Raw genomic sequence first — 72,089 nt, forward strand, 5'->3', positions numbered from 1 at the left:
AAAGACTTAATATTATACCAAGTAAATGGTCACTGTTAGTGTTCTTGTCTGAAGTATAGATAAATATTCAAATTGAGGAAACAAAATGTTGTATAATGAATATTTCTAAAGATAACTTGAACAAGTATGAAAATGCATCATATCACACTGAATTTTCAAGATAGAGACATAGCTTTACTCCACTGGACTCAGCCAGTCCTTTAGAATTTACACACACACACACACACACACATGCGTGCACGCACCCACACACATATATATATATATTTATTTTTTTTTTTTAATCTAAATGTACTATGATGTACAGGAAACTTTGTGCATTCAATGAGCACCACGGAAAAGAAATCCCTGACCTTTACCTGAATTTATTGTTATTAGTTCTGCTGAAAAATGGACATTTGATTTTTTCTGCAACCATTTTTTGTCTTTTGTCAATTTTGTTAAACTCCCCAAATAACAGCAGATTATCATCACTATCACACCCATAGTTCTTCTAAATGCTCATGCAGACAAGGCAACCACACATCTCTGATGCAGTACCAATAATTTTGAGCAGGGCCAGCACACTGCCTTTGCAGTCTGAGACCCTCTGAAATTTGTGTGTACTGAGATGACCCCTCAGGCAAGGTCAGCAGAATCTCAGCCCCTTGCTTCCCAACCAGCTTAGCCAGTAAGCAGATTATGGATGCACTTGGAGAGTTTCTGAGTGCTTAACCCAGTGAGAGCCCTTCTGTGTTTTGCACTCCCAGGCCCATGGAGATGTGCAAGGCTGCAGAGGCTGCTCCATTCTTGCTTAGAGTGCTTGGAGCTGAACTATTATCTGCCAGAACAGCTGGTTAATAGGGAACAGTCCAGCATTATTTGTTCATAAACCAGCTCCTAAATGATGAGCACTACTCTGTCACTTTCTCAATCCATACATGTTTCATCATGATTCATTGTAAAGAGAAAAAGCCAAGTTAACAATGGATTAGTCAACAAATGTTTCACCTTACCTGTCCGTGCATTAAGAAACACCTATTGAATGCAAAGGTGTTTTTTTCACAAACAAAAAAAAAATGTTCAAAGCCTCATGCAATACTTATTTTCTTCATTTTTAGAGCAGGCAAGATGAATTTTATATTTATATTTAGGATGAGTGATAACCCTGTGATTTTTTCCATTGGATGACTGCAGTTTTATCTACCTGTTTGAGGCTGACAAATGTAATGGAAAACTCTAACAGATTGACAGATCACACCTGGGTAATTTCCAAGGTGTTCCAGCTCTGCCACTCCTCTCTGTGCCCTCCAACTCCATGCCCTCCAACTGTAGTACACTTCCACCCTGCTCTAACTTCCACATAAATCCTTTGGACTGATGGGGAGTCCAGGGGATCATCCAGGGTGTTTCCTTCAGCATCCTGGTGGGCTTCAGATGTGCACATCAGCTTCAGCACTGCCTGAATGGTGTCCATGCTCCTGCCAGTGAATATCCCAGCTCCTGATGTTCATAGGATGGTTTATTGACTCATTCTCCATTTCTGCCCCCCCCCCCCCCCACCCCCATATTCTGCTCCTTTTTTCACCACCCCTGCCTACCTTTCTCCACCCAGTTTCCTCCCAGACAAACTACCTGGTTATCCCTGTTTTGCTACATTTATTTCCAAATGCCTGATACCACTACCTGTGCAATCTCAGCATTAAATGTCATTAATGATTCCATTTCTAGGCACAGCTGCCCTTACAAGACTCAGTTTCCAAAAAGATCTTGAAATCCCCTTGAATTACCTGGTTCATACTAGTTTCAGCTGGCTTGTCATGTATGATTTCTGAGACATGATGGCTCACCTATGTCTTGATTCCCCTATTCATCTTCAAGTAAGCTCAACCACTGCCTTATATAAATCTTCTCCTAGGACATGTTTTTCTCACCCTCTTTTTTTGGAGTTCACAAAACATCAAGATCTCCCTTCCCTTCCCACTCACAAGTCACGAACATGTCCTTGGGACACCATCCTGCTTCCTGCAAAGGCACCATCCCAACACCACCCTCATCATCTGTAACCCACAAGGCTTCCCTGGTGTTGGAGGGACACCCAGTCTGAGCACACCACCAGTCTGGGCACCACAGCAGGGGCAGGACAAGGGACAGGAACAACCTCCTATTGACTGGAGGCTGCACAAAATGTCTCTGGGGCTCAGGTCTGCCTGGATCTGTCACTGCTGGAGGTGGGTTTGTCTGTGTCAAGGTTTGTGCTTGAGCAGGTCTGCAAGCTGCTGCTTTGTTTCAGGGAGGAAACAAATTTTCTGGGTGACACAGCTTTGCTGAGACTTGACCAAACCTGGATTTGGCTAAAAAGAGGATGAAGAAAACCAAAGCATTTTGCTGCTTTACTTGACACCTGATAGGGAAAATGCAATTTTCCTTTCTAAGTATCTGGGAAAAGTATTTCCTATTTGCAGATATTTTGCTCAGAGGTGATAAACCATTTATTGTAATAATTTTAGTAGGAATACAAGTTTTGGGAGACCTCTCTTATCCCTACAGCCAGTCAGTTCTCCTCTCAGGCCCTGGCTGCAAATTCAAGACAAGTAATTTTGTGAACACAAAAATAGGATGTTATAATCAGGACACTTGATGAAAGGGTAAAGGAAAACACAGAAGAAATCTGGGCTTCCTTTGAAACAGAAGTGCAACAATTAAAACCAGGGGGTGATGATTTACTGCAAAAGCATGGATGAACGGGACTTTACTTTTACTCCTATGATTTATAAAATATTTTATGAAGACAGCTGGCCTGTGTGAAAGGAGTCATTTGCTCCATTGATTGCTCTCCCTTCCCAACACCTAAACCAGATGAAATGCCAGTTGAGCTGAAAAGCCTGAGTAAACATTTTCTGTGTAAGAGGGGTTTTTTATATTATCTGGTATCAATAAAGACCTGATTATGTTCTTACCTGATATCAGTAAAGATCTGATTATATTGTTTCCTGATCTCTGCTTCATAGGAAACATTTTTAAAGGTTATCATTGCTTGTGTCACTGACATTTCTGCTAAGCTCTGTGCCACTCCTGCTCCTTCCTCTTCTGCCACAGCTGCATTCCCTGTAATCTTATCTAAAAGGTCCTTCTGTGTTGTTTCTAGTTCAGTAATCTACTGTGGTAACAAACCATAGACAATGGTAGTATTTATAGAGGTAGTTGGAAGAAGGAGATTAATTAAAGACCATTTTGAAAGGAAGATGGTCCCATTGCTCTAAAAAAAAGATATCAAGACCATGCAGCTGTAACTGCTTTGGAAGATTTACTTTCACTTTAAAGCAGATGTCTCTGTTGTGATTTAATTATGAATAAACTGGAATAGCTGGATGCTATGGGAAATCTGCTGCAAAAGCAGATGTCAGCCAAACTATTTTAGTTTATACAAAGCACTTGTAAACTCTAGAGGGTTATGGCCTCTTTTAGTTAAACCACAGAACCTGCAACATATAGTGGTTATTGTTTATTTAATGCAGCTTGTGAAAAAGCCATTTATAGGGAATGTTGAAGGTTGTACCATTCCCTGACCTGTCTTGTCCTTCCCTGAAGAAGAATTCAAGATGCTCTGCTCTTTTTTTATATGTAAAATAAGGCACAACCAGGTTAGTATCTTATTAGCAGTAAGAGCATTTTCAGTCAATAAGAAATGCAATGCCAACATACAGGTTTGGAGAAAATCTTAAGCTCAGCTGAGACCTTCAAAGTTCTTGTAAGACCAAATTTCTTCAACTGGCCTTTAATTTTATGCATAAATTAGTTTTTTCACTAAAAGTGGAACTTCTAAAATTACTCAAAGCAGACTTTTCCTAATTTTCTTTCATCCCCAAAATCTTGCCTAGCAGTGACTACAGCAAAGTTTTGGGCAATGGTAGTAGAACAAGCAAAAAGAAAGAGTGTCCCTGGAGGTCTGGGAGCTGTGACACTGGTGCATTGGAGATGGATATGGGATAGAATATGGAGATCTCTTATCTTTTCCACAGAAGACAGAATTTGGGTCCAGCATTAGACAGCCAAATGCCTGCATTCAAGCAGCCTTCTCTAGTCGTCCATTTGAGGTAATGAGAACTTTGATACCTTGTGCACATAAGAACATTCATTTACTTATCTTAAACTGAGCTAAGCTACATCCATCCATTTCATCCTAAATTGAGCTAACTACATTAGTATGTTTTCTAAATTGAATGAAAGGCTAGAGGATGAATTTGGCTTTTGGACTGCAGCTAATGTCCACAGAATGATGACACACTTATCCAATGGTAACACCACTGAGGAGGTGGGGGCATCTACAGAGTTGCTATGATCATGATGGAATCCCTGAGGTTGAGGGTCATAACCAATATTTAAACAATTGAGAGCAGTGCTGTTTAGGTCTCGTGGCTGCTCTGACCATGGTTTGCTTTGACAGACCTTGTGCTTCAGGTGGTTTGGGTTGTGAGAAAGCACACTGCTGTTTTCAAGATGTACCTGTCCATCTCTTGGTCCTTCTGCCTACACAGCCAAGCAAGCATGCAGGAGCACCATTGATGGCAAGCTTCTGCTTCCTGCAAGAGTGTCTTTGAACCCAGCAATGAGGAGGGCTAACTTTACTCCAGGAATTTTGGTGAACTTGTGTCTTTCTACATAGTTTCAGTCTGGCTGCTCAGTAAAGTGTATAGGAGAAGCAACACTGATTCACAGGGGCCTGTCTAATTGCAGCCTAATTTTCTGACTTGACAGCAGCAGCACTGAAATTCTCTGAGGGGAATTTTCCCATTTCTGTGAGCCTGTGCAAGGAGAGGTATTTCACTCTGCCTCTCCCTCAGTGGCACAGAGCTCCTGTCAGCCTCAGTAAAACAGCTGCTTCCCTGGAGAAACCACTCCTAGGCAAGCACATACTGCTGTGGAGCAATAAGGCAATTGGCTTAAAATTGCAATTTTTTACTTGAAAAATGAGTGTGGATAATATTTCACTCTGCATATAATTATTAATCTGTATTTCAGCTTTTCTTTAATCTATTTCTAGGCAAAGTAGGGATGAAAACAGGACTTTATATAACCCTGATTAAAGCATCTGTCAACAGGAAAGAAATAAGTACAAGAGACTTGTTAATAAAACAGTAAAACTATCTGGAGACATAGCATTACAAGGAGGGAGCTTAGTGCTCTAATTAAACCATCTGCTTTTCAAATTGATTTCCTTTAGCAGCTGGTTTGATTGCTGGGGTGTCCCTGTATGGCACTGAGCTGAGCCCCTGGACTTGTCTCCATCAGCCTTCCCTGGCCATGGAGGCACTGTCCTCCACACCAGCTGTCTCAGATGGTGCACAACAGACCCCAAAGCATCATTCTCATGCAGGAGTGCTCCAAAGAGGTGGCTCCTGTCCCAGGAGGGTGATGTCACCTAAGCTAGGGCCATTTCTACCTCATCCATACCCCTCCTTCGCTTCACTAGGGTCTGTGCTAAACAGCAACGACACCCTCACTGTTTGGGGGAACAGGGAGGAGGAACAAAGTCACCTTTCTCCATCCACTGAAGAAATTTCCTTGATAGTGACTACTGACTGGTTTATAACATGATACAATAAATATTTGGAAGTTTCATCCAGGGCATAACTGGCACAACTTTTCAATTTTAAAGCTTTGTGAAGTCAATCCCCATGTCGTTCAGCTCTACTGAAGCACCATCAGGTGTCCACTGCCCAACTTATTTTCCACACACAACATGCTTTCACTGCAGAGGAACAGGTTTTTCTACTTTCTTCTTGTTGTGCTTGTCTGCTTTTCCTGACATGGTGTGCAGAAGGAGCAGAAATGCCATTTCTATCACCACAGGCATGAGGACCATGCTCACTGTTGACTCCTTTTTACTGAAGATATTTCATCAATCTAATGAAATAAAATAAGTACCTGCAAGTGCCAGCCACTGAGATGCAATGCTTGCAAAAGCAGATGTGCAGGAGCCTCCCCAGCAGGGAAGCAGGCAGCAATGGGGGTGGCTGACCAGAGCCAATGTGCAGAGCTGCTGGAAGCAGTGGCACAGGTTACACATACTGCCTTACCTGCTCACTGAGCTCAGCCTTGTAAATCCAGAGAGCAAAGCTGAAAGCATGGGAAAAGCTAATTAAATGCAGCAGTCAATTAAAATCCCTCTAAAATTTTTTATTGGTTTTGTGCAAAACAGTTTACTCATCCTTTTACTATTCTTCTCAGTTTCTTTACGAGAACAGACTGATCAGGGGAGCTGAAAAAACGTGCAGGGTAATCTGTGAGCCTGTGAAATTAACCCTCTATGTGCCAGTTTGATGTGGTCTAAACAGAGTGCTGAGCTGTTACCCTGAGAGGAATCATAGAACCAGAGAAGATTGGGTTGGAAGGGACCTCATGGACAATGGTTCAACCTTTCTTGACAAAAATATTGCCTAGGCAAGATGGCCCAGGACACTGTCCAGCCAAATCTTTAAACTGCCTAGTGCTAGGCAATCCACCATTACCCTGGAGAGATTATTCCAATGGCTGATTGCTCTCATTGTGAAAAATTTTCCTTACATCTCTGGTCAAAATCCCCTCAGGATTAACTTTTACTTCTTACCCCATGTATTTTCAATGTGACTCCTTGTAAGAAGGGAGTCTCCATCTTTATAGCCATGCTGTAAATAGTGGAGCATGGTAATAGTGTCTCCCTTCTCAAGGTTGAACAAACTCTTTTCCCCATGTGACATTTTCTAGTTCTTAAATTATCTTTGCGGCCTTTCTCCAGATCTTCTCCAGCCTGTCCATCTCTCTTTTTGCCTAATGGAGACCAAAACTGAACACAGCATTCCAAGTGTGGCCTCACAAGTGGGATAATGACTCCTTTATCATTGCTGATGCTGCTCTTGTTGGTGCAGAAGCAGCTCCTTGGCTTGAAGTGGTTACTGACCATCTCCTGGGGCAAAAGAATTGATCCTAGCCCAAAGAGCAGCAAACAGTTAAAAATAATCCCTCTAAAGCTTCCTGGAAATGGTAGGAATTGCTGTTTGAGCCTTTCCTGTTGTTTTCTACATCTGCAAAAACATGGTGTTGGCAGAAAGACACAGACAAGGTGGTCTGTCTGCAATAACTTTTATTTTCTTTCTCTTCAGCTATTCCAACAAGAGGAGCCTACTGTGAATATATGTCTCTAAAATTACAGCTAATTTATCAGGAGCACCCCTATTTACTTTCTTTAATTTTAAAAGCTGCCTTATCTTGAATTAACAGAGGCTTGAACAACATGCTCTTTATAGGCAGGCATAAAGTGCTCATAATGCAAATGGATGACAACAGGATCACACAATGGATGCTCCTCCAAGCAGATGGATCCCATTCAGCCCCCAGCCAGATTCCAGTGGGGCAGGAAACACACCTTGTGGTAGGGATTGTACCCTACAACACCCCATAGCCCCCTACTGACCCTGCAGTCAGCACAGGGTGCCAAACAAGTGCCCATGGACCTCAGCATTAGAGGCAGAGGGCTCTGCCAGCCCCTGGCCTCCCTCACCTGGCTGAGCAAAGCCCATGGGCTGAGCAAAGCCACGGGGGTGGTGGCTCTGCCAGCGTGCTCCCCATGATGGAACTTCTGCTGCTGTGACTTGGATTGGCCATTCTCAAATTTTGTGTTTGCTGGGGAGAGGAAGAAGAAGGCACCCACAGAAGATAGCTGGTGTTTCCCAGACAGGAAAAGATGCCATGTCAGTGTTCAAATGGGTAAAATACTTAAAGGTGGCATGAGTATGGAAAGCCAGCAAGTTTCAGCTGCGAGTATCTCTGTGCCTGTGAAGGGTGCTGGGCCAGGGAAGGCTCACCGCACTCAGGGTTTGGTTACCTCACGTTTCACAATGTACAGACTGTCTGTGCTGTCCTCTAGATGTCAGTGACAGACAGCAATCCCACTCCCTGCTTCCAACCCACCCCGTCACGGCTGGGCCGGGCTCTTCCCTCCTTCCCTTTCCCTGGCTTCGCTGTCTCTGACAGAGGACTGACGCTTTGTGGCAGCACCAAAGGAATTCATCCTCCAATGCAAGCCAAGATGCAAATCCACGACTTCCATTTTTTGAAAAGGCCAGTTTTCAGTTTTCCCATGGGTTACCACTCCTTGGTACCATGGTGCCTCACTATGCACTGGGGCACCATCCCCATGGCCAAGAGAGCAGGGCTGGGCTTTCCCAGAGCAGCTGTGCTCTCCTCAGAGGTGAACAGGTGAAGATGGGGATGGAGATGGGGAACACCACGACAGGGTGTGCCCCAGGGTGTTACAGCAGGATCTTCCAACAACAGATAGCTAAGGAGGTGCAGGAGAAAGAGAAGAGAATTCAACAACTTCCTACTCTAGTTTATATGAAGTGAACTTCTTATTAATGGAATTGCCAGTAAAATAGTTTTCCATCAAAGCCTATCTTGATGAAAAATGAAGGGATTGAAAGTGCACATTAAAAAAAAATGTCAACATACCTGCTCTCTTTGGGGCTTCTATCTTTCAAGAAAATTGCAAAAAATAATTATTGCATTGGCTTGTTTTCCATCTCTTTATTCTACAAGGAAAGTGAGTGACATTTTTCTAAACATCCCTAATGTAAAAACCTTCAGCCAGCACAGTGTGAAGCCCATATTCACTACAGAGCTCATTCTCTAACTTCACCTTTTTTCAGCCCTCCACCTCCCTTTTTATTCCCTAAGATGTGAAAAAAGGTCTTCAGAAATGTACAACAATTATATAGTTTGCCTTTATCGATCCCCTATAGTGCTAAGTCTCTAAGAGCATCTTTTGTAATAACTGCTAATAATTGGTTGAAGATATTGCTAAGATACTGTAATACAGTTGGGTGGGATAGAGGAAGCTAAGAAAACCTGAAATGTTTTTTTAGATTTAACTATTACCATCCTTGAAGACAGATTAATACAAATTTTAGGTTCCCCTAACCCTGAGAGGATGTTGAGCAGGTCCTCATGGTAAAGGTCCTGTAAAGTTACAGTGATCAAAATTCTCCCCAGTCTTTAGCTGGGAAGAGCTGCTGAAGCAGTTAACATTTCATGTTTCATTCTCCATGGTTTTAGGACTTATCCAACAGTGGTTTTCTTACTATTATTATTATTAAACATAAGGGCATATGTCTCCTTGGGGTTTGGAGAGCATGAACTCCATAGCACCATCTTGATGTATCTGCTCTGGGGACTTTTGGCTGCCACATTGAGAGGTGTTTTCTGGTGAGTGGTACATTGCAATTGCAATTGATTACCCTGGGAAAGAAGATAATCAGTATGTTTATTACATATCCCCTTACAAAATATCCCAAAACTTCTCATTCATCTTTATAACCTCTCAACTGGTGACACAAGGCAGGGAGACTGATGTGAAGCAGGGGGTGGTGGCAAAGAGAAGACACAATGGCACAGAGAATGCATTTGAAGGTACAAAAAGATGTAAAGCAAGGAACAAAAACTGGAAATTACACAGGTAAATGTGTTGGAAGCCTCGGTAGGATGGTACAACAAGAGGTGGGGGCAAACACCACAGGAGTGATTTTGTTGGGGCAAATGCAGTGATTTTGCTTTGACATTAGGAAATCCAGGCAGCAGCACTGTGCTGGGGGTGAATGAGAAGCAGAAGCAAGAACTGCCAGAGAAGGGCAAAGGGGGAGAGCCTGAGCCCTGTGCAGAAACAGCAGGCAGCATTCAGCTGCTGAAAGGAAGGAGACAGACTGTGTACATGCTTGGGGAAAAGTGGCCACTGCCCTTGTCTTGTTCACCACAGCTCAGGAACAGAGCCATGAGCACAACAGATCTCAGGCCCCTCACATACAGGATCTCATGCTGGAGCTGCTGCTGTCTGCCAAGGATAGCCCATGGTCCTTGTTTGAACTAGTGGGGAATTGGGATCTGCCTCTACAAACATTTTTAATATATATGTCTATCTATTCAACTGAAATAAAATTTTAAAAGTTTTAAAAGATGGCTGGCTACCCATGGTCCTTTCCAGACCTGCATTCCACTCCTGCAGCTGTTGTTAAGTTCAAGGAGTGCATCCCTAGCTATCGATTTTTCTGACACCTTTGGATTAAATGAAGGTTAAAGTCTGTCAAGAGAATGTTTAATTCATGTATTTAGCAAGCACTGTTCTTTCATCTGCCCACACAATATGCCTGGAAATATGCTAAATTGGAGCAATAGCTCAATCAGAGCTAAAATGAGAAACTCTTAAACAGCAACACTTCTGCCAAGACACTGACAGCAAGTATCAGGATCATCTCTAATTACAAATTCTGCTAGCTGAAGTAATTAAAGAGCTCATTCTGGACTTGCTTCATGAGGCTACTCTATGCTATTGACTAGTGGGAATCTCCTTACCCTGGGGATCTCAATTGGCCCTGGATGTCAGTGGTGCCATCAGGAGAACTGGACTCTGCACTGGCTCAGCCACTTCTTCTACCTGACAAAAGCATAGCTAAGGCAGAAGAAACAAACTCATATGACAGGTAATTCCTGCTAGGGAGATTTATTCAAATGAAAGAACAACCAGGACAATGAAGACAAGCTGGCCATGAATAAACTTCAGCTGGAATTTGGAAGAGAGTTTCGTTTTTGCTGCAAGAGAAGCAGGATTTTGAGACAACCTTCCAAGTAGCACAGCAGAGCCAAAAAGCCACAGGGAAAAATATTAACCCAGACCCAATGTTGTGCTTTTAGCTGGGGTTGAGTAGTTTTATGAAATAGTCTCTGTGGCAACAGAAACAGCAGAGGACTTGTCTCTGTAACCCAAGAATCTCCTCTAGGCTGATTATTTAATGCAGACCATGAAATCTGTTGCATTGAAATGCCATCCCCTCTGCAGGTTTCAGTAGGTATAAGTGGGTTTGATGGATAATTTCACTTTGCTCAGAGCAAGAATGTTCCAAAGGACATGAAATGGCCACTTAGGGCTTAAGTATTATAGTCCAGCTGGAGCAGCACTGATGCTCCAGCAATTTACCTTAATGATTCAAGAGCATATTTCACAGCAATGCTGTATAACTCTCTGACCTAAAAGCCCTTCCGTGGCTTAAGCTCAAATTTATGCCACTCACAGAATACATCTAAAAAGAAAAAAAAGCACATCCAGGAAGAAAAACAGAGGATTTGAAGCTATGAAAACCAAGAGATTAAAACAGGCTGCAGGATATATCAAGAGTGCCAATGATAACAGAAGTCTCGTGTAGGAAAGCCATTACCTTGGGCTCAGCAGTGAAAGCCATTAAACAGACATTGGCAGGTGCAGTGTGCTAGGGCAGCAGCAGCAGGATGAGCAGACTCTGCAGCAGAGGCAGAGCCAGTGCTTGTGGGACCACAGCCATCTCAGCAAGCAGTGCTCCTGCCTTTTGGAGATGGCTCATGGCTCTGTCACTGCTCCAGGCAGGTGATGTCACCAAAGGACTCTGCAAGGGCTATTCCCAGCAGACAGCAATTAGGCAATAGCTGAAAGAGGACAATGTGGGTGTGTGGGCAAAGGAGGTGCAGCAGAAAAGCTGGAGCCCCATCCAGATACAGCTTTAATTAGAAAATCCACAATTAAATGATAAATGTTATGTATCTGAACACATTACTGTGCTGCTCATATCATGCTCAAGAGTGATTCAGCTTTCTTAATTCTTACACCTGAAAGGCTGACCTCTTCACACCCACATTCTTCCCACCTCCCTTCATTAAGCATATTCAGAGAATCTAAAGAAAATGAAGCGAAGAGCTGTTAGCCTTAACATCAGGTTCCACAGGATGGATTTTGCAAATGAAGGATGGGCTGGTGCTTATGTGCTGCAGACTGGAGCCCCACAGCAGCAGCACCCACGCCATGTATCCATATATCCAGCACTGTGTGTACTTTCCTTACAGCTTTGCCCCGTGAAAAAGAAGTTGTCACACAGATTGGCAGGAAAGAAGAAAATTGGTTATCTTGGGAATGCATGCAGAAACCATCAAATCTGATGACAACCCTTTTCCTGTTGGGAAGGTGTGAACTGAAAGTATTTAATGAAGAGGAGTAATGGGGTAGCAGCAGCTAGAGAAGCAGAATGGGACAAACCTGAGCTGTTATCTTCAGCAAACCTCACCTGCTACAGCTCCATATTATTTGCCTGGCCTTGCCCCTGGGCTCCTAATCACCTTCTGCAGGTTTGTCTCCATGCCAGCACTGATCTGCTCCTCACTCCTTTAGTCACACACTGTTGAAACAAGTCCCTCATGCCTAGGTGCAGTGGTGGTCTGGTCCCTTTGGGAGTCTGAAAAGCAGTCATGGCTCTTGCTTGGCATCTGGGGCTAGATGTCTTCCACACCCTCAACTCTGGCACTTCACTGTAACGTGTTGGCAAAATCCTGATGATACCAGAAGTACCTCACCCAAATAAATAAGGCAAAAAAAACAAGCTATTTTTTTAGCTTTTTTTTTTCTTTGGGTTCCCAGCAGAGTAATTCAGTCTGCCAGGTTTATTTGTGGAAGGTGCTGAAACACAGAGAGATGTTGGCTCAGCTTTTATTTTTCACATCTTGACAGCCATCGATTGCAGTGGAATTGATCTTGATCTCCAAAGAGATACAAAGGAAAAGATAAGCACAGGATACTGTGTGGCACGGTTGAAGGGGGTAGAACCCCTGGACCTGGGAGTGTGTGCTTTCCCTGGAGGGGGAGGTTCCTCTCCTGAACCAGATTTATGTAGACAGCTAAACTGGATGGAAAACCAAGCAGCTAGAGATTGGCACACCTTTCTCAAGGTGTCTGCTTCTCAACTCCCTGTTCCCAAATCAGAATGTAAAAATTCCTTTCTTGTCTTCTGAACACAATTTTTCAAGCCTCCAGCTGACCTTTTCTTTAGAGTGCTAATTCCTTAAATCTGTCATTTTCTGTTTCCCAAATTTACCACAGGACTGAATTACAGGCAATGATCACCTTTAAAGAAATCATATAGAGGACTTGTACCCAAAATGTTTGTTTGTGCTGCACCATGCAGCCTGAGGAGGCTACTTCAGATGACACCATCAAGGCAGTGACAGCTTGGTTGAAGTCTAGGGGATGAATTAGGCAAGTCCTTCTGGCACCTGACAAGCAAATCAAGCAAATGAGAGTTCAATAGGACCATTTAAGAGCCCAGCCTGTCTGCCCTGGGGTAGGAATGAGCTGCAGACAGACTAGCACACGCACTTGCATGTGTGCAAACACAGTGATGACTTCCAAGTGCTTTTTTTGCACTGACACTGCCCTGGCACAGGGAGCAGAGGCAGAGCAGGGATGCACAGAAGGATGACAGCCACATGTAGCAAGGCATGCCACACTGTGTGACCTTTGCCTGCTTTCTGCTCTCAGTGCGGTCCCCAGCAGCCAGGTAGGAGGAAGGGCAGTGCCACTGGTTTTCCCAGAGTGCAGGCCATGATGCAACACCAGCAAGGTGACACAGAACATCTCTTCCTCTGCAAATCAAGAAGATCCTGCCCACCCATGCAGCAAAACCTGTCTGCTTCTACCCACCATGATGTAAGAGCTGAGCTACTACTGCTTCACTCACGTCAGAGCAGTGCTACTGATCCTACAGCAGCTCAGGATCCCACTGCAGGCATTTCAGGCTTGCCTATTCCATCTGTACCTCTTTTATGCATCCTGCCTAAAGCAGATGGCTCAGAACCTTGCTCCAGGGTGCAGCAAAAGTCACAAATGGAGTTTTCATTGCAGCAACCACAATAGACTGGGCAAGTTTTAGACAGAAACAAAAAGGTATTCAAAACTATTTACTAGACTGAGAATCAAGGGAAAACTGTAATTATGCAACCTGTACCTTTGGTTACAGGTAAAATGGTAAAATGTATTAAATTACCTTCTCTGGATTGGTAAAGTGGATAGGCAAATCAGGAACTTGCATTCATTCGAGACATAAAAAGCAGTGAAGATTTTAACCCTAGGAACACAACTTCATTGTGTGAAAACTTCCTGTCCCCAGTGTCCAAGCCACCCCAAAGGATCTGCCCTTTATTTCCAGGTAACCCAAGTATAAGAAATGGAAGACAATACATCATCCCTTTTTCCCTTTACTGCTATTTATCTGGGGAGACCCCAAACCAGCAAGTATTCTGGACACATTGCAATTCCCACGCAGCCACTGGGGTTCAAAGCCAATTAACATCTTACAGAATCAGGTTCACCCATCCCAGGTGAAAAGTTCTGCAGTGCTTCCACCTGCAGAGGCTGCCCAAACCAAAACACCAGGCTGCCACCAGAGCAAGCCACAGCAAGAATAAATTCATATTTTTTCATTGTTTATTTTAGCCCATCCAACACAGTGCAAATTTCTTTTTTGAATTGCAGTTTATTAGATGAACAGAGTTTAATACATAACGTGTACACAACCTAGGATGCAACATGCTCCCTCCCCTCCCAAGTTACAGAACACTGACACTGTGAAGGGAACACCACGTTTGTGACCCCACAGGGATGTTACAGATGGCTGGGAGTGGAAGCTTTGCACACAGGTAGGTCTACACAGGACAGGATTACACACATGAGGAAGAGGTATAGACCAGCAAGAAGGGAGTAAGCTGGATCTGTCCTGGCTGAAGGACTGCTCTCAAGAAGATGTTCTCTGTTTTCCCTCCCAAATTCCTTAGGGAGCAGGAGGGTGAAGCATAGGCCATGATGCAGCTGGAGTCCTGTGGAAAGCAGTGGTGCATGGTGTCACACGTGCCACTGCCAGCCAAGGGTCCCTGTGAGGACCCTGCTCATGGTGCCAGAGCAAGCTGTGGGCCATTCTGCACTCGGGCTCTCTGTGAAGGGTGAACATATGGGACTCCATCCTCCTCCCACTGTCCATGCCAAGGTGTAGTGAAATCAGTGAATAACTTACTGAAAACTAATGAGATTTGGCATTTTCCTGGTGATCACTCCACTCTTGAACTCCAGGAAGGGCCACAAGGCAATTTTAGGGTCCTACTTCTGAATCATGGTATTGCCTGAATAGGACACCTGAAATAAATGGCCTGATGGCGGAAAAGGACAGGGAGGGACAACCAAGAAATCCACTGAGAGCTTGGCAGCTACTCTTCCTTTCAGTGATAGCACTTGAGCTGCTAAACATTAGAATCAGACACTATTTTAAAGAAAGTGTAAACATGAACTTATGGGCTTTACTCCAGGTTCACTTCCCTTGAGAAGTTTGATTCTAGACAGTCAACAAAAAGGAAAAGAAAATCAAAAAACAAAGTCACCTAGGAAAAATCAAGAGTTCAGAAGACTCATCAAAAACTGTTTCAGTCTTACAAAGCATGTGCCTTTTGACTCTGGCATCAAAATAAATTTACTGTATTATTAAAAAATAGCAATATAGAAACTAAGCCTTTCTCAGTTCAAAGTTTAAGCACATCTAAGAAGACCCCACAGAAACAGTCCTCTTTCTGGCAAGGCACTATCCAGTAGTGTGTGGCACAAACAAAAACACCTCTATCAAAGCCACTGATACAGTGAATGTGCACGTCGGCCCACACAGCAACTTTAGCTAGGTACAAAGATTAAATTTCATTCACACTGCTCTCCATTTTAAGAAGTGGGGTAGTTATCAGTATTAGCTAGAAATTGGGATGATTTGGTTCTTAAGCATAACTCTATATGCCAAAATCTTAAACGGAATTAAGAATTTCCTACTTCTTTCAGTAAATGTCTCTAGATTCCCCAGACCTTTTCAGTTACCTGATAGCTACATTTCATTACTACAAAACTGATTAAAAAATTCCTGATCATCTTATGTAACAAACTAGAAGTCTACTTGCTTTAATTACAAAAATAAGGCTGTCATTCAACAGACAAAATTCACATCCAAACATATATACTTCTTTTTTTTTTAACTAGCTATTTATAATTCAAAAGCACACATTCTAAGGGACTTACACTGCCAATCCATGCAAGCAAGCAGGATATCTTTGGAGCTAGTGTTGTCCTCCATACAACTGACTATGCCCACACATATGCTCTGAAATAAGCCAGGTTTACTTAACAGCTGAAACAAGACTAACTCTCCACTAAACAAGAGCCTTCTATTCTACAATTATCAAAATTCAAAAGGAGCTCTGTGAAATTAATTTTATCCCTGGAGAAATCAGTGTGGTTTTTCCTTTTACATTAGTAAGCCTGGGATTTCATCCAGGATTACTCATGTGTATATGCTTACACACTTAGGTAAATTTTTCAGACCTGGGACTTCAGGCAGTTCTCAAGGTTTACAATGTATCAAGTACATGATAAATCCAGGATGGCTTCTCTGTAATCAACTGCAGAATTAAGTACATTTATATCTCTATTCATTTACAAAGTTAAATATTTTAACTTCTTTTAAGAAATAGTTATATTGAATGTGGTGAAGTTAACAATGTACAGCTCCACCTCATGTCATATTCCCTTCCTATAGTGAAATTCAAGTCTCATGAAAATATGGGATTGGTTACAAGAATGTCACAGTACCTTGACACAGACAACATAATTCTTAAAAATGTACGTATATACATCAATGCCCATTCAGGATTCCTCTAGAGAAGGTGCTCTGGCAAAGATTTTAGCCAGTAAATACAGCTACAGACTTCAAATCTGTGTGTGCTCTTCCTCCATCTAGCTCTTTAGCTCAGCTGAGCAGCCAGGTTTGTTCAGTCTGGTAAGAAGAAGGCTAAGAGGTGACCCAGTGGTTGCCTACAACTATCTTGAGGACTGTTAAAAAAAGAATGGTGCCAATCTTTTATTGTGAGTGCCAAAAAGACACAGCAAAGGTAACAGCCTCAAATTAAAGCCTACGAGTCAAAGCTGGACTTTAAAAGATAAAGTTTTCACTAGGAAAGCACTGCAGCAATGTCACAGGTTACCTAGATAGTTATGAGATCTTCATCTCTGGATATTCTTAATGCTCTGCTAGACAAACCCATATTTGTTTCAAGCTAGTGTGGTTCTTTGGCCTGATTTGGACAGTGCTGCACCAGATGACCTTCAGCTGTCCTTTCCAGCTGACATGTCTGGTATGCCATGATTACTGATGCCAGCAGAACATGTGATTTGTTTCACAGTGTTGCTTTTGTTGTGATAGTGTTGTTTTCTGACACTTTTTACAAGTCTGGCTTCCTTCAAACCACACAGTTTGAGTGATGCTGCGATTACAAAGTAGCTTTTCTACAGAGTGGTTGTCTCCCATTTACCCAAAGACACGAGGACATTCACTGTGGTGGCACTACCTTGCCAGTATGAAATCACTGTAGGAAAAGCCACATCATAGCACAGCTGTTATTTATGTATCAGATTTGATTCAAAATGCCTGATGCAGTTTTACTTCTGTCTAGAATCCTTTTTGTAATAATTATTGGCAAGTCATGCGCCTAAGTTCTGCTACGTGCATCAGTGCAGTCCCACTGGAATAATCTCCATTCCCTTTACTTATTCCTCAGCTGAACAACCTCTCTAGCCTCATTTGGCAAAGCACACACTCAGCTTTCTCACTGCCTTCGAGGCACCTCTACATCACCACATCTGGGGATATAAAACCAGGACAACAGCTAGGCAAGTTAGGCATGCTCTTGGACCATGGTGGACTGTTTAACCATCATGGAATTGAAACCTGGCTCTCAAAGTACCCCCTTGACTCTCATGTGGCTTGTGGTGGAGCTGTGTGTTATTGAAGGTAAACTGAAGTTTTGGCAAAATTTCATTTTAAGACAGTCCAACTATAGAGCTCCAACCTTGGGTGTTAAGACTTCTTCATTTAAGAGGTAATTTCATATTATCATTAGCTATGAGACCCCTTTAGTTCTTCTGGACTCCCCAGTATTTCCACCAAGTGTTTTACTGAACATTTCACCTGCATTTGGAAACATGTCAAAATATTTCACTTTGGCACCTCCTTCATGATAGCAACTTGTTTTAAACAGTCAGTTGCAATGTGCATCATTAGACAAATCAAGTCTTCATTAACAAGATTAGCAGCCCATGTCTCTTAAAATAACCATGATCTAGAATAAACATCGCAATAAATAAATAAATGTAGAGCAAAAATATGGCAGTTATTGGCTTAGACTGAGAGCTCAAGATTGATGCTTTTTACCTTCTGGATCATAGCCAGCACAAACACCATAATAACCAGCAGCACTTTAACTATTCATTTGAACTACAGTAGTGGGAGGAATTAAAAAAGGTAAGGAATGTGACTGTACAAGAATACCCATGAATGATACAAGCCCTACACTTTCACTCCTTATTCTCAAACACACGTGCCTGTTACAATATAAGGGCTAGTTGCAAAAGCAATCAAAAGACAAAAATGAAACATCAACAGTGAGCATTTTTACAAGAGATGAGTAGCCCAGCCTTAATCCTATTTCATATGCATGTTATTAGCTCCACATTATTGGAGAGCACCATCTCATGGCAAGCAGACTACTACTACTGACACACATTTGCTCTATCACAGTGATCCATTAGGGAAGCTGTTATGTGCTGGAGAATAGTCACTCATTCAGGAATGTGCTTGTTGGTACTTCATATGGCCTTTCTAGGGTTCTGACTCCTATTGAAAAGAGAAAAAATAAATAGTATTATTAATTATTATTGACATAATATTAATGTTATGGATACATTGTCATCTCCTATACCTGTGACCTTAGCATATAAGGTGACCCTATTCCCAGACAACTGTTGTTGTTCTATTTCTAGAGTCCCGTATTGTTGTTATCAGACTTCTAAAGTCCATACCTCCTCGGTGTATTCTTACGGCTGCAGATCTTCACAGCACAGACTCCTTCTTCTACATGTTGTTCCCTCTCAGTTTAGAGCTCCTCCAAGGCTCTCCCTGACTGGCTAACCCACCCCCTTTTATCCCAGTTATCTTCATTGGTCACAGCTGCAGCCCATCAAGGACAACCGGGATCTCCCGGGGCAAAGCCTCTACACAGATATTCAAGTACAATACATTTCCTCTACTGCAGACCACCTAGAAGCTGAGGATGCATCTCTCTGAAGTACCACCAGACTGAAGCAGGAAGTTTATAGAGAGACCTCTCCAGGCCTCCAACACCATATTTTCTAGGAACAGAGCTGCATAGAAGCTGCTATTTCAGATTGTGTCAGAACATCATCTTTTTCCTAGGACAAGTTCTTCAAACTAAAAAGTGAGGCGGGCTGCCAAAACAACCTGCTTCTGTGGTTCTCAGCTGAGGTTCCTTCCTACTGCTGTCCCTCAAGGGGTCCAAGAATAAATGAATTCCTGGCAGAAGAAGTGCTCTATAGATACTCAAGAGCTACCACCCAGGCCTGAAACAGTAATAGTATCAAGTACATCTATATCTACAGTATCCAAGGAAAGAAAAATCCTCCCCTCTGTGTCTGATCTACTGCCAAAAGGTGCACCACACAATCTGTTTGAACAAGTGTCCAGACTTCCATATGGCAATAAAATTTCCTCTGTTATACTGCCCTCAACAGAAAGATATCACCTGGCTTTGTGTTCTGACCTCTAGATATGTGTTTGCTAAAACCAAATTCAAAAAAGTTAATATAAGTTCTGACTACTCCAGCATTTCAGCATTAAATTAATTAATGCCTAATGAATAAATGCTGAGCCATTATGCCAGGCTTCAGAAAGTCCAGTGATTAAGTTCTGTCTCCTGTTATAATTAAGCCAGTTGCTTACAATTTAGATTGATAACGTAAAGGAGAATGTCATCTTTAAACTTAATTTATCTGCTGTCCCAAATTACTCCCATGTACATGCTTGTTTTCATTTCAAATGCTTTACTTTTCCTTACAACCATCTCAATTACTTCATTAGCACTAGGGTGATATGAACAAGGTATGGATCATGGCAGGGATACATCCAAACACAGAGCTCCAACCCACACAGGGATCAAAGAAAATTCAATCTCAACATCTCAAGAATTCCATAAAAAATCTGCAATACTACACTGACCTTTGATGCCAAAGTAGGTTTCAGTCCAAGAAAGGAGAATACAGTGTTGCTCTCCTTTGATTCAAAAAAGCCATCATAATCCTGGAGAATTAAAAGAAGAAAAAATGAGTCAACATTTGTATTCCTATTTTCCTTATTGATATTACCACAGCCTGTATTAGAATAGAGTAACATGTAGTAATGCTCAGAAAAATATTGATACTTACCCCTATTCTCCTACCCAAACCTAAAACCTAAACTGCAATGATATCACAAACTACAGAGGCAAAGAAGAACACATAAATTCTCTAACTTCAACACCTCTCACTACTTTGACAGGAAAGTATAAGCATCAGAAGTACCTGCATCAAAAGAAACTCTATTGTGGGTATATTTTAAAGGTATTTAAGTGCAGAATTTCTCCTAAAACCTTCATGATGGTCTAGATGGAGATGCTTTACCAGCATTTCAGCAAAGTTCACGCTGCTATATTGTGTGTGAAATACTGTGCAGTTGCATAATTATTCAAACAGCCTCAGCCTCCCCAAAACCACAACCATGGCTGCCCCATGTGAAAGCACCTGTGAAAGCACCTGTGAAAGACACCAGAAGGCCAGCAGGTGTATAATGGTCCTCAGGCCTCAGATATATTAGCTGACATAAATAGAAAGAGTAAACCTTGTTAAGATGACTTTTTGTTATTTTCTTCATAAAACATGGCATAGGCTAACTTAGGAATTAATAAAAATTTACAATTAATTGCCAGAAAGTAAATCCAAGTAAAATAGGCAAATCAACTAAGCCATGGTGTAAACTGAAAGATTACTGAAAGGATTCCCAACTGCACCATGGATTAAAAAGGAACAATGTAATCACTGAATACCTAGAGGAGTAATAAGTAATGCTGAAGCTCTGCAGAAGGATGTTTTATTAAACCCTTGACCTCTACGAATGAGACTTCAAAAGCTGCATGGACATATTAAACCTTAAAAAGGTCTGTTCTGACTCTTCTAAGGCAGATAAAAACCCATGAGGGACACAGGCTACATAACCAACACACAAGAAGACAGCCTGTGATCAATCTGAGAAATAACCTTCATTTGCTCCATGGTGCTCACTGACAAGTGAATCACACCCTCTGAAGCTGAAGGTAGGGCAGCAGTGGATGAGTAAAGCCCACAGCCCTTTCTTTAACATCAGGGCAGGTCTAAAATGCCTGAAGATGCCCATTAGAGCCCTGTAAACTACCAGCAGCCAACCTGCAGGCAGGCAGCTGTGGTGGCAGACACCTTTTTGGGTCCCTGCCAGGAATACTCTCCCTCCTAACTACCACGGGCAAGTCCTCACTAACCCCCAGACACTTCTTGGTCTCAACAGTTTGTCCAAGGAAGGTTCTGTGTTTGTTCAGGTGAGTCATCATCTCTCAGCACCGTTTTCAAATGCTGGTATTCTCCTGAAGATTCTTAATCCCAGTACTTCAATTAGCTCTAGAAGTATCAACCCTGTAAGACCATGTTTTTTTCTTTGTTAATAAACTGGTAAGAAAAACAGATCACAGAAGGACACAGAAACTGAAAATAATGTCATAAGAAAAAAGGTTGCACTTGTGGCTCTGACAATGACTGAGACTCAGCTAATCCACCAACACCATCTGTTTAAACTAACCTCTGTAAAGTAATTTAATACTTAATAATAAAAAGCTGTCTTAAAGTACTAGTTATCATTTTACTTTCAGAATTATTAGGTCCTGATTAGTATGTTTTCCCCACATTTTTACTCATTAACAAACCTGGATTCACTTACTGAAAAAATTGTGAAGGTTAAACAGTGAGCTAAGTCTATGTTTGAAAGAGCACAAAACCCAGTGGATTGATTAATTTTAAAAAGACCTGAATATTTAGGAACCACAAGAGATTATCCACCAGAAGCAATCTCCCTGATGTTTTGAAATATCTGCATTGCAAAACGTATTTAAATCCTATTGACACTTGCATGGGCAGTGGGTGAGAAGAAGCATCATGCTTTTAGATAAAGTAGAAGTAAATTTTAAATAGGAGAATATTCCTAGTCATGCCTGCAATTACAATCTGTGATCTCAACATATTCAAATGTGAAACAAAAAATGTTACAAAAATGCATAATAGTCCTATAAAAATTTTAAGAAATCCCTTTAGCACAGTAGTTTCTTAAGAGATTATTGAGAAGTATGATCTCAATGACTCAGTGGTTGTGTCATGAGTGGTAGGAGTTCAAAGTGGGCATCCCTGGCTTTTCCTGTAACACAGATGAGATAAAGGATGCTCCAAAAACACCCTGCCTTTGATCTTACCATTAGAAGGAGAGGAATTCTGTGCAGATTTGGGCCATGTGTAAAGACACTAAATCCATGGGTAAGGACATAAAAATTCTAATCTCAATAAAGGACATCACACTGCTAGCAGCAGTAGATGTAGAGGCTGAAGAAGGAAAACAGCACAAGCTCAGTGAAAATGAGACTTTCATACACAAGCAGGAGCCTAACTCACTGGTGACCCAATGGGTTCAATTTGGGAAAACTCTGTGGACATTCTGCCTCCCACAGAGGAAGGACACCACCATTCACTGGTTTTGGCAAGGCAGTGGTTCCCTTTTTCTGCACCACGCTTCACCACCAGCAGCAAGTTACTACAACCCTCTTGTCACTGTCCCAAGCAGCTCTATCCAGGGAGTGCTGTGGCTTTGCTGGGATCAGTGGAGCAGTGCTGTCCTGCCCCTGTGGAAGGAAGTGGCTCCCATTGTCAGTGGGAGGCACTCAGGCAGCAGCAGTTTACCTAAAAATGTACAACAAACTGCTACCCACTGCCCCACTTCAAAAGGCAACTAAGTGCACAACATAATTTTGACTGTAACATTTTAAATTATAGAACTTGGTGCTTTCCAGAGCTGCTAATCACTTCATTAGCGTGTAGAATTCTGGCAACATCAGTAGCTGATCAAAACTGACTAAAAACTGAGTACTAAAACTAGTAGGACATGGAGACAGTGCACATGAATCATCAGCAATGCAGAGATACTCAATCCCTCTGGAGAAGTTGAAAAGCCAAAAATACAGATGATAAATCCCATGACTGATTGAAATGTTACCAAGAAAGACAAATGCCAGTTAGGAGGAAAAAATATATCTCAGGATGGTTTAAAATGATAAAGAAGGGACAGGAGGATAAAGAAGGTAAGTAAAAAGCTATTTCAAGGCAGAAAGGGCTTTTCAACAAGGTAACAACTAGCTGACTGCTTTAGGCATGGTTCCTCACCCTTAAAGTTGGAGGCAGGTCCATCACCCACCACTTAACCTGAGCAGGACACAGCCTCTCTGTTTTAACACCAACAGTGGTGTTAAAACAGCATTAAAACAGCATTCAATGAACTGCTATGGAGTGGATTAGCTGACCTAATAAGCTCTTGCTCTCTTGAAAATAAGCTGAAGCCACTGTAGGTGAGCTCCTTGCCTGTAGCTCACCTATAAACATGCAAAATCTTGTTGGCCTTGTGTGGCCTAAAGCTGTGCTTTGCTCTCCCAGCTCCTGCTGAGTGACTCTAAACTGGCACAGAAAGACAAACTGTGGCTGCAAAGGTCTTCAGGACCAAAATTACCCCAGAGAGTAAGGGGAGGAAGGCTAGGAAGGCTGTGAAGCTCACTGTGGTGGCAGGATGCTTGGTACTAGATGTGTTAGTGGACACATGGAATGCACCTCCAGAGCATACTGAAGATGCTAAAGGTTTCCACCAGAAGGTTCAAATTCATGAAAGAAAAATGTAGTAAGAATTACTAAATACGTTAAAGTGACATTTATTTCAGAAAAGTAACTAGAGACAAGGAAAATACTTGACCATTTCATATCTTGTTTGTGGTCTTTCCTAGGTTTATGGCCACTGTTGGGACAAAACTGGGCTTGAGGGACCTTCAGTCTCACAAATGTAAGGCCATTTATGCTAATCTTAAGGTCTATCACACACTAAGTTTTAAAATGATCATAGAATCAGAAAATTACTTGGGCTGCAAGGGACCTCAAAGACCATCTAGTTCCACCCCCCAATAATTAGTAAGGCCATGTGATGTTGTCCATTAAGTATGATGGTAAAGGGAAAAAAAAGAAACCAAAACACAAAACAACTCAAGCCTCCAAGCCTCACACTTCCACAGCTTTGTTTCTAAAATTTGGATCTTTGCAGCTTACCCTGGAAATAAAAGATGCTGTAGCTGTTTTGCACCTCTTTAAAACCAGATTAATCAAAGACAGGAGAACTTTGTTAATGTCTACATTATGGAATAATGCCAAAGACCATCTACTGCCCAAATGCTACAGAAAACTAACATCAGCTTAGTCTTTGAGACACTGGACAAGCATTCAAGAAATCTGACACAAATGCCTCAGGTTCTTCTGGCCTTCATGTGGGTTTTACGCAATTTACTCCAGTAGGAAAACCACTGGTCCTCTTTAGAAATCCCACTTCCAGGGTAGGTTCTTCTCTCAACAGCAATGCCCAACTTCACAAAGCTCAAGCTGGTGCAGCATCAGCTGTATCCCAGCTGTGATGATCACTAGACTTAAGGAATACATCACCTTAAGTGTGATGTATTCCTTAAGTGTGATGTATTCCTGGAAACCAGATCACTGCAGTGATGTAATTACAGACACTGCCATAATTAATTTGGCTCAGGATTTTGTTAAGCAGGTGTACTCAGGATTGTTTAAATAAACACTGTCACTGCTAGGAGAAACTATTTACAGCATACCAAAGTTAAAACTGGCTGTACTGCAGATCAGCATAAATAATTATTTGGGCTGCAAGGAACACAGGAGAAACATGAAGGCATTGGATCAAAGTAAAACATTAACACAAAGCAGATTTACAGTTAGCAATTTTACCTTCACTAATGCACTGAAATTAGGAGAACATTACATCTAATGAACTTTTAAAGACAGCAACTGTGAATAAAATTATTTCCAGTAAGTTTCTTTAAACAAGCAAGTTGGTTTTGTTGCTGTTTGCTTTTAGTTGGCAACAAGAGTGAGCTCATTAAACATCTCAGACAAATCTTTATTGCTTACCACACCAAGAAGCTGCAAAACAAGAAACCCACCCAAATGTAGCCTGCACAGCTTTTCCTAAAGATTTTTGAAGTGCATTGATTACTGGAAAACACTTACAGATTACTCCATTGGCATGCTGTTCAAATTTATTTCTCTTTGTCAATATTTTTAATATAAGATTATGATCTCTCTGTTCTTATAAAAGGGGCAACATAATTGCTCCCTCAAGTAATAGTGAGGAACCCATAATTTAAACACATTGAATCAGCACTTTGCTCCTGAGTTAATACTGTATTCCATTGAGAATGAGCTGTTAACATCCTCCATGAAAAGGGCAGTTCAGTTCTCCAGAACAGATGACATTCATTTACTGATCTGATTAGGATTACAATGGAAAACTCTTACACAGCACAGCTCTCCTTGGAGAATGTGTGTGCATGTGTGAGTCTTTTCTAATATTATATAAATATACAAATAAAAGAAGATCTTGTCTGTACAATACAGAACAAGCTAAACATGACAGTTTTCATTACCTACCCTTCTGATAAGATCTCAGCACAGGATTTTTAAAGAGCTTATAGAATTGACTCTACAAAACAACTTGTTACTCCTCTACTAAAGGCCAGATGTTTATTTTGGTAATCTGTCCAGTTGTAGCCTTCCACAAACAAAGGCTTTAATAAAAAGGAGCAGATGTCAGCCACAGCTCTATTGTTTGGACAGTACAGGACAAACTCAGGCTGATGCGATGTTTGCCATTCATGCAGCAATGGTGCCAGGGTACACAGACATCAACTGTCTAAGAACTGATATCCCTCACCTCCAAGGCAAGGAGTCCAAAAGTAACAGGGCTTCCCTTAGACAAGCACTGAAGACCTCAAACCCAGTGCCTAGTGCCCACCTGGGGCAGAAGAGTTCAGGGAAGTAAGTGGCAGAATCCCTAAGTACTGTGGATGGTAAGAGCTGTCACCTCCACCTTTTCTGGACCTTCCATCTCACTATGTCACTTTACAAATTGTTTGGATAAGAATATTATCAAATCAGACCACAACAGGAATTTGAGAAAGGGAGAGATGGAAATATCAGGGAGTCAACTATGGTAGCCAGCCTGGTATGTGAGGTAATGACTAAAAGATACAAAATGACCGTGCTGCACAGTAGCTCTGCATGGACATATTTTAACTTGGACCCAAGTGGAACAGCAGCAGACTGAATTACTTATTTCATCCTGGCTGCTCTCTGACAACAGCCACGGCTTTTTCTAGATATTGTTCAAAAAAACCTGCTTCATCTGTATTCTGTGCAATACTATGTGGCTTCAAAGTATTACTGCCACTTATTAAGATTTCTTAGCCTTTCCTCATATATAATTTATCCTCTATTTTAGAACTCGCCTTTTAAAAAGACTTTAGTTAAAGTAGTCCAACATCTTCAATAATAAAACCTGCTCTTTCAAGAAAGCATGGCACAATAGGAAGTTTCTGTTCCATAGAAAAAGAAAATTAGGATCCCAAATAAAATTTTTAATAATTATGTCACACTTGCTGATAAGTTTTGCAGAATATCAATGTAATAAATATAAAAATGAAAAAGAAATGTGCAGTATTTTCTACTATATCCTCTAAAAGTAACAATTCTAATTTTGCAGTCCCTTTTAAGTGTTCTAAAATACATAAACACCCTACATTATTATATTTAGGAAATAGAAGTCTGCAAATAGAGTAAGGTATCCCCAGAGATATCTTTGATGCCTATCATCTTTATGTGAAGGGATTGTTTACAAAATACCTGCTACTTCACTTTGAAACAGCTATTAATGAAGTTTACTTAGTCCAAATAAAAACTGTGGTGGTGAACAGGATTGTACTCTCTCCACTACAGGGTAAACAGCAACACTGTTTTTATATATATAATTTATATATATATAAATTATATATATATAATTATAACAGTAATATATATATTATATTATATATATAAATATATATATTACTGTTATACAGTAATTATATATATATTATAACAGTAATATATAATTACTGTTTTTTCAGTTATTATACATTACTGAAATGAGTACTGATTTCTCTGAGGAAAATAAAATTCTTGGAATATTTTATTTTTACTTAGTTGCTGAGCTTCTATTTTTTAAGCCCTGGCACTGGGCAAGTTGGCTACTCTACACTTTGCCTCTGGTACCACATTTCCCTTTATAAAGTACATATTACACAGAACTAAAGTTCTTTTCCTCAGGACACAGAAAATCAATGGAGAAGTGGATGGCAAAAGCATAGGCATAGTCTGAAAGTTGTAACCAGCCCTTGTGAATGATCCGAGCAGAATCCTCCCAACGTGGAGAAGACTCTTGGCCAGGGGTTGCTTTCCAACACCAGCTCTGCCTTCTGTATTCCTCATTGAGACAAAGCCTTAACCAGGAAGATAAACAGTGCATGTCACTGGCCTCAAGTCACATTCAGCCTAGGGTTTGTGGGTGCCTCTGAGCCAAAAACTGCTGCAACACAACCACAACTGCAAAAGGTAATTAAGAACAATTTCACGCAGAGCTTAAATTTACCATACAGGAAACTCTACTTCGATGGCAAAAATAATTAGTCAAGAAAGTTTTAGCATCATTAGCCATTAACAAATGTCACATGATCTCTGAGTAATTCACATTAACTTTTATCTAGCAAAATTATCCCTCTTCTAAAAGCAGACTGGGACCAAAAATTTGCTGGGTGAATTAGATAAAACACCTGCAAGGGTGCAGAGAATCAAATGTAGACTTGCTGAATACCAAATTAGCCTCACAACTCCTCTAATCCCTAAAGTGAATACACTACAGCAGGCATGCTAAGGTGAATTCTGCCACATTGCCTGAGTATCTAGAGACAGAGTTCAAGCTCTCTGTACCTGTAGGCACAGAATAATAACAAACTCTCCAATGACAGGCTAGGGCAGAAAATCTGAGGTGGCCTCTAGCCAGTTTTGTTAAATTCTCTTCTTTCTTTTATCAGTGAGCAGTTATTTAGCTGTAATGTGACACCTACAAAAAAGGAAGAAAAAGAAACATGCATGCATCTTTTCATGATCTTAAAAAAACCCAGAATAGAATGATACATAACAGTGCAAAGAAATCAGGGATACAATAATTGTCTGTGTACTGAATAGTTTCCCAAGAACACTGCACCTCTTTCAGCAGCCTATTTCATTTCTTTTTGTCTATATGCCTTTGCTGTTTTGTTGGAGTTGACACCCTATATTATATTTCAGGGGAGGACAATAAATATCACATATCTCTGTCTCTACTGCTGCTCACTAGGCACTCTATCAGAATTACCATAACACTCTAAACCATATGAACAGCTTCAAAGGGAAAAAAAAAGAGTCAGCCTGCTATGTAAATATTTTCCCTTTGGCTCAAATTCCCACCTGGAGATAGATTTCCTTTTAATTTTGGTTGGCCTAAATTTCAGGCAATCTCCCTTCAATGGCAGATTGCTGCATATAAAACTGTCACTGTTCAAAGTGCTAACTTGCAGCTAGCTTCACAAGAGTGCAGTTTCACTGGCAAGTGGCTATTTCCAGTCTTCTGAAAGATCCAGGAGTCACTTCTAGTCTAAGAAAAATTGTGTACTCAGCAGTGGAGAATTCAAGAAGAGGGAGGTGTGAGGCAAAGGCCTAATTTCAGACATTCAGTTTTCCAGCATTTCTGGCTTTCTGCTTAAATATCTGGGCTGCTGCAGGGCACTGCTGCCTGGGTAGAGAACCTTTATAAAGGATGCTATGTAGATATTCCCATACCTAAGAGCCATGTCACCAAAGAACATGAAAACAAGGAACAGGCAGACCAGGCTGCCAGAACTGAAATGGCTGCAGGGGACCTGGATTGGGAACGTAAGGGCAAGCTGACCACAGCTCAGTGGGCCTGTGGCACATCAGGACACCTAGGAGGAGATGCAACGTAGAGACAGGCTCATGATCAAGGGGGGGACCTGACCACTGGAGTCACTGAACAGGTTATCCATGAGTGTGAAACATCCACCATGATCAAGCAAGTCAGGTGGGCAAAGCCCCTCTGCTGTGGAGAACAGTGGCTGGGAAAGACAGTATGGGATTATTTTCTTGGGTGAATATAATCCACAATTTGAGTGGATTGAGCTGTAGGTCAAAGAGCTATAGCAGGAGCTACTAAATCTGACTGAAGATGAGCTCTGTAAGGACCTGGGCAAGACAAAACTGATTCCTGTGCCCAACAACACAACACAACCTACCGGATCTGATTAAGGCTCTACTCCAAATTAACCCCACTTTACTATTCTTTATGCAAAGTGCATGAGTTTTCTCCAGAAACATGCACTAGACACTAACATCTCCTCACTCTTACAGAGCACTAACTAGAGCAAGATAACTATACTAATTTCAGATTTACAATACTGCAAATTTGAAAAGCAGGATCGTGTGTCTGATTTGTCTGAAAGGGAGACTCTGTTCTCACACACTACTTTATAGCAATGTCACTAAGATGAAACAACAGACTGTAAAGTCATGAAAATATGAAAATTATCATATAGTTGGTACTATAACATAGCACTTAATTATCAGTAAAATTATTTGTGTTCTTGTGTGCTTGCAGCTCTTATCTTGTTCACAGGAAATAAAAATTGTTCTTGCCAAGTACTTTATTTCAAAATCTATTAGCATAACTTGTTACTGAAAAATTGGGAGTGCATCTCAGTAGACTGAGAAAAGGAAGAGATAGATTAATGATTAATGATTGTATCTGCAATTACATCAACTCAGAAAAACCACAAAGTCTTGCTCACACTTCAAAACATGGAGTTTGCCTCTCAGTACCAGAAGAATCCCTCCCCCTGGGGTACAAGACACTCTGTGAACCAGTAAATTTTAATCATCTTTTGGCACCTTTCTCCCCCCAACATGAGCTGTCAGATGTTCAAATGGTTGACAGAAATTCATTTTGGATATTTACTGAAATCATGAAAGACAAACTTCTTCTAGCCTGCAGTTACATCCTGAAAAGTGATTATTTTAAATGGTGATGTCCTAGCCAGGAAAATCTAGTCTTAGATAAACCCCTTGTGCACATTGCTGAGGGTTTTTTTTAAGGAGAAAATAGTGAGAAAAAATATCCCAAAACTATTAATGCTGATACTAACATATTAAAACCAGTATAGCTATGAACATAACATTGAGTCATGGACATCATATGCTCATGAACTTCTATTGAAATAATATGACAAAAATAAAAAGTGCTATTTTGCTTTGCACTGTCTAGCCCTCATACCTTTAGAGGAACAGCAATGGGCCTGACCAGTTTGTATTATAAGTGTGAACTGTCAGCAACAGTGCATAAAACAGCATAAGTACATAGAAAGTCTCCTGATAAGACTGTAGAATGTAGAAAAACAGACAGAGTTTTTTAATAGATAAAAATGGACTAAAAATTGCCTGGACACAAAGCAGAAATGATAAGCTACAAATTTCACTAACTCAACTAACAGAAAATTCAGTATTTTTTCAGTTTAAGTTACTCAGTAGAGATTATGCTGTAGTTATTTATGTCAAGATAAACACATGAAAACACTCAATGTGGAAATAACAGAGACAAGATGTGCAAGGTTTGCTGACTTCTATCTAATTGTAATATTTTATCCCCCCTTCCAGCACTGACCTCCTTTGCCTTCTGCATAATGTTTCATCTCCACTCTATTACCTAAGAACTTCATTAACTAATGCAGCAGGTTAACTCATGAATGTTGGAGATCCTGCACGTACTTGCTCCTTCATCCTAAAAAATATAGTTTCTTTCAAAGCATGTTTGCTCTTTAAAGATGTTCATGCAGACGGTGAAGTCTAGTAATAGGATTAACTCTGCTCAACCAAAATGGCTATCAGCTCAGCAGACAGATTAATGAGATCATCTCACATGTTGCATGACATCTTCTGCCTTGCTAATTCCAAACAGCAACTTCTAAGACTAGGTTAAAACACTCTGTAAAAGCAATCTGAAAGGGTAAGATACAACAGCTTTAAAATGTTGTGTTTCCCAGGCAAACTACAATGATACAGAAGAATGTAAAGGTTGTTATTTGTAAGTGAGGGGCTGATCCATAAGCAAGGGTAATAATCCCTTCCACGTCCCAGATACATTTCTTTGATTGACTTACCTTACCTGGAAATAAGAAGATAAGAGTTATACTACTGAGGTAAACAAGGAAGGCCAATACAAAGCACATGGGAAGGATGTTAAATACTTTGTTTTGAGAAACCAGTTAGCTGCTGCATCATACCCAACCTCTTTGTTGCAGAGGATCCTAAATCACTTTTTATATCCTTCCTGCATTAAGCAAACAATTGCACTGCAGTCAACAGGCTCTCAACAGATCTGAGCAGCACAGCTGAATCCAGCAGGGACTAAGTCAGAATCACTCTGGATGTACATATCAAAGGCCAGTGCTCCAGCTTGCACTGGTGGATGGAGAAGCTTACACCAAAAAAACAGCCCACCCATCAACCTGTTGTCAGATTTACAGCAAATTGTGCTCATTTATCCTAAACACTCTGATTGCATAAAGATGCTCTGAGCATAAATGAAATTTACACCGTGACAGCAGCAGAGAAGGAGCTTAATTACAATAACAATAAAACTCAATCTAGCCAGTGTTCTCATTTACTGTGCCAAAGACAGACTTCCTACTGAATTTTTGTGCTTGGACTAGACCCAAGCATCAAGAATACCACAATTTCCCAGCTTACAGTGGTCTCACCAGGCGCTTTACCATCAACAGGTCATACGTGAAAGCTGTGACATTTCTGACTTTTACATTCCTGGAGGGAATCCCCTAGACAGCCCTAGGATTTACAGAAAAACGACCTCAATTTTCCCTGTATGATCATTACCTGATCCTATTGCCCCATTAATTCAGATTCTACTAGAGAAAGCTCAACAGCAAGTCCCATGTTTAAATGGCACCCGAGTGCACTGATATATTGGATATAATGTACTAATATTTTGTATGTAACATAATGTATATACACTAATATATTGAGAAGCACAACAGCTGCTTACCCCGCAGTACCGATCATCACTGAATATCTGTGGTGGCAGTGGATTGCCTTGTGCAGGCTGCCTGTCCTCAGGAATATTTTTATACATCCATTGTCTCTTCTCCTCTGACATGGTGATATCCACTTCTTCGAACTCTATGCGGTTGGCTTCCAGAAACCTCACCACATCCTGCTGCCTCTTCTTTATCTAGATGGAAGAAGGAAAATTAAAAAACCCAGAGTCAGAGCAAGTCCTCCATAACACAGACGTGCTTACAAATTTGAGAACATTCCTCCTCTCTCATCCCACTTTCATAGGATGGGAAGTCACAAACTCAGAAAGACAAAGGAGAATTTTTTTTTTCAGTTTTAAATTCATAAAAGTTAAGCATTGCTGTTCCCTTATATGTTGGCAAAGGTTATACTTCTTCACCTCACTTGTATAGGACTGTTTAATTCAGCTTTGGTAATTTCAGCCTTTACTCTCTAAAGATATTTTTAAAAAGCAAACTGTAAGGGTCTCTTCAGAAGCAGAAGTAAAAAGAGGCAGTCAGTTTTCAAAGACATTAGGGGCCACATTTTTAAAGTATACAGGCACCTAAAATGCAAGGTAAATAACCTGGCAAGTCTCAGAAGAATTTACTCCTAAAAGTGTTCATTGAGATGAACATGTCAGTACATCTGAAAAAAACCCACCCTAGCTACACACAATTTTGTTTTTCTAGACACCTACACATTTTTTAAAATACAGCTCAACAGCTTCCCGAGCAAGAGAATTGTTGAATATTTAGCCAAGAGTGTCTGTCAGCATAATACACATGCCTGAAAGTAAGCATGATGTCATCTCTTGAAAATGAACTTTTCTGAAAAAAAAAAAAAAGCGCACATGAGATTTGTATTAAATGTATTAGGTTTCTGCTCCTCAAAGAGATTATCATCTCTATACAAAGAGGCAGAAGACTGGAAGTTTTTATCCACACTGGTTGGACACAATGATCTCAGAAGTCTTTTCCAACCTTAACAACTCTATGATATTAAGATCAGCACTTAAGAGCTAGCAGGGCTTCAAGAAGATACACTCAGGTAAGGACAACCTCTGCCTCAAACAGGACTTGGTATCAAGACAGCAACCTTTGAAATTAAAGTCTGTGTACTTTTTGCATCAACCTAATAAAATTAATACTTTCAGAAAGGAACTATAAATTATGTGCCATATTTGTTACAGCTATCATCACAGTGTTATGTGAAAAAAAAAAAACAGCTTTAATAATTTTACAGTATTCCTGGAGTGTCATATCCTTGCAGTTGCTGGCTGGCATAAAGCCCAGGTGGATGAATCATGCCTGTGGGTACCATATGACCTAGATACTATTTGGAAATCAAAAGATTTTCAAAGTGCATGTGCTAGTTCCTCCTGTCACACAAGCAAGTATACCTATCTAAATGCACCACAAAAATACATAATTTTTGAAGCAATACTGATGGAATTCTTATGTCCTTTAAATAAGGCAGCCATCCCAAGAAACTACAAATACAAAGCTTTGAAACTATCTTTGTCTTTCTTAAAAGTGGATTGCACAGTAAATTTGTGTCATGGTGTCTTCTTCTTTTTCCTTTATTTGCCACACTGGTACAGTTTATCAGGCATATGTGAAAGAATCACTTTTTCATAGAGAAGGCAGCTCCTAAACTTGCATGCAACTAATGCATTATCAACAACAGCAAAATTACTGCATCATCATCACTGGCAGGTACCAAAGGCAACGTGCCTTTTACTATGTCCCTGAAAACTCGAAGTGTAGAAGTGGAAGACAAAAACATTTTCCTCTGTCTTCCAACAAGAAGCTGCAAAAGAACACAAAAGGGGCAGAGACAGAGATATTCTAAATACAAATATTAAATATCTGATTAAAAATAAAAGAGATGTCTAAAATTATATGTGGGAGAGGTCACTTCCTTGTGATGACGTGCTACCAAAACTCACATGAAATCCCTCCTGCACTGGTCAGAGCAGTCAGCAAACTCCAGAGTGGCTGGGCCAGCCCTCTGGCCCCAAGGCCAACTGGCATCCTCTAGCCAAAGCTATTAAACCTTCAGCCTCTCAAAGCTGCTGCTTGCAAACTGCACACTGGGAATGATCCCTGGCATGCTGAAACATTTAAATCATGGCCACGGGCTGCTTGTGAGACTCTAAGTTAGCCCTGGCCAAAGCTGACTGTGCCAGCCACCATTCCTCAAAGAGTTCCAGAGTACCAGAGTGCTCCATTCTCAGAGCCAGGACATGCACCTGTACAGGTGTATCCACATGGACCCATTTTCATCCACTCTTTCCCTGTAAACTGAACAACCTAGATTTAGTCAGATCCCTATCATTTTACAGTTCACATCATTAGAATTCTTCCACAACCACAGATTTCCTAATGCCTCATTTTATTTTTATAAAACTAATTAAGATGTTGAAGTGAAGGAAATTGGGGTTTTTGGTTTTTTTAACCATAAGCCTTACAATTCTCCATATGACATCTGTATGAGTTATCAGCTGTGGATGTACCAGCTGCATAAACCTAAACAAAATAGCCTGAAAATTTCAAGCCAAAAAACTAGCATTTTCTCCTCCCCAATTTATTTGATTCAGGCCTATAAACTGAAACAAGAGCATTAGTTGTATTTAAAATCCTATTAAATCACGCCTTGTTGTTTAAGAGGGATGCTCAGAGCATCTGTCACAACAGAAGCCAGCTGATTATTCCCCAAGAAAACCACAGGACCTTTGTCTCTGTCTACCACTGGATCTGTGCCTCAGAAGTGCGTCAGCCACACAGTCCTGCCTGCAGCTCTCATCTGGGCTCCCCCAGAGCCCTAAAAGCTGCCAGAGTTTGCAACACAGAGCAAAGGCAGCATGGTACAAGCAGCAGTGGCAGTCCCTGCTTCCTCACCAGCCTGTCCTGTCAGAAGCCCAGTGGAGAAAAATACATCCTCATTTGACAAACTACAGAGGTGGATAATAATCTCTGTAAAGTACCTTGCTGCTACCAAGGTTTCTTGCATTTGATGCAACTGAAAGGAACCTGGAAAAAGAAATCCCATTGTCAGAGGTACCATGTTCAGAAAAATTTGGCTTGTGGCTATTCATACACCAATTTGGGAAAGTGTTTGTAGTCTTACATGACAGACTACTTCAGCACCAATATATTTTGGGTTTAACACCTTTCAGCACACCAGAAGATGCTGCAAAATACACCTTCAAAACATGAAGGTGTTTTGAAGGTGTGAAGGTTCAGAGGAAAGTCTGAACCTTCACCACTGTGAAGGTTCAGAGGAAAGTCTTTATGCAATATGATCCTAATCTATCTTTAAATGCAGTGAGAAAACTCTGATGGAGTTAATGGTCGGCTATTATAGTCCAATGTTTGCCTCCCCTATTTTTAGGAGGGTAATTCTTTTCTGAACATCATTTATCTGGGTTTGGTTTTAATGTTAATCTGTATTTCTATTCACAAAGCTAAGACAGGAAAAAAATCCCAAGAGACAACTCAATTTTATCCTTGTATTCAGAGCTGGTATCTTTATTAGGATTAAAAAGCAGCAAAAATAGGATATCCATTGTGATACATAAAACTGCTAAAATGAGCTAATCACTTGATCAGTAACCCGATTTATAAAGGAAGTCTATTGTAACTAAAGTATTCTGTCTTTCTGTCCTAGTTTTCATTTCTTTATACTGATTGGCAACAGGTAACAGGAGGATACATTTTCCCACTGCTTTGGAGAAATATTTCAAAGACATACTCAGGCCAGTCCAGGTGGGACCACTGGGATTATCTGTTCTGACTTTCAGCATCCCTGAATTAATTCCTCTAAGGAGTAAAGGGTTTCCTCAGACTTCTTTTCCCCTCTAAGCTCCATTCTTGAACTGATAATAACAGAGAGCTGGTCCTTGCAATTTGTTTCCACAATTAATTGACTGTCTTTACTTGAAATATTTGCTTGCTTCTGTTCAGAATCTACCTCACTTCAGCCACCTCACTTTTCACATCTTTAACCAAACTAAAAATGGTTCTGTTCTAAGATTTCTGCTTCCTACACAACTAATATCACATCCCCCAGCTAAGCTGAACACTCATCTCTGGTAGTATTGCTCTTTCAGTAGCAGAATGAGAAAATGAGTATGTTACCATTATAAATCCTGTCCAGGTTGGAGCAGAAGTTTAGAAAAATCAGATTACATCCTCTATCCAAAGTTCCCTGGAAGCTTCTCATCACTTCCAACAAGTAAAAGTTTCCTTCTTTTTTGCCCTGTCTATGCTTCCTGAACCTGTTTTCAGAAGTTCTCCTGTCCTAGAAAGGCTTCCACACTGACAGCTGCTGAACCAGAGGAGCATAGCATGTGGTCTCTCCATTACTAAAATCAGCTGCAGCTCATCATTCTATACTATTTTAACCAAGATATTCAATACCCTGTAAAAATCTTAGTAGAGCAGGATTTATCTAACTCAGATAAATGAATATTCCTTCTACTCTACTATATGCAAAATGACTCAAGTCACAATACTAATAGGAACTCTGCCATGATGAAAGAGAACTTCTCTGTCTTTTTTCATTAGCCCAGTTAATATAAATGGGACAAAGCAGACCCATTCTCAGTTTCAGATTTCTTCACAGTGTCAACAGGAGGATGTTGCTGAGTGTCTGGTTCTCACAAAGTGGATGTGGAAGCTTGGTTTTCTGCTGTAGACTCTATCCTCCACCTACTGGAGATAAGGTACTCCCTGGGTTTCTGTCCTCCTGCCTGCAAGTGGAGGGAAAGACAGCAGGTACACTCCATGAATTGGCTGGTGACTGAGATGTGCAGCACTGACTGTTTTACAGTCTCATCCTCTTGGAATTGAAGGAACTGACAGCCTAGGCTGAACTGTCCACTCCTTCCAGACAGATCCCAAGAACAAATGACCATCTTTCTAACACAAAATCCCACCCCAAAAATTATTCAGACCACACATGGTGAGTGAGAACAAAGCCTTATGAGGTTATCTTCTAAACTGGCTTGTCAAACCACAAGCACATTTTAGAAGCCTGACATTAAAAAAACAAAAATTGAATGCATGTCTAAGTCATCTCAAATACTTCTTTCACAGCCTGGCACACCTGTGCTCTAAAGACAGAGATGGTCCTGCCAGTTTTCTTCCTTCTTTTTAAATTTGGTTACTCTTTCCACATACCTGCCCTCACTCCAGAACTGCATCAGCCACGTTATCCACTCACTGACTCAGCCAAAAACTGAATGTCCTGCATTTGGCAGGGGCACCTTTATGGTGCAGTTTGATGCTACAACTCAGCAGATCTCACTGCTGGCTGTCACTGAGATGACACAATGTTCCTCCCTCCTGCCAAGTAGCTCCTGCAGCTTTCCTCACACAAGCATAATGCAGGAACCAGGGGAACAAGGGAAGGAGCATCAATAACGTCAGCCCCACAATCTCATCAGTTTATATCAGGAACAAAATTGCATCCTAAGAAAGTGTCTCAGCCATGGTTAAAGGTACAGGAATCTGAAACATGAACTGCATAAGCAGCACCTGTGTTACATAAACACAAGCTCAACTCACTCCCAAACTGAAAATATTATATGTGAGCCTCTGCCTTTACAAATCATGCAACCATACCCGAAGGGACTGTTGCAGTGTAAAATGCAGATGTAATATAGCTACTGCAGAGGATTACTTATCTTCACTTCTCACACAGATGTAGCTTAACATATACTCACCGATAATAAGGAAATATTATGCTCTAACAACCAAAACAACCCCTAAACACATTAAAGGAACAGAATTATGAACTGTGTTGAAGCATCCTCTTCTTATGTTTCCACTATGTTTCTGCTCCAATAAAGAAGCACTAAAAAACTATCCCCACATTCATAAACTTGAAATGCAAATCCTCATGGTCCTTTTACATTTGAGACCTGTAGTGACAGAGATCTTTTGCCAAATTTCTCTTTTCTTTGCCTAACTTACTTAAGAAAGGAGAGCATAACTGACCCCTGGCAATTTTTATTGCAGGGAAATGGCAGCACTGTGACAGAACTTTACAAAGGTTCATATGATTATTTCATTGTTCTTGGCAGGAAAATACAACTCAGCTATGTACATATGAAAAAAGGATGAGAAGGTGTAATTAAGAGAAGAAGTTTAACAGAAAAAAAATTAAAATAAAAATAAACAAAAATCAGCATTGCATAACTATTTCCAAAGTAAAGTGAGTGGCTCTCCACCACAGCGAATACCGCATTGCATCTGACAGAAGGAAAACACTGTCTTCTCATGGCAGGCCTCCAAATAGCACCTGAATGCTTCATCCTTAAAAAAATAAATGTTTCAATATCCTAAAAACTAACTACAGAACTTTTCAACCTGAAGAGAACAGAACAGTGTGTGAGCAGAGGCCACATGCAGCCAGCGCTGCCATGGTCTCCTGCTAGAAGCAAACTTCCGCTTGCACACAGAGACATAATTAAGGACACACAACATGAAACACTATTAAACTGGGAGGGCAATCTGCTCAGCCTTATGCAAAATCAGTCTGCAGGTCCCTGGGAGCTGCTGAGATCTGCTTAGCCAAGGACTCTGCACACCTTTGCCTCTGTGCAATGTTTGTATGGTAACTTCAAAAAGAACCCACTATTTAAGAAATGCAATTAAATTTGAGACAGGTTTGGTTTTTAAGAGATTCTTAATCACAAGCAGTCAGCAAATGAAAATATTTTCTATTGAGCTACAAAGACAGTTAAACTGCTCCATGCCCAATGCCTGCTAGCCTCATTATCTTCCTATCCAGATGTTGCATGCTGATAAATGCATTTAATTCTATTTCTCTCTGTGCAGATATGTCTATCACAAGGTGAGGGGGAAAGTTTATTTTTAAGGCAGTTTGTCTGAAATCATTGCTCTCTGTGCAAGTAAGAGAGTAACACTGTGAAACATAAAGGGGTCTTTAGCAAGTATAAATACAACTATCACTGCTAAAAAAGAGATGATGGAAATTTGCTCATGTGTTTACTAGGCGTTGTTTCAATAAGCACAAAGCAAAAAGAAGAGACAAAAAATGTAAGAAACAGAAAAAGGGGAAACACCAAGAACAGAAAAAGACAACGTTCTACAGAAAAATCACCTAGAGGCAGTGCCACACAGGGTGCATTTGAGATGTGTGCAGCTGGAAAAGCCTCTGAAGTCATATCCAAGTCTACTTCTTTTGAATTCTTCTGTATTTTGGGAAACAAGACTTCCCACCAATGTACACAAATAAAGTAAGTGATTCTATAATTTTCTTCTTGCAGTAGGAACAATGTGTTCTTACAACACTGAAAATCCATTTACCCAGGAGTCTCTGAAGGACTGTAGGAAAACAGATGCTATAAACCCCAAAATTTGGCTCATTGCTTCCCCATCAAAAGAATAAGAATGCCATTGATGCTGGATCTACCCTCCAATTAATGGTGTGAATTTTCTTCTTGCATCAGTGTGAAACTAAAAAATACAGCATTGCTGTGGAAATAAAAAAAGGCTAAAACAAGGTGAAATTTGAAGACTGTACAGCAGGAATTGAACCAGATCCTGGAAGTCTCACTGAGGGTACAGGCAGCTCCAAATTAGTGAGACAGACTAAGAGCCAAAGGACTCCATGCAGACTGAGTAGCACAGCCAGAAGATTCCCTGCCCAGCCTGGCAGGCAAGCAGCAGGTGCCTGCTAGATTAAAGGTCAGGATGCAAAGCTGGTTGCTCCAGTAGGGGAGCTTGCAAAGCCTGCTGCCAGTTTAGATTATAACCCACAGGAAGAATCTGTGGAATTACACTATCCTGAAAACATTTGACAAAATGCATGCTTGAAACTGTATTTTTGCTACAGATACAGGATGTTCCCTATTCACAGGCATTTTCTTGTGAGGACACGGGAAAGTGTGTGGGTTCTTCAATGGTTCTTCACCTCTAACTAAAACAGAGGGCAGGTTACCAGAGTTTGCCCATAACTTCATCTGATTTTAGAAATGTCTCAGTCAACAGTGAGCCAAAAAGTCAAAATTATTACAATTTTGGGTTAGGATCTTTTATTTTCCTTTTCAACAAAGTGAGGATCTTGGTGGCTAGCACAAGAGATAGGAGAAACTTCGACCAGCTTGGAAGAGCTCAGGGATTCATAGAACATATCCTCTGCTATCAAGAACTTCTCCTGGTGGAACCATCCTGCAGGGCTAGACTACTGCTTCAAAAGACTAACAATTCGAATCTTAGCTGGCAGCTAACTTCCTTCAATAGATAGATGTTTTTGTTTGCAATTTACCATATGTTTCAGTAGTTCAAGAGCGTGGTTAAAAAGAAAGTGTTATTTTAGTGCATTTTTCCAGCAGAAACCTTTCAAAGATGCCAGAGAATAATTTAAATCTCCTGTTTGGTATTCTACATTTAACTCCTCCTCATACTACTCCCTTTTGTCAAAGTGGCATATTTATAGCAAGTATTTTGCATCATGAAAGAAACCCTTTCAACCAGCAACATCTATCTTCCTTTTCAAAATACATACACATAAATACAAATATAACTGCAACCCATATTATTTCAACTACTTTTCAGTACCTACTAGCTAAATGCAAGTTGTTCCCTGATCTCCATGCTGTATTACATTTATTCATGTTTATTTCTTCTTATTTGATTCTGAGGAATATACTTTGCTCCCCAGCAAAGTTCCAGTTCAGCAAGGTAGGTGAGAACTGTCAAGTCTAAACTATTGGAAACTCAGTCCTGCATAGATGAACAGAAAGTTATCTTTCAGTCTCTCAGTTCTGCAGAGCAAGGAATAGTTTGGTATCTTGCACATGGGAGTCCAAAATTGCTACAGCTAAAAATCTGCAGGGATTAAGAGATGTTGCTTTGTTGTGTGCATCAGCTTGCTTGGTAGAATTATGATTTTGGGAAGTAAAACATGATTAATCCATTTTGTTTCTTTATTTTCCTAAAACATTAAATACTTGGTAATTGATTAAAGTTCACTGAAATAGCTTTATAAGCAGGTTTTGGAAAGTAAGCAAATGCTCTAATACTCAGCAGTGTGTCCTGGCAGCCAAGAGGGCACCCCACAGCCTTGGGCCCACCAGGCACAGCATCACCAGCTGACCCAGAGGGGTGATTATCCCACTGCATCCAGCCTTGGTGCTGCCTCACCTCGAGTATCATGAGCAGTTCTGGGCCCCACAGTTTAGGAACAATGTGAAGGTCCTTAAATGCATCCAGAGGAAGGCAGCAAAGCTGGTGGTGGGGCTGGAAGGAAAGTCCTGTAAGGAGCCCCTGAGGGCCCTGGGCTTGTCTAGACTGGAGAAAGGGAGGCTGAGGGGTGATTTCATGGCTCCCTACAGTTTGCTGAGGAGGGGAAGTGGAATGGGAGGTGCTGATCTCTTCTCCCTGGTATCCAGTGATGGGATGTGGAATACTTTTGTCAGGGGAGGTTCAGACTTGTCATAAGGAAGCCTTTCTTCACAGGTAGTCAAACACTGGCACAGGCTTCCTAGATTGCAATTGTTTAAGACACATTTAGACAATGCCATTAATAACATGCTTTAATTAACTTCTGGTGAGCCCTGATGTGGTCAAGCACTTGGATTAGATGATTACTGTAGGTTACTTCCAACTGAAATATTCCATTCTACTCTAAATTCTGTGAGAAAAATAAAAGTTTAAAAACAAAAAATTCCCCTAACGAGATTCACACACATTTCCTATTATGTAACATGTTGACCACCTGAACTTTTAAGATGAAAACAAAGAATTGATTTTTTTGTGATGAGGTGAGTCAGCAGAACACAGAAAGTGTTTGAACTAGTTCTCTGTATTTATCAGTCACGTTGTTTTGTCACAATGAATAAAGCATTCCCAGCTGTATTTTCTGTATTTATTGAAAATGAGATACAAAAGAAAATTTTCAGCACTAAAAATGCAGGTCATGTTTCTTCCTTCTCATTAGCTTTAAGCAGCAAAACCCAGTGGCATAGGAATATTTCTCTACCAGAATGTATAAAAAACACCTAGCAGTGTGTTACCAGGAGATGGAACAAGCAATTAGCCTTGTTTCATCTGGGTGGGGTCTTAGTTCTGTCAGCTCAAGATATAAGTTCTGGCCACCTCCTGCCATAAGCATGAGCTGCACCCTTTAGATTTTGTCACTCAGGGCCCACAGCCCAACACCTAGGTACATCCAACTGCTGTTCCAGCTACTTCTGAAACCAGAGCCAGTGGATGCAGAAGGTGGATCCATAAGATGCCACGTGCAGCAGTCTCCTGAGAGCAAGGCAGAGGGCTTAAGGCACAGCAAGGCAAGCTTGAGGACTGCAGCACTGTCTAGCCCAGCAGTGGCATGCTGCGTTTAATGCAGAATCCTGTTCCTACATAAACAAGGTCACAGCCATATTGTTCTCATACAGGTACTAATCCCCCTCCATGAATCTGGGGGAATGATAAGTGCTCTTGACCACTTGGAAAAAAACATTTAGCCTTTCCTTGAGAAGGCTTATGCTTGCATTTACTTGTTCTCTCACCTTAAAGGAGCAGAGATACTCTGATTCCAACATGCTCCCAAGAATTTCAAACACAAGTTTGTGAAACAAACTTGTCAATGCTTCTGCTATTTTCCCCTGACAGTTACTATCCACACAGCACAGATGTGTCATTCTGCCAACTACAGATATACACACCCCTGACAATGCACTTTAAAAAACCAGCAGCAACAGCAGTGCAAGTCATCCAGATTCCATTGTGCTACGTTTTTGCAGATATTTACGGGTTTTCTCAGCACTATATGAAACTGCAACAGAAAAATGCATTGTGGCTTGAGACAAATGTCGTATTTCAGATAAAATTGGACTGTATTACTGCAACATTTTCTCATGTTTTTGTAAGACTAGGAGGATGGATTTTTCTAAACCAGAGCTGACTGCCACTGCTATTATTCAGATCAGTAACAAAATTATCTTTGACTCAACTGAGCAGAACAAGGTTTCTAACCTTATTAATAAATGTCAACATTATTCCTCTTTCAACAAATGCAACTATTATCTATGTAGCTTTTTGTGGTTTTGCAGCTCTGTATCTGTAAATTCTTTTTTCTTTTATATTTCTGCAGACCTATTTCTTAGTGACAAGGTGCATCCCCAAACACAGCAGCCAGGTGATTATTATCCCATAAACTGCAGACACATCTCGTGTAAGGTCTAGAGGAGTCACCTCCACATAGCCAAAGGTATTGCTGAACACCACTGCTGCATAAGCCCACTGACTTCCAGACTTCCCTGGGGCCTGAGGCTGGGAACCTTCACTAGAAAAGAGACCTTGCTGCAGGCAAGGCAGTTTGATTGAGCAGGAAGGGACTTGCTTGCACATCAGGGCTTCATAGCAGCTGTCTTCTTTGATCAAAGACTACTTTTGTATCTCTTTTCTAACTAATTTTAGCTTCCTAACTGGTTCCTACTGAAGAATGTGATGGTATCTACACCCTTCAAATGCCACTCCTGTCTCTGTTTCTACATAAACCTATCAGATCACTCAATTAGAGATGTTTCAGAAAGACTATCTGACCTTAGGAGATGCAGATCCAGATCAAAGGTTTAAAGCACACTTGAATTGCATTTCTTTAGATTGGACAGGGATGATAATTTCACTAACCCTGCAGCAATTTAATGACAGGTTTCATTTGCTGATGCTCTATTGTTCATCAGATCAAAGGCAGTTTCCTTTCAAATGAAGGCACACAAAAACTCCCTTGATTTTCTCTGAAAAACACAGATTAAGAAACCAGTCTTTAATTGATTTGTAATGTTACTACTAAATTGTTCCAAATAATCACTCATAAATGTCTTTATAGTACTGATAATACCCAATATGATTCTCTGCAGCATACTGAAATGCCAGGAAACAAAACAAACTTGTGAAAGTTCTAATAGAATTTCCCCTGTTAAAATCCTGATGAATTTTTTTCTGAGTCACTTTTTCTTGCTTCAAGTGGGACTTACCCAGTGAATTCAGAGGACCTGTGCTACACAGACTGGTGAAAAGAATCACAACAGGCCATTATCTCCCAACATATGAAGGTAAACAATATTCTGCCCTTTTGTAACAGCATGAAAATCCAAAAGCCAATGGGAAAGCAAATTAGTATGTGTGAATGGAACATACCAAATCATGTTTGGATTTGCATTTAATATGAAGTACAGGTTCATGGTTTCAGGCCTCTTCTCACAAACAAAAGCTCTGAGGGTAACACTGCTGGCAGAGTTTGCAACAGAACAATCCCATGAAATGGGACATTCAGAAAGCCAGAAACTGTGAGTGTTCAGGGCTTTGCCACAAGCAGAAGCTTGCCTTAAGCTATATTACCCCTGTGACAGGGGCACAACTAGCATGGCCTGGTGCTGCAGATGCTGAGCTCCATGGGCCAATGTATCACTCAGCCACCTCAGCATCCACGAAGGCAAATGCTCAGCTGTGATGGAGGAGGCCAGAACACAGCCAGGAATTCAGCCCAAGAGCTCTGAAACAGGCAGAGAGCAACTGGCCAGAACACAGCCGGGTGTTCAGCCCAAGAGCTCTGAAACAGGCAGAAGAGCAACTTTGAGGTTATCAGCACTAAGGTCTTCCAGTGCCCCCGTCATCCCTGTCAAAACTGTCAGATAAAAATCTTTGTACCATTGTTTACACCCATGTTACCTTTTTCCTAGGCAGGAAGGGAACTATTTTATTCCATTGTATGTCCCCATTAGCCAGCCCAATCATACTGGTGTGTATCTTATGTTGGTATAATTATTCTGATATTCTGCAAACAACTCATTAGCTGAAGTAAGGTACATAAATAAAGCTCTCAAGCACAGACCAGACACATGGAATAACAGAGAATAATAGAGATAGGGGAGCAAGCACCATGAATTCTGCTCTCTAGCTTACACTGAAGATAGACATCCACAATTGCAATAAAGGAGCAGGCACTTTTGACACAGCCCTGAGAGATGCTGACATATCTTGAGCATCCTAAAGGCATCAGGACTTTATTTCTCTGCTGGAAATGCTAAAATCAGTGGTTTATTTTTACTGAGGGATAATTAGCATCTATCAGTGATTCAAAGGTTCAAGTATGCATACATAAACATACATATATATATATACACACATATATATGAAGAGATACAAATATCCATATAATATATATGTGGGTAAGGAGATACATATGTGTGTGTGTGTGTGTGTGTGTGTGTGTGCATGCAAAAGTACATATCTACCTATGCATATTCAAACAAAATACAAGTTGATACATATGCAAACGTCACTCCCAGGCATTAACTCCTGCAAGTTTATTCCTTGCAATACAATGACAAACACCTTGTGTTTTCTCATTTTGTCTTAGTAGGATTGATGGGTGTTAGCTATCCAGGGATAGAATAGCAAAACCAACAATAACAAATCCTGGAACTCTTAACTGTGAAGACAAGGTCTGTCCTACCCAAGGCAGATGGGCAGCAACAGAAGGGCACACTGTCCCTGATGATTCACTTGACTCCCTGAACAGCCTGCATCTCCGAAGAACTCTCTTCAGAAATCAGCTAGCAAGACAGTTACTCCCTTTTCTTTCTTCTCTCCCAAATTCAATTACAGTGAAGTACAATATTAAATTTAGACTAAATAAGCTTGTTTACTGATGTAAATCGAATTGATTTTCCCTTCCCCCACTAATGAGATAGAAATAACTTGTTTTGAGTAGCTTCCTCATCACTGTAGCTCTTATGACCACAAAAGGAGGATACCCACACACCTTAGACTCAGCCCCTTCAGAATGGTGATAAATATCTTACAGTAAAGTAGCACACCTGTGTGGAAAGACTCCTACAGCTTTGAACAGAATAATTAAAAGATCTCACCCCAAAATACTTCACAGATGAAGGTCTACAGCCCACATAAGACAAGAAAGGAAGTTTTGTGTCCGTATTCTCTTGCAATAAGACAAACTATGTTAAAGGAGCTGCCTGTGCAATATTTGTATCCTAGTCACTGCTTCTGCTCAGTCACCACCAACTTTGAGCTATTCCTTGAAAGATCAGGTCACCCTTTGCTCATCTACATGAGACACACTGAAATCTGATGTTTTCAGAAATGACAGGCAACAGCGACTTAGGTCTCTGGATTGAGTCCATCTGCCCCTCCAACAGGTGCCAACTAAACAACAAACCAACTCCAAGAGAGAAGATAATGGAAACAATGTCTCAGCTTCTGAGAAATTCAGAAGCTCTTCTGAGCTTTGGCAGCTACCTGCAGATCAATTTCACTGACAGTCACAGGTAAGAAACACTACCACCGCCTCTACATTTACCCTCATCTTGCCAAGGAAGAAAATTTGCCAACTTAAGGGACTTGTGAAATGGTAACTATCTTCTGGAAAACATTAAAAATTAAGCTGTTAAAAAACACTGACATACTTGAACATGGCCATGTTTTTTTGGATATAGTAGATTTCAACTAGAAATAGATTCCATGGAGTGCTGTGTTTTTGTGTTCATTACTCTTCTTAGCAAGTTTCCACATTATAAGAAAAACAATAACTGCAGCATTTCCTTTGGACAGACTCCCCTAGGGGGCCAACACCTTAGGGGCAGGTGAGGAAGCTGTTGCCCTTAGAGTACTTGCTATTGAAGAGATACACTCTGGGTTACCAGCTCAGTGACAATTTTCTATCATCAAGTTGCACTCAGATCAATAAACATAAAAGTGATACTGATATTATACAATGAAGAACTTCCTTAAATGCTATTTTTTCCCACAACTCCCAATTGCTGAACATTCCCGAATAACTTGTACTAATAAATTGCAAGTATATATTGCATGCAAGTTAGCTTTTACTTCAATATGCTTTTTCATTTATTATAATCAAATTCAATTATATACAACATCCAGAAATCACTAGCACTATGACCAGAATTAGAAAAAATAATTTCTAGACTTTAACAATCTGGGTGGAAGATTAGGGAGAACAGGTTACCATCAGTGAAGTATGTCCATTTGGGGACTTGGACTCTATAGAAAAACAAAGGGGAACAGTCTTCATAACCTCTGTCAGAACAATACCTCCTTTGAAATTTTATTACAGCTGATTGTAATCAAAGTTCAGTAAGAAACTTTCTGCACATGACACTGCGTAGTCCAAAGTGTGTTCTTTAAAGCAGCATTATTTCTGACATGATCTATCTGCCGAGAAGAAGTGTAAATATTTGGAAAGCACTAGAGCATACAGGAATGGTGCAACAGTTAGGTACTTAATACCATACACAAATTCAGCCTGCATCCTTGTGACTAGGGTTCACACTCAGCTGAGCCCTGAACACATTCCTTAATTATCTGAACTGCTGTTCACAGGCTCACAGCTCTCTCCATCACAAGGCAGGAGAATGGAACTAGAGTTTAGACTTATTTGGAATACAGACCTGAAACCTAGATGCAAACAGTGAGTCCTTAAGGTGAAAATCAGCTAAAGCCTTCAACATCGACCTCCCTGCCTCAGAGAATTCATAATCATGAATGAGACTCTCAGGCTCTCTCTGCCATAGCCCTGCAAAATAAGACTGACAGAAGCCAGCAAAAATGAATGAGCCACCTGACCTGATAATAAGGAACTTGAGGAAAAATGAAGTCAAGGGATTAGATCCAGAAAGTCCCCACATCTCTCCTATGCACCTAATATAATTGCTAATATCCAAGATGTGTCCAGTGACTGAGCAAGGATCCAGCTTTTTTCTTCCAGTATCACTGCTGTGGTTACAGCAGCGCTCTGTAGGTGCACAGCCAAAAGCACCACCACCTTGAAAGGTGAAGTGACACAGTATGAGGTTCGTGTGGGATTCATAAATCAGGCTTTGAGGATCCAATCCAACAGGATCCTCAGCATGCTGACAGATGTAGACAATACTATGGTTAAACACTTAAAATACTGCTACTTCCCAGGTAAATATTTCAGGATCACTTCCAACTGTAAAGACTATTGTCTCATTTCTGAAAAGCTAGCTTACCTGCTGCTCTGATCTGATTTTACAAAATCCACATATTAAAAAAAATCATGATAATATGTAACATTTACAAAGCTCATTATTTTTAGTTGAACTTGCATAAATCATATTCAACAAGTTGTAAATCCCTCCAAATGACCACCATAACTAATACTGTTTTCTCAAAAGGCGCTTGTATCACTCAAAAAAAATCACTTTCGGTTTTGACTGTTGTGCTTTTTGGGTGAAGAGAGGCAAAGAAAAAAAAGTTAAGATGGTGGATATTCTAGAAGTGACATATTCTAAGTTAACTTATTCCACAAGTCCAACAAGAAGCACAATCTTCCTGATAAGTGCCATGAGAAATGTTGAGTTACAATGACTTTTTACAAACAAGGGTGGAGTTGAAATTCTTCATCCGTTGGAAACCAGCTTAGCCTTAAGAATGCTAGCACTGTATTTGTCTCCACTACATTACCCAACCACAAGTGAACCAAACAAACATGACTATAATTATTCTGACATTCCAAAGTTTTATAATGTGATTTAAAGTCATTCCAGGAAACAAAAAATCCAACTCATTTGACCTCCATAATACGCTTAATCAAAAAGAGAGCGCTAGTCTCACAAAGCCAATATTTGCTATAGAAACTATTTAACAATAACTGCACCTATCTTATCGAGCTTCCTAGTAAAAAATCCATAATCCTCTTCAGTTGCAAGAGTCAAAGTCCAAGTTTTGGTCATTTAAAATAGTCTATCCTTTTCAGGTTGTTGCTGTTCCTCCCCAAACTCTCCTGTCCTCCCAAACATTTCTCCTGAAGAATATGGCTGATCAGCACTTATCTTTGTGAACTAAAAGGAATTCATTTCAGTAACCTGTTTTTCTCATCTTGTGAACATACAAAAATTTCAATGGAAAATTGTTTCACATATCTCACTAGTCAAAGTAGATTGTGCCTGCTGTGCCATTATTTCACTAATTTCCCTATATTATCTGTTCAGCTCAACAGATGAAGCTTCAACAAATTAACACCACAAAGAAGAAAGTACAAGTGAAGCAGTTGTTTGAAGGTTCTCCATTATTTAACAGCTCTTCAGTGATATTCCCCTCACATGATCTTCAGTCCCCTAACTGCAAGACTGAAGTCTTCTCTGGTTTGGCATTTCTAGATAACTGCAGGAATTCCAAGCTTAAAGTTACTTAGCTCATACTACCAGCTTCCTGACAAAGGTAAAGCTGCTTTAAAACACTGAAAACTATTTAACTATGAGTCTGTATGTAGTACAGTAGCACAAGTGTAAATTCTTATTGATAGACTGGAGAAAGTGAAACAGATAAAATGACAGTCATCTGGGAAGGATCTGGTGAAAAACATGGGCATAAACTATTTCCTGAAAATAGCGAAGCACTGCTGAGGGAGAAAAGCAAAGGCTACTTTTAAAGTAACATTTCTCTTAGGCACAAAAGAACAATGATTGTCCTTATCAGGGAGGAGCAGCAAAGCCAGCCTCCCCAGCCCTACAAAGAAGTGCTTGGAATTCGAGACACAGCTTACCAACACAAGTAGAAATTCAGGTCAGAAAGAGCAGGAGACAGCAAGGCTTGTAGAAACATGCCTGTCTGCCTATTCAGAGGCTTCACACTGCTATTCGATTGAATCTGCCTAATGCAGGCTTAGAACAACAGGAGGTGATTTAGAAATGTACCCGCACGCACAATGCCTCCCGCGCCCTTCCCACACGAAAGTCTCAAAGTTCTGTCCAGCGTCCCTACAGGCTAAACCCTCTGTCCAGCTTCCCTAAACACTGAAGATCAAGGTTTCCACTCCAGCAACAACTACCTTTTGGGATCTGTGAGTTGTTTTAAGCTCATGAAGCATTTATAGTCACAAGTTTTATTAAACAAACAAAAAGCAGTTACAACAATTAACCTCTCAGGGGTCTAAGAACTTTCAGATGTTTGGAAGATGCTGCAGGGAGAACTCCAAAACCAAATGAAGGGACAATTCACATTATCCTTGGTTCCTTCTCATTCCCTTTAATTACTTCCTTTTCTCATTCTTTGGAATGACCCTCAAAATACTTTATGCACTAGACTCTTAGAATTATGTGTGACAATTATATATTTTTATCTTCTTTAACCCAAAGCAAACTGCACCAAGTATCAAGATCAATAAATACTTTAGTATTTTCCAGATAAAGTTATATTTATGCAAAGTAAAGCCTTTTCTGAGTATACAATCAGTGTATTTCTCAGGAATGTTTCAGCCAAATGCCTTTCTTTTGACCTGGGTATTCTGAAGATTTCGAGAGGAGGCATACACAAAGAGTTTAGCTCATTATATTTGCCAAAACAAAAGCTTACACTAGAGACTACATGGACTTCCAGTTAAAGATAAAGATTAATTTCACAAAGTCTCTCTAGAAAGATTGGAAAAATAATTACGTCACAATGACACTGGTTTTTTTTTGTCAGCCAGTATTACATATAGAAGTTTCTGGTCAATTGCAGCAGGTCAGATACTAATCTGAGAAACACCCACTCTTATAAGCAGTTAGCCTACAATTTGACTCAAGTTAGAGGTAGAAATTAAACCATGGAGTCTGACACCATTTTTAGTAGGACACAGAGTAGGATCTATATGGGGTACTCATTTTTTCTCGATGGGGAAATAATTCTGTCTCATGAATTGCACAGGATCCCAAAAAATAGCTGATATAGTGCTGAAGGCTGGAGGAGATGACAATTGTATGACTCAAACTCCTTTCACTAATGTTTAGTTCTAGAAGGATGATAATAAGTTTAAAACTTCCCTTAAAACTGTTTAAAGACATGAAATACGGTAACCACCTTCTTCTCCAGATGCAGATTCCCACATAACTAGCTAATAATAGTGTTTTCTTCATCATTTTCCTCCATCCTTAGCCTGGATCTAAGGACACCCCCGTGCAAAGCCTACAGAAAAAAAGGAAAGGCTCCATGATGCAACACTGAGAACAGCAGGAACCTAGCCCATAATTAAAAGTCTTAAATGCTGTGATAACACAGATGAAAAAAACTGACAGAAAAGAGATGTCAGAGCACTGGCCCTTTGTAACAGTACCTTCAATCACCGAATCATCTGTTCTGCTCTGGCTAAGCTGCACTCAGATGTACTACTGACTAGATGAAGAAAGTTGACTATCACCAGCATGCAAACTATTACCCATATTCTGTCGTCTTCTTGCTGGCCAACCCAGAAAAAAAGTCAGCAAGAGAACCAATGTGCAATTTAAATTACTTGTCAAACTCAGATTTTATTGGGTTAATAGATAGTTATGAGGATTATATTGCTCTGCCAACTGCATTTGTACCTTGCAGGCAGACAGAATGAAAAACTCCTATCAGTAACCTCCTTGCAGACTGGAGATGGGGGTGAGTGAACGATGTGGCCCTTTTCTAGCCCTCCAATGAAAACAAAATGTATACTGTATGTAGACTGTTCAGCCCATGGGGCATGAAACAGAAACTAAAACCAGCAATGCTACGCTACCACAGCACGAACCAACTGCCCATGCAGGGAAGATGATGTTTCTCTTATGGATGCTTGATGGACATGGATTACAGAGTTCTGAAGATGCCGTGTTTACTCAGTTGGCTACTGAAATGGATAATTAGTTTTTATTAGCTGTAATGCAGCTACTAAGCACTTTGAACACTTCACGCCAAAACATATCAGAACACATACCTGTCATCATGTTACTGACCTGAAAACTAAATCCACACAGTAAAAGGCTGAAGGAACTGAATACACAATAAACCTTCAGATAGGAATGTGCTACGTCCTTCTGCAACACAGAAAGTGCTGCTGCCTCACTGCCAAAGCATAAAGAATATCAATTATATCTAAATCCTTTAGATGTTTCTTATTAAAGAACGAATTCAGTAGGATCTTTATGCCTAGATTCCCTTAACAGAAAGCTGTCACTTTATATGAAAATATAGAAATTCATAGGTCACACGCATAATTAATTAAACAAGTGAATGATGTACAAGCTTCAATTAAACAGAGTGATGCCCTTCAAAAAGTGAGTCCTTCAAAAGTGAGTCTGAGAAGAGCTGAACCTATTCCAGAGTATTTCTAAATGCAGAGAGGTGCTGGTGGCCTGCAGCCTGTCCCTAGGCTCTCATGTATTTTATCTGTCCACCCCGCCGTGGGTGGCAGGCACCGAGGCACCGCACCTGCGCGGGCTCGGCTCCCTCGGGATGTTCTCCCTGCACCGCGGCGCTGGTCGCCTCCCAACAAGGAAAGTTTAGCCCCACTTAACGACCTCTAAGACCCTTTAAACACACCCAAGGTTTGTCCCCTACAAAGGTTTCGGGGTACCTGGTTTGCCAAAGGCAATTTACGAACCAGTTAAGCTTCGGCAGCCTTGCGGAGGAGAGTTTTTTCCGCCCCCATCGCACACGCAACCGCGGCAAATTCAGCCCCGCGTCCCAGGGCGGCAGCCCACGGACGGAGTCGGGTCCGTGCCGGCGTGTGGGGCCAGGCTCGGAGCCGAGGGCAGGCTGGGCAGGCGGGGAGGACGAGCTGCCAGCCCCGCGGTCCCCGGCCCCGCAGGCTGAGCCCTGCCCGCGGCGGCCGCGCTGCTTTCCCCGCTCCCCGCCGCTCGCCCCCACTCACCGCCACCGAGCCCGAGGAGGAGGCGACGAAGACGCGGATCACCATCTTCACCTCATGAGCCGCGGCCACAGGAGCGCTCGGGACGGGGCAGCGAGGCTGCGAGGAGCCGCTCCCCCGCACGGGACGGGGCCGGGGCCGCCCAGCTCCACCTCGCCGCCGCCCCCGAGCGTGGCCACCGCCCGCAGCAGCGGCACCCCTGCCCTGCCTGCCCTGCCTGCCCTGCCTGCCCTGCCCTGCCGCGCAGCCCCGCTCTCTCGGGCGAGCCGGGTCCGGCTCCCGGCTGGCAGGAGGCAGCGATAGCGGCGACAGGCGGGGTGTGTGGGCGGCGCGCAGGGACCGACGGGCGCTGTAGTCCTCCCCGGGCGGGGACAGCCGTAGCACGGAGCCGGGAGGGAGCCGGGAAGGAGCCTGCCCGCCCCCAGCTGCCGGGGAAACGGAGGCTTGCCGCAGCCTGCCCGCCCCAGCGCCCGGGGCTGCCACCGTGCGCCTGGGAGAGGCCGAGAGGGGCTTGTGCCGCCCTCCAGGTGCGCTGCCCGCAGGTCGAGGTGAGCAACGCCTGAAATTGCTCCCCTGCCAGGAAGGCTGCTCCTCCCTCCAGCTCAGGCTGCTCCTGATCCTCCTACCCCATGCGGAGCCGCCAGATCTGATCCGCTGGGTCCGGGTCTGGCCCCTTGATCGCCGCTTACTGCGGCAAAAGGGTGGAAAATGAGCCGTTCTGGATAGGCAAGCAACAGGGACAACGCAGGAGAGGCAGGACAATGGGTGAGAGGACTGTCCTATGCCGTATATCCCAGAGGAGTTAATCAGCGCTGCCCATTTTCACTCTCTGGCATGGATGTACAGTTCCAATAAAAAGCTGTGGAACACATGTTATTAATCATCAGGATAAGCAGATAACCCCAAATAACCCTTCATCAGTCAGCTCATCTGCAAGTGACCAAGGGCAACTCAGTCCTCATCAGTTTTTGGGTCTATGAGGATGCAGATTGCCTTTAAATAAAGTCAAGAACCACACAGTTCACAACCTTATACATGTTACTACAGTCATAACCCCATCTTGTTACTTCCCTGCATGCAGCCAGATCGTTGCTCATCCCTCTGACTAAATTTCCCCTTCACAGTTTCACCCCAATGATGAAGTGTGCTGTGTCATCTTCCTTCACACCTTTGCATTGCCACTGCCCTCAGTGAATTTCCACTGTTCAGACGAAGCACAGACCTCGACTTGCTGCTAAATATATCCTTAAAGCTTGTTGTACATTTTAATATTGATTATTTATTTTGAAATCCTGAATTTCTTGAGGAAAGTACCTAGCAGGAGCCATAAAACTCTGTGCTCTCTTAGGGCTTGATTTATCTTGTGGGATTCATTGGAAAGATTTCTACTGACTTCATTGTCCTCTGGACTGGAGCTTAATATCAGGAATATAAAGTCCTAAAATGGGAATTCAAGTATCAATCTTGCAGAAATGTATGCATTACTTTGCTTTCATGAGAGTGCTTGTTGAAAGAAAAAAAGAGTAAACTTTATTAGAGTGCACTTAGGTACAAAGGTTAAGATTTTCTGGCTTCAGTGCTCCTGTTTTCACTTGAGCATAACTTTTACTATGGGAACCACAAACTGGTGAACGACAAGTGTTTATTGTTTAATTGCTGCTGAATGACCAGGGAAAGCAGCAAAGAAGACAAACTTGTTTTTATGTTGGTTTGTAAGGCAGCACCAAGCGACTTGTTAAAATTCTGTGATAGGTGAGTAATTATAGGAATTTGCTGGAAAATTCCCATTACCTTACTCAGTGAATTTCCTTCATGCTGCAGGATTATTTCTGACAACAAATTTTACTGTATTTCTCAAAGTTTTTCTTTAAAAGATGGAGGTGCTTACTTCCTACATATTTCTCTATTTACTCACTACTAGAAAATATTGGGTTTAATATTCTGTTTTGGCTGTACTCTCAATTTATGAAACAAAATCAGGGCAATTCACTGCAGCTGGTTGTACATTATTCACTCACAGCACTAATACATAGCTTTAAACTATAATATTAATAAGTTCTGCTCACTAATATATTTCATAAATACTGCAAAGCACAAAAAAAAGATACACTGATTCAAAGGGTGCTGGACATCTTTATCTCTCACACTAAATAGAAGAAGAGAATGCTCCTGCATCTCAGAGACAGCCTTGACACATGACCAATAACCCAGAGAAAGCATGTGGCAAGAGCATTATATGGAAAAAGCATGAGCTGTAAATAAGAAAATTAAGAATTCTAATGGAACTGTAAAAACTGTAATTAAGGTATTTTTTAAGATTGTTTCCTCTTCATATAAGAATCCTCTATTTTGTTAGCTCCAAAAGCCACAGATACTGTCTCCTTTCCCATGTGGAAAACAGACAATTTTCATTTCAGTTCATTTGAAAGTGCTTATAAGCTGTATAAATCCTCAAAAATTATGGAGGAAAAATAATAGACAAGACACTGCACAATTTTCATTATATTGTTTTTAGAGTCTCCCTTTTGTTCCTGCAGCTGTTGGGTCGGTAGATTCCTACAGTTTGAACTTCTAAACAGAGTCTGAGTGGCTAAACTCATAGCCAGAATTGATAAACTCAAATGGAGCTAAAGTACCAGAGCTCATGAAGATCTTCCCTCTATCACACTTGGCACAACTTCAGCCAAAGCTTCAGCATCTTTATTCCACACATATTTAGAGAAACCATCAAAGAGTAGGGGGCTCCCTGCCCACATTCAACTTGATAACTAATGCAACAACTTAATTAAAGGATCCTTTCAAACACTCTTTGGAACTGATTTTGAAAAATCTCAGCCTGTATGTCAATGAATTTTCTTGTATTTCTCAATTTTTAAGTATTGTTGTAATATTTTGGCCTAAAAATGTTGCACCTGGGACTTTTCAGTAACAACTTTGATGCAACGTGGGAATTGAAAATCCAGACAGCTTTCTCATGTCTCTCTTTTGCCAGTCTTTCCATACACATAATGAAGCTAGTTTGTTGTGGAACTAATCCAGAAAGTTAGGAAAAATAAATGTTGCACTGAGAAGCTGAAGATTTTAAAGCTTGTAGAGCAGCATCTTGCTCCCAAGCAGAGAATTGCTCCTCTGTGGTGTGTAAAACCTATTGGACATCACCCTGTGATGTTTTGCATTTTCAAGTACTGTACAGGTTAAGACTGGACATCACCCTTTGTCCTGCAGCTGCTGCTGGTAAATGTCCTGAGGCCATGCCTGTAACTCCATTTCTATTGTACAGTTCTGGACACTTGAAGACAAAGTGGTATGAACTTTTAGTTAAGTAGAGGAAATGTCATAAATTAAAAACATTGCTAAAATTATTTATGAGCAGTTTCCCATGTTTACAGGAGGTACAGAAAGACTGGAGTAGACAATGAGAATTTATGGGGGCAGGGGTAGTTTCTAAAGATTTCATGGTAAGAATGATTCATTGTTATGCCAGACCTTCATGGAAGATTAAACAGAACTTTGCTGCTGCTAAGGTAACAAAGTACAAGGCTCATGAGTATGTGAAAACAGAAGTATAAAAGTACAACTTTGAACAAAGAACATTCTAGTTATGATAAAAGGTAATTGTATAGTAAGATGCAACAGGCATAGAATAAAAATACGGGACAAACAAATTATTATGTTCAGGACTCAAAAAATTACTAAGGTGGCTTTATTTCCACCTGAAAGAAGCAGTCTTTCCAAGGCATTTTAGAAGTTTTCTGGTCCGTGGGTTGTTATTACCAATCAGTTATTTCTCTGGGTCCTGTGAAATATTGCTAAGAAACAGTAAAATCTCATAGATTCTGCAACATAGATTCAGTCCACATACTTCAAATTTCTAAAGAGGTCTTTATAACTTTTTAAAAATTCCAAGCATCAAAACATTTGCAAATTACAGGTTTAGAATGCTATTAAAAGCTCTGACAGTTCAGATCAATCTTTTTTTTGTAGAAATGTGACTGTCATAGTAGGGAGAAGAAAATGAATTTAAAGGGTAGAGAAGAGACAGTGCTCCAGCTTCAACAGAGTATCATCAGCTGCTCTTGCAGTGCAGAACACCAGAGAAAGATAACTACAAGGCTCTAAACCATAAAAAATGGCCAAGACAATGTAATGTAAGTACAGGACTGTTTCATTTGTTGAGTAATGGCACTCAGTGTGGTGGCTGATAGCTATCTTGGCCAGACACAGCTTGAAAGCACATGAGATAATGCTGCTTGGAGCCCAACTCTCTGCATACATCCTAGAAGCCACTGTATTTTTGAAGTATCATTTTGTTCACAGAAGTAACCTCCGGGGCACATTTTCTCCATTGTGCTTAAATGTGCTGCAGCTGTGGGCTGTGCATACTCCTATGAATCCTCCTCTACATGCACAACAGGTCAAGCAGATCCTAGTCAGGATCACTCTATCCTTTGCAAAATTTTTTGGATGTTTTATCAATCATTGATGTTTCTCAATCACAAACTCAGTTTCATCCAAGACTGTTCTTTCCAGAACCTTCACTGTGGCCAGAAGTTTACATTCAGAGCATTTCTCAGTTTTTCCCACAGTCAGATTTTAGAGATAACATCCCAAGATAGAGCTCTTTCTCTTTTGACTTGAATTACTCTGAAGCTACCATGAAGCACATATGTTAAAGTAGATTCTTGGGAAGAGACAGAGCTGGAACAATTTTGAGAAAGCTATTGATTCTTGCATTTACGAATTTGTGGCATGTTGAGGAGAGCAGAGATATACATCTGTTCTTCATTTCAGAATTATTTCTGTGCCATCTCTTTATAACTGACAGAAGAAAATAAACCCAAACAAACAAACAAACAAATTTTAAAAATTCCAGAGATTTAAGTAAACCTTCCTTCATGCCATTAAATCTAAATGTACTTAGATAATTACAAAGCTGTATGAGTCCATTCTTCTCGGGGTCTGCTCTTTAGCTGAAGTCACAATCTGCTGCTCTTTATTTAAAACATGACTAGTTTTAGAATCTGTGGCTGGTTTGATTCCCTCCATGAATTGCTAACACTAAGAAATTTGAAAAGAAAAACATTTTCCTGTGAAGTTCCACATCTGATCTAGGTCAGTCATCTGACTTGTTCAGTCAACTGGACCTGGAGATTAAAACATCTTTCATGTTCTGTATAAATCAGTCATCATTCCTTAAGCTTCCAGCTACATTGTGTAAGGAGTTCTAGAGTTCATTTTCTGCTTGTGTCTTTAATGATCCACTGTTATTGAAGGTGGTGGCCCTGACTGAGGAGCAGGAATTCAGGCAGGTTTCAGTCAGTGTCAAGCCTTCTACTTTGTCTGTACTTTAGCACAAGATACTGCCAGCAAATCAGGCCCAACAATGTCAAGTCCAGTAGGTTTGCATTCATATTTCTGCTGATTTGAACAACATTTAGTAATCTACATTACTGCAGAAGGATGAGGGATGAAAGCCCCCAAAAATCTCATTTCCCCATCTGCCATTCCAATGAAACCTAAATTAGCAAGTACTCAAGATGTGAAGTGCACTCAAAGAACAGCCATGGAGCCTTACATTCCTGCCAGCCCTTTCCGGGAGGGATCTTCTGCCAGGCCCTCGGAAAAACAATCTACCACCACATCCATTTTGGCTTTTTTTCAGCGGTTTTCCCATATCTGTTCAGTTCCACTCCGACAAGGCACTTTAGAAGACTAATTTCTTGCAGGATGCAGAAGTGGGTCAGCAATAATATTTACACATGCAAGGACAAAAAGAGTAATCTTGTGGAGAATAAGGAGCAGTTGAGTACATGAATTTTGGCAGCTTTCCTAAAGTGTATGCACTAAATGAACTAAGATTAGTTATTATTTTTATAGTATTTAGGAGTTTTTTAGATGTTTCACAGAACAGAGAGTTAGGGAAGCATCTCAAATGTGGAAAGCTGATGTAAATTTGAGGATAAGGACTATATGTGCTCTGCATTTCAAGCATGGGCTCAAGCCCACAGATGGAGGCCACTCTCCCACTGAGGGGGCACAAGACTGTACTCGGTTACAAGTTTGAGACAATCTTTAGGAACCATCAGAAAAAAATCTTTGGCTCACCTTTAATCCTCATCTCAGAGGCCAAAGGTGTCCCACACATGCAGCATGGGTGGCCAGTAGGGGTCTGCTGGCCCCTATCCTGTCTCAGGTGTTGCCCATCTCCTGCAGAAGGTGACACAGAGCTGACAGAGCCCTTCCCTACAGACAGGAGGCACAACCAGCATGAATTTAACTCCATGGAAACAGTACAGACAACTGCAGCCAACCTGCTGGCATTCTTCTGGACCCGGGGAGTGAAGCCCTGACATTGGGCATTGTTGGCCTCTTGGGCAGGGGCCAAGGAGAATGAAAGAGTGGAGAAATTACAGACATTCTGTTTCCCAAACTGGAGAGGGGATGACCCAGTCTGGAGAGGGGACTAGCAAATGGAGCTGAAGCTGGTAGAGGGAGAAGGCAGCAAAGGAGAGAGTGGCAGCAGTAATTAGGCCTGTGCTGCAGACAGGCTGTATTGACCTACATGGGAAGTGATTGCAATGTCATGGGCTGTTTGAACCAAGATGACCCTTTACTGCCTGGGCAGAAACTGAAGAGATATGGACTCAGAGCAGGAGCACACAGAATGGAACCAGGTGCCTGGCCTGGCACCATCAGGTTAACATAGACACAACCTCTGCAACCAATACATTGAACAAAGGAACATGTAGGAGGCAATGTAAGCCAAACAAAAAGACAGCCAAACAAATGAGAAACCAAACAGTGTGTCAGGTTATGGGTAGAGGAATCATTCATGTCATTGCATGCATCACCTTACAAGTCTCAATCCAAACTGTTTTGACCTAAACAGGGACCTGCCTGTCAAAGTGGATGTACATTTTGTATTCTTTGGTAGGGTAACCCTGAAAAATTGCTAATATTTGTTTATTCCTTTTAAATTTTTAGAATAAAGTTGGTTTCATTTTGCATTTCCATGTCTTGTGTTCTGCACAGTTTTCCCTGATCACATTTTTGGTGCAGCTGCTACTCTATCTCAGAACTACTTGAAATTTATTTTGCCCTGTTATAAAGGTACTGGGGAGGTAGTGGTTGGAAAGTAGCATTTTCCATAGGGGGCTAATTAACCTGCAACTGTTGTTCAGTGGTAATATGTAAAGTGGTGAAAACGCTAAGTGGAATTTTTATCAATTCCCAAAAGTCAGGTACAAAACTCAGTACTGTTACCCTGGCCACATTTGATCTTACCATCTCTTCTTCGCAGAAAAAGAATGACATTTTTTGCATCCATGTGTTTCCACTGAGAGAATTGCTGGTTGACACTATAAGTATGTATGACTTTTGTCAGTGAAGGCTCAGCCTAGGCCAGCTTCCAGACTTGTCAGAGCATGAATTGCATGGTAAGAACAAAAAGCTTATACAGCCCCATTTGTTTGGGTTTTTTTTTACTTAAGTAGAAAAGGATAATGAAAGACACACAACTGCTCTTCATAGGAAATCTGTAAAACAAGCATAGCTTGATCAAAATGAGAAGCTAGGAGAGGCTAGCAAAATTAATCTTGCTGCAAGAAATATTTTTTTGATCCATCAGAACCATCTTCTCAAGATATACTTTCTATTTCACTAAGCAACAGACATCATGCAGCCAGCAGGGTCAAGTCTGCTGCTCTGCTAATGGCATGGCATGGTAAGCATGTCAAAGCTGCCATTGATTTTTTTCTAAATGCAGCTAGACTGAACAAAAATTACTTTCAGAATAGCAGATATAAAATAACTAATGAAGGTATGGCCAAGCAAGTATGCTGCTAAACCTATTTTGACAGCATACCAGTCTCAGTCATAACCTATTTTAGTCATGGTCAGCACAGGCTGCTCTTAAATAACTCCTGACAAAGAAGCTACAGTATTTTAAAGACCTTACTTGTCTAAATTTTCTTTTTTGTATACAGGAAGCTGTTTTTTTACAACAATTTGTCCACAAATGGACAAATATGATATAACAGCTCTATCAGGCCCTAAGTGTGATGTCTACTTTCAACATGCAAACCCCCTCCACCCCCCAGCCAGTCCTATTTAAAACAACAGGAGGTAACTTCAACTCAATACTAACTTTTTAATGATGATAACTAAAGTTTAGGAAAGCCTGAGAAATGTTAAACTCAACACAATTGTGTCATAATTGGATGCAGGATTTTTCAATGGAATCTAGATAATAGGACATGCAACAGACCCATTCTCAGACTTTTTGGACTACATAATAGGCTGCCCTGGAGGCCAGTGTGGGGGGTTCCTCCTCAGATCATCAGCAGTTCAAAGACTACAAGGGTTCAACAAAGACCTCATGGGAGACTTGATAGAAGGGAAAAATATTGTTTCATATACCCACAGAGCCAGTTCAAATCTTTCATTTCAAATCCCCATTGAATCACTAAAGTCTGCAGCTGCAGTCGTTATTCCCATTGAGTAGACCTCACTCAGACAAGTAGCATTCAGTGAAATAAATGGGACTATCTGCATGAAAGACAGATACTCCACAACATGGGTTGCAGATTCAGGCTGGGAGATGACTGTGAATCATCATGAAAGCAATAGCAGATTTCTTTTTAGAATGTGACTGGCAAGGCCTTACAAACCCTCTGTTCCATGACCCAGTGGTGAGACACGGGCCCAGAGCAATTTGGCTTGGTTCTGATTTTAGCTGCCAACCAAGGCAGAAAATCAGAGAATCATGTGCATCCTGCATATCTTCTTGAAAGCAACTTCTGAGAGACAGTCTCTATCGCAATATTTCTTTTAGGATCTTTCAATTTTCTCACTTTCTGTGATGTAGCCATTAAGCATTACAAGCAGTAAATAAATGTTAAACATGGTGTTCATACCTCCAGACATCTCCATCTTACTCAGATTCAGCTTTATCTGTGGTATCTTCACGCTGTCTCCATGTTGCTGCCACTTCCAAGGCATCACCTCTTATTCTGGAATTGCATCTGGTTCAACACAGATGTTGAACGAATGAGAATGATTTTTAAGGGCTTAGGATATTATCAAGATCATGTCTGAAGACAGAGTTTCTCTCACAGGCTGGAATTCATGTATTAAGAATAAACCCTTTAGATATTCAGAGCAAATTTCTCATGAGACTGATCAAAAACAGTGCTGTGAGCTTCCTCAGGAACTAAGGGCTATTTATATTTCTTGGTACAAGTTACACTAACAAATAAAACCAAGTAAACTGGGTTATAATATTTCTCCTGTGTCTGGAACTTGCTGAATTCCAACAGAGATAGGAACATTTGTCAGTGAAGCAAATATTTTTTTTGTCTGTCACATGGAAATTCATGTCTTGTTTTAATATGGGAAATGAAAGACTGTTTCCAAATGGGTTTAGTGCCATAGAGCTGGTTCTTGCATAGAAGCATCTCTCTTATCTACAGAATATTAGTATGGACTTACTAAATTCAAGTTACATCTGCCTAGATAATGTATTTTATGATATTTATATTCTTCAGGAGTTCAGAAGACTAAAGGAGAAAAAAACAAGAACAACAAAAAAGCAACCCTGCATACAGTCTTAATCTCATCTCCCAACTCTCTGTTTCCTTCTGTGACCTTGGAGTTTTTTGCAGTATTGATTTGTAGCATTTCCTAAAATATTTCCTAACCTTTAGTTATTTTCTAAAGGTTTTGCTGTCTTCTTGCTTTTTTTTTGGAAAGGAAAAAAAAAGGTTTGTTTTAGTAATAATGAATGATTCATTGACCCTGCAGATCATTCAGGGACACATTCATAGTTAATTATTAAAATGCAGTAATAAAACATGAAATGTTTGAAAGTCAACAGTGATGCCTCTGAAGATAGATCTTCGACAGAAATTGCTGACAGCATCAGGAACTCTCCCTCTATAAATATATATACACAACCATAATAATTTTGCTCTTTATTTTTTTCTCCTTTTGCCTTCTCCTCCTTGCAGGCATCTTTTGTATGTGCAGATTCAGGTCAATATTCTAGCAAGATGGTAGTTTGTCTATTAATTTAGTATTTTTCTCTCTTCATTTAAATTTTTACTCATTTTTAGCCTGCAGTGATTATTTGCATGGAAAGAAATTGTCTTCAAAGTCTATATTTAGCCTGACATATCGGATTAGAAATGTAAGCCAATCATCCAATGAGGTTAATTTTAAATCCTGTGGAAATTGTACCACTCTATTCAGTTTTCTCAGCACTGTCACCCAACTTGTGTGAGGTCATATGACCTTTAACTCCAATGTCAAATGTAATTTTCCACCAAAAGGAGTACATGCAATACCCTTAAAATAGTCATTTTAGAATTTATAAGGAGAAAAAACATGAGCAACAGCCTTTTTTTTAAGTTGATGAATTGAGGGCTCTGATTGTGTTTTAAAATATGCAAAGATTGAACAGAAATGTCAAGAGTAAAAAGCAGAAACTTGTGCTTATTCTACTTTTTCTACCACAAACAGTATTCACCAGTTCTTAGTTCAGGGTCACCCACCAATATTGGTAGACCTGCATTATCAGTTAATACTATTTTGAAGTTCTACATCTGCCTTAACTGCTGCTTTCCAGCTCAGTTTGTCCCCCTTCTGCCCCTCCAAAAAAGCAAACATTTTGGATTTATTTTTTTTTTTAATAATTCTGTGGTTTTCTTGGCAGTGACTGTCTAGGGATGACTATCACATTCATCATCTCCATCAAACCTATTTATATCTATTGGTAAAAATCCAGCTTGTGATCACTGAGCTGCAGATGGAGCTCCCTGAACAGCCAAGGAGTGCATGCATCCGTGCCAGGAACACTTGGAGTCACTGTGGAGAAAGGACTGAGAGGATCTGTCATTACACAGTCTTTATCCCATCAGCCTCAGAAAGGTGGCAAAAAAGGCAAAGACTGATACCTTACCTAAGTATTAGTGTCAGGACTTTCAGCAGGCCTCAGGGTTTTTTTCAAGGAAAAAACCATGAAATTTACATGTAATTAAAGACAATATAGGGAGTAGATGTGATGTCCAACTTCCAATGAATGATTAACAAAATATTAAATAGATGTACTTTTAAAGTATGGAAAATGCAGGGTAGGAGTTCTTTTTAAAACATACTTTTCCAGCAGAGCCTGTTAAATGAGATCAAGGCAGTTCTAACCTATAAACTTCTGGATGATCTGTGACAGGGATATTTTTGTTTTCTGGGGCATGGGCTCGCTTGAATATTTCATTCTTCAAAGTGCATGAACAGGAATTGAAGAAAGGGTTTAAGCAAAAAAGAAAGACAGTCAGAATATTCTCCTTTAAGGCCATTAGCCATGGAGGAGGGTCCTACCCCTGTGCAGAGCTGCACTGGGTTCAGAAGGGCTGCACTCCAGGTGGACATCAGGGTGTCTCCTCATGGAGCACTGCAGAATTAGGCTAAACTGAACATATTTAATATGATCTCAGAGAGTTAAGCTGCTTATCACTGTGTGACAGATAATACATTATACAGCTGAGTGGCTAATAGATTAAACATAGAAAGGCTGATGGCAGGGCATTTTCACTTCCTTTGGCTTACATTCTCTCCCAAGGAACAACACTGTGAATTTGGAAGGTGCAGGAAATATTCTCAGCTTTCTCAGTTTCTCCTGAAAACCTGCTTAAAAATATGTATAAAGTAAATTCTGTCCTCTGTATGTGAAAAACTAACAATACTTAAAGTCACTATGTTTCATAAATCTTTATATGAATGGATCCTAAACAGGAATAAGGAATTAGTAATTAGCTAAATGTGTTATTACAGGAAATCAGTCAGACATTAAGAACTCTTTAGTTCAGTTCTTAAATTTCATTTTCAAAAAGAGGTTTCAATCTACAAAAGTACAAAGGAAATATCTCTGCTAATGAAAAGATGTCTATATTTAGTTGTACTGGTGTGTACAAGCCACTGATGATCCCTATCCAGAACACAGCCTGAGAAGGATCAGGATTTCACATTGGTAACTATTGTCATAAATCAGATTAACAGAATGAATGAGCTAACAGCACTTGCATGAAAATAAAAAGGTATTTTAATTTTCTGAATTTATATTTTAGGAAACTGTGTTTATTTACTCAAACTAATTCAGAACTGTAACTGTAACTGTCTCCTTCCCTGTGAAAATGTGACCACAGCCAGTGCCATGGTGTTCATGGTTCAGCTAGCACTTTCCACAATGATCCCTGTGCATGCTTTGGGAGGCAGCATAGGCCAGGGCACACTGTTGGAAACAGCAACACCATTTCAGAATCACTGAATTACAGACTAACATAGTTTGAAGGCACTTCTGGAGCCATCTGTCAAGCGGCTCAAAGTAGGGGCAACTATGTTGGGTTGCCTGGGGCTGCATCCAGTTAAAGTCTTAACATCCCCAAAGCTGAAGATGCCAAAGCTTTTCTGGGCATCCTTCTTCAGTGTTTGACCACCCTCATGGTGAATATTTTTCTCCTAGCATCTGGTCAGAATTGCCCATGTTGCAATGTGCATTCAGCTGCCTCTTATCCTTCCACCTCGGGAAGAGTGTGGATAAATCTCCCCCATTCCCCACTGCAGCTAACAGCAGACAGCACTAAGTTCTCCCTGAAGCATCTCTTTGCAGGCTGAGCAAAGCCAGCAGCCTCAGCCTCCCCTTGAATATCCTGTGTTCCAGCTCCTCACTGGCATGGTGGTCCTTTACAGGATTCAATCCAGGTTTTTAAATGTTTTTCTTGTACTGGAGATCCCAAGGCACATTGCTGAGTCATGTTCATCACTAGGATCCCAGGGCTTTTTCTGGGGAGCTGCATCCTGGCCCATACTTGCTTCTCATGGGGCTCCTCAGTCCCCAAGGGTGACAGTGGGGACTGCAGAGTCCCACTGGCTGAGGCCAGCGGCGCAGGGCTGCAGAGCCAGCAGGGCCGGGGCGGCGATGGGCTCAGCCCAGACCCGCGGTCACCAGGCTGCTCCACAGCCACGGCGCTGCCTGTGCATGAGGTGAGGTCCCATCTGCAGGGCAGTGCCCTTGGCACAAGACACCCAGCCGAAAGCAGCTGCCGATGGCAAGGCTGGCCCCAGCTGCACCCCCTCCACAGCTCTTTGGAGACCACTCTTGTCTGCAGAGGCACGGAACCAACCCCCAGCCCAAGAGCCAAACCTCAGGAGTGGAAATGTATACCCGAAACCCCAACAAACTCCATCCCTCGGCCAGCTCAGAAATAAAGACATTAAACAATACTGGCTCCAGCTTCCATCCTCGAGGGATGCCTCTACTTACTAGCAAAGCCTTGTGAAAAAAGACAACTGGATGAAAGGAAGAAAGATAAATTTAAAGGCGGGACGACCTGTTTCCAACCCCTCCATGGCCTTTTAGGGCCGGTTTCAGTCGCTGCCTCCGCCGGTGCTGAAGCCCCATCTAGAGCATGGCCACGCTATTGCGGCCGCCGCCCCGCCGGGAGCGGGCACCGCTGCTCCGGGGCCGGCAGCCAGGGCTGGCGGCAAAAGCCTTCCGTCGCCTTTAGGGGAGTGGAGAAGGGTTAAGAAACCGAAGGCAAAATGGCGTGCCCGGCAATCCCGTGCTTCTGCTGGCAGGACCCTCGGCAATGGCACCGCAGTAATTTGAATTTCAGACTTTGTATAGAAAAAGTTAATGTTGAACCACCTTTTTCAGGAAATAAATATAATCACCTGGGTAGCTACAGGCAGCTTTAGCTAGCAAGTGTCATCAAGCAAACGAAGAGAAATGCTGATATGGGATACTAATGAAGGAATTAACGGATTACGGGTTTATTAATGTCAGTCGACACAATTTCCCAGGAACCCAGACTGTCAAACAAATTTGATACTGTTTTAATGAGATTAAGCATTAGACTGATAATGAAGATTGTGGCTGAAATAGTGTCTTTGCCAAATATTTGACATAATCTTGCATTAAAATCCAACTATAAACAAAATCAATGTAGCATATTGCATGTTAATTTTTAAAACCAGTTAAAAACTAGGTCATAAAAATACACTATAGCTGAAGTGTTTTCATTTCAAGGGATTGCATATTTTTCAAACGTATGGAAGAATCTTTTGGGTATGAATTTTTTCCATACATTTATCAATGCCCTTGAGGAGAACTGCATCACTGTACATAAAATGTGCAATATGACACCCAAATTGCTGCTAATGTGAAAAACAATAAAAGTAACAGCTCTATTGTACAGACTGACTGATCAATTGTTGAGATAAAAACATTGTCATGTTTTGTTGATTCAGATGTTATCACAAATGCAAGCTCATGAACCTGAAAGCCAAAAACAGAACCAAATATCTAGATCTGGGACTGAGTCCTAAAATGCAATAGGGTATGCCAAAGAAGCTCATAAGAAGTAAAAGGGTTAATCAACAGCAGTTGACTGTTGATGCTACAATAAAAGTCCTAATCAAAACATACAGACATGAGATACACATACATGAGAATTTAAATGGCACACTCTCTTAATAGGACCAGTGTCATCAGCTCCAGCATTCTTTCTCCACAATATGTATTCTGGTACTGCAGAATCACAGAATGTCTGATGTCCTAGGGACCTCTTGATATTGTTTGAGCCAATACCCACCAGCTCAGGCAGGGTCAGCTAGGGCAGGTTGTTCAAGACTGTGTCCAGTCACGTTTTAGAGCATCTCCAAGGATGGAGATTCCTCAACCTCCCTGGGCCAACCTCTTGTCTTTGATCACCTGCACAGTAACAAGTCTTTTCTTATGTTTAAATGGAGCTTCCCATATTTCAAAGTGTCTCCATTGCTTCTTGTCCTGCCATTGGGCATTGCTGAGGAGCACCTTATTCCTTTGCCTTTACTCCCCTCATCAGGTATTTACAGCCTCTCATATATCAGATGCCTCAATCCCTTCACGGTCCTTCACTGGACCCACTCCAGTATATCCATGCCTCAATTCTACTGGGGTGCCCAGACCTGGTCCCAGCACTCTCAAAATGTGCCACCAGTGCTGAGCAGAGGGGAGGGTCCCTTACCTCCTCAGCTGACAGCACTCCCCCTCACAGCCCCAGGTGGCACTGGTTGCAAGAGTACACTGCTGGCTTGTATTAATGCTCACACCTCACACATGATGTATCCCAGCACAGCCTTACCTACACCTTCTGTTCAACCAATCTGTACCTAATTATCTCCCTGGCACAGCTTCCCAGCTTTCCTTGTCAACGTTGATGCTGTTCCATGTTGGAAGTGACCTTCAAGGTGGGATCCAGTTAAAACCATGAGGTAAGCTAATTTTAGCATCCTGCCCTGAGAACCCCTCCAGCCTGCTTAGCCACAATTATTCACCAAGTGACAAGTCAGTGTCAAGTAGTTCTCACAAGTTGTACTTTCAGAGCATTGAGGACACAACCCACCAGCTCTGGCAGACATTGTTAAGGTAATTTATTATATCAAATTCCCACTTCCCTGGAAGGGCAGCTACAGTCACAAGTAAAGATGAATTTGACTCAGAAAAACAGATGTACCCCAGAAGATCTGAGATACAGCCACTCACCTCCTCCTGTACGCTCTCATATGAGCAGGTATATTTTATGTTTAGGGGGCCTTAAAACTGGATTTAAACATAAAATAACTTAAAACTCCCACATCTCTCCCATTCAATTCATCTGGGTAGAAGCACTTCCTTCCACTACTAAAAAACATGCATTTGCTTGCTTGGAACTAGTTCCAGCTTCTTACTACTAAGGTTTATTGCACCTTTCTACATCTGGACTAAAAGTCCTCTGCCAAGAACAACAATACAGCTCACCATCAAACAATCTCTCAACCTTTATTAGTATTGAATCTTTTCTTGGGTGTCTCTCTGTAGGGGGATAGAATATGAGTAAATAAAGGTAGTATAGAAAGTAATTTTATCCCCTAAAGAGTTGCAGATGGGTTAATTATTAAAGATTAGGAGCAGGCCTGACTTTAACAGGCCGCAGCTGTAGCCAGTAATAAGAAGAGTGCTATAAAAGAGTGGATTGATTGGCTGTGGGGAACTGGAGTCAGTTGGCTACTGCAAGAAGAAGAAAGAGTCAGTGCCTAGAGGAGCTGCCTATGAGAAACATCAAGGAGGTACAAAGCTCTAGCAATACGGAACCTTAGCAATGTAATGACAATAGAACTCTTGCAATATGGTAACAACATCTCCCCCTATAACACTGAGTTTTATGGACCTGGTGATTCTTAAAATGTGTTTGTGAAGCCTTTGTAGTTGTTCAACACCTTTCTCCAAGTGTGAACACCACAAACACCTACCTTAGTTCAGCTGATAGGTTTTACTTGTGGCACAGAAAGATATGATGCCACTATTCTCTCCAAATTGTTATCTCCAGGCAATATCCAGGAAATGAACTGGACTAAATCTCCAATGATCAACACTTCTTATTGTTTTTTTTTAAATTATTATTATTACTTTAACCATATGGTGGACCAGAAAAAGATTAGGCAAGTTAGAGTAAAGCCTATTTCACCCTCTTTGTTTGGATGGACATATCTCCTTTTTTATTGATGGCATGAGTTGTCAGAGGACTAGGCCCTCAAACCCAGCATTTTTGTAAACATCCCTAGTGCAGTCCTTCTAGCTCTCTGAGCAGACCCAGGATTTTTCTTTGACTATATGAAACATCCCTCCTCTGCAGTCCAGGTCAGTTTGGTCACTGTCCTTGCTTTTCTGACAACTACACAGTGACTGATCTCATCAGTTACTAGGTGTTAGAAGAGGATTGACAGTTTTGGTTATAAAACAGAAGGGGAAAAAAACATCCAGAATCTAAACATCCTTGAAGCACAGTATGGAACAGTATGGAGGCACAACATGAATAGTATAATATTCTACCATTTGGGAAGGGAGTAACTTCAAATCCTAAGAGAAACAGGATGTTCACAGAATCATAGACTATCCTGAGTTGGAAGGGACCCACAAGGATGACTGAAGCCAGTGTTATTTAATACTAATAAGGAGAATTCCTGTAAGTTGATGAATACATTGCAAGAGTTTATGTCCTACAATCTGTAAAGGTTCAAATGCACCCTACATAGGATTTTAACAAATCAAGGATATGAAGTCCAAAATGCTATCACCAAGCTGCTGTCCAACTCAGTGGTGCCCAAAGTGCCCAAGGCACATGTTTGGCTCAGAGGCATCTGAGCCTTCACAGCGATGAGCGGCTCTGGTCATATCTCATGGATAATTTCAGTCTGCCTACACAAACAAGTCTGACTTGGGGCACATCCAAAAATCCAAGGACCCAAGTTTCAATTCTCTCCTATGAATGGGATCCAATCTCTCTACCTCCTTCTTACCCAGAGTGTGTGATACACAAGACTGTGGGCTGAGATGCTGGCACTTCTTCCTCATGGGAAGCATTCCATTTTGCATTTAAAAAAAAAAAAAAAGAAAATTTGATTACATGATTAGGTGTCTAGAAGTGGTGTGAGTTGTTCAGATCTCTTTCTAGGTTTAACACTACTAATCAAGGTGTGTCTATGTTCTGAATAAAGGTTTTTTTAAAGGGAACAATTTTTCTGTGTAACTGAAGCAATAAAACTGTTTTCAAAGCAGTTCACATTAAACACTCAGCCAAATTTGTTTTGATATAACATCCATTCTTTTTGCTGGTATCAAAGATGCATTTGACCTCATTCCTATACAACATAAAGTATATCACAAAACTGTATAGACACAGAAGAAAATTCATTTTCTATCCTAGCAAGAAAAATTAATTTTAAAGCCAAAGGACATAGATATTCAGAAGCAATATACATTGCTTATGATTAAAGAGTTTTTCAAAATTATTTGGTCACTGCTTTTTTTTCTTTTTTTGTCAGACATTAATGTACATATTGTGAATATGAAACTGCAGATTATGAAAAACCAGCAGAAACAAGTCCACAGATGTCATGTTTTTCCTCCAAAAAGTGGTTTTCTGGAAAAATTTACTAAAACCTTCAAAGAACAAATGCAGCACCTTACACAAAACTGACAGATCCTGAATAATATGTGTGAAATTTTCCTCCCAGTAGCACATGTCTTCTGGAGAAAGATGTCCTTAACGGAAATATCTCCATCTCCTTCAAATAATATCTTTTTCTTAATCAAACATTCAATACTTGTTTGCTCAGCATCTTCTCCACCTTCTCAGGCTTTACTGGGCTTTTTTATAATTTAAATTGCTTATAAAACACTTGTTGCTAGACCACTGGCAATAATTACCTTGTTTTAATTTGTGTCCCTGCTAAAACACACCTATATTCACAACATGAGCAGTTAAAGCTTCACATTATAGTAACGGAGTACCTTATTTTCTTATGTGTAAGTATTCACTCATCACATTGTAAATTGTATTCCTGTGATTCACAAGCAATCACTTTATGTATTCACTTAGTATCTCTCCACAAGGCAGCCATGAGCTCAAAATCCAAGCAGGTTTACTAACACAAAGAATTCTGATAAATTTGTAAAACCTCTGAAATCAACTAGTGCTGTGAAGTATACATAAATGTTTCTTTCATTGCACTCTATCTGCCCTTTAATATTTCAATATTTCACAGCCTTGGAAATATGTATTGTTAAAAACAAATCCCCATGAGCAATGCCCAATGTGCTTCTTTTATACATCGTCAAGTTCAGCTGAGTTCATGGAAGCCCTTTCTCCGGTGCCTGTCAGCGACCCAAAAGGTGTGTCAGGAGTGCCAAAGCAGCTCCAATATGACCACAGTCAGAGAATGCTCAAGAAAATCCTCTTGAGGGGGTTGAAAGAAGTTATAGCATGAGAAGTGACACCAAAGGACATTCTTTCAAAGAGTTATAATGCTAAACTGTCAAAGGTGAGCTGTCACTTCTCAGCCAATGACCCAGGAGCACTTGTAAAAAGCAGCAGTGGAGAGGTCTGGTGTAGAGAGCTTTTTGGATAATTGGTTAGCTGAGAAAGGACATTTCGATGTGATACCGATGGATAAGGATAGGGGAAACAAGCTGGGGATTATGTAACCGGTGTCCAATCACTGACAAAGGTCATAGTGACCTTCGCTGAAACGGGAAGACGGGGGAGAAAATCGCTTGCCAGAAAATGTAGATATCCTAGGTAGAGAAGCTAGAAGAATGCAAACATAGAAACAAAATAATCATTAGAAGATAGAAGTAGGTGTGGTTGATCTAAGTGTGCTTTAACCAATAATGAGCTCAGCTTTTGCAATATGTATAAGCTTCATTAACACCAAT

General features: G+C 40.9%; 1 protein-coding gene across 1 annotated transcript; it reads right to left on the reverse strand.

The window, feature by feature from the left end:
- Window positions 1-14,319: 14,319 nt before the first annotated feature.
- Window positions 14,320-58,447, reverse strand: SH3BGRL2 (SH3 domain binding glutamate rich protein like 2). The gene is made up of 5 exons (XM_036379790.1): window positions 58,377-58,447; window positions 52,805-53,489; window positions 32,100-32,285; window positions 19,959-20,039; window positions 14,320-18,560 (listed from the first exon to the last, which is right to left on the reverse strand). Exons 1-5 carry the CDS (start codon window positions 58,445-58,447, stop codon window positions 18,546-18,548), a joined length of 1,038 nt encoding a protein of 345 aa, XP_036235683.1. The 3' UTR covers window positions 14,320-18,545.
- Between the last annotated feature and the right edge of the window lie 13,642 nt (window positions 58,448-72,089).

This window comes from Molothrus ater, chromosome 3, assembly GCF_012460135.2.
Source record: "Molothrus ater isolate BHLD 08-10-18 breed brown headed cowbird chromosome 3, BPBGC_Mater_1.1, whole genome shotgun sequence".
Classification (NCBI taxonomy): domain Eukaryota; kingdom Metazoa; phylum Chordata; class Aves; order Passeriformes; family Icteridae; genus Molothrus; species Molothrus ater.

Coding starts and splice junctions, on each gene's coding strand:
- SH3BGRL2 (XM_036379790.1), bottom strand. CDS start 58,447: ATGGATGTGGTGGTAGATTGTTTTTCCGAGGGCCTGGCAGAAGATCCC. Junction 53,490..58,376: donor CGGAAAGGGCTGGCAGGAAT/GTAAGGCTCCAT, acceptor CTTTTGCCGCAG/TAAGCGGCGATCAAGGGGCC. Junction 32,286..52,804: donor CCTCCTCGGGCTCGGTGGCG/GTGAGTGGGGGC, acceptor TCTTCCATCTAG/ATAAAGAAGAGGCAGCAGGA.